The sequence below is a fragment of the Notamacropus eugenii genome, chromosome 2, assembly GCF_028372415.1.
Source record: "Notamacropus eugenii isolate mMacEug1 chromosome 2, mMacEug1.pri_v2, whole genome shotgun sequence".
Taxonomy (NCBI): Eukaryota; Metazoa; Chordata; class Mammalia; order Diprotodontia; family Macropodidae; genus Notamacropus; species Notamacropus eugenii.
In genome coordinates, this window is record NC_092873.1 from 78,297,258 (window position 1) to 78,367,571 (window position 70,314).

Sequence of the window (70,314 nt, forward strand, 5' to 3'; positions counted from 1 at the left end):
CTCTAAACATAATGTAGTTTCCCTCCTTTTTTTTAATTATGCCTAAATCTATTGTAGATTTATCATCCCTTTCTTTTTCTGAGGTCACCTGAAGCACAACAGATTTTGCTCCAGTCCCTCACTTTAATCCTATGTGAATTTTTCACATAGAGTTTCAAGTTTGTTTTTCTTGTAAACATTTTGTTAGATACTTTTTTCTAATCAATTCTGGTATCATCTTTTGTATTAAGGTTGAGAGTTCATCCTATTTACCTTCATGGTTATGATTATTAATTGTGTTTTTTCCTTCATCCTTTTTTCCTATACTTGTTTTCTCTTCTATCCCCTTATTACAAATAAGGTGATAAAGGAAAAGGATTTTAACTAACACTAGTAATAGATAAATGAAATGTTTTGTTTCCAGTCTGTTGTCCCTTTTCTCTTCCACATGCCCCATCCTAAGTTTTTACTCTTTCTTCCTTTCTCCCTCAGGCTCCCCTTCCAGCACTGGAGTTTGTTTTACTTGTAACTATTCCCTTATCTGTCCTGCCCTTCCTTTTGAATGCCTTCATCCTCCTTCCCCTCTTCCTGTCCATCTTATTTTCCTTTTGAGTCTAATGCATTTCTGTATCAATGTGTTGCGATGTATATATGCTACTACACATATGTTATCAGTGGTAACAATTTGTACATCAGTCATTACTGGCATTTTATATACTAAGTATGTACTTCCTTCTAAAAGAATACCTTTGTTTCCAGTGAGGTAAGCACTTAGTAAAGGCTTACTGTCAGACTAACTGACTGACAAATGAAGGTACATAACCATATGGACAGCTGGCTGCTTCAGAGCTTGGGTAACAAGACATCCCATTCCCCGACAGGTACCTCGAGAAAGACATTCATCAGAACTAGCCATAGGGATTCACTTACATGAATCATACCTGCCTTTTTATCCTGAATGGGGTAAAATTACCATGAAGTACAGCTTTTGAGAGGCAAATGTGCTTTTTTTTTGGCCGGGAGAGGGATTACCAGCAAAGTTACTTGTCTTTTTACTTCGGGCTGCTCAGGTGCTTTTCTAGTAGGCTGTGTGAACTCAGTATTAGAGATCTTGACTTTCAGCAGCTCCCTTGTGATCACTTCACAATCCGATTTAGCAGTAAAGTTCAATTCACTTTTATATTCATGATCATAGCAGTCAGTCCTCTGAATTAGATAAACCCGTAGGTTTGTTTTTTTTTAAAGTCCCATCATGTATACTGCTACCTGGCTCTGAACTGGTTTCCTAACATAATGTGCCTAACAGATGAGGGAGGTATATAAGTACTCTTGGTGAATCAATTGACCTTGGACACCAATTCCCATCCTACCTCCTCCTCCCCTTCCCTGAGTGTGTCATGCCAAGCTCCAGAGTAAAGTAAAGATCACTTTGGGCAAAACCAATTGGTCTTAAAGTAAAGCAAGGTCTTCTTGACCAACTAGGAGAGAAGCAGAGGGAAAAAAAACAAAGTAATTATTCTTCCTGAGGAGTAAAAAAAGAAAAGACCATAGCCTTGGCTCTGGAGTCAGCCTTCTGCTCTTTCTAAATTGCCTGGCCATTTCAGGGGAATGGCCTTAGATTTTACTTGTGAGAAAACCCCAGTCTACCCAGGTTTCATCATGGTTAGAATATTCAACTCCTTTTACTAGCTTGAAACTTTTACTAGCTCCTAGCGATGAAGCTTAAAAACTTGCTTCCATCCACTCATGGTCCTTGTAATACCTCCCATCTTAGACTGTCCTACATGTCGTTGTCAGTCAAGAGTACTAAGTGCTAGGGATATAAAGCTGGTACATGCATTATTTACTCCCAATTCTCAATCAAGCTGAGGAGCTGGATCCCCAGAGCCTTCCATCCTACATCTTCTGGATCTCCTCCACTTGGCTCTGTTGACTCTGTCATCCTCTTTTCAGGTGACTGCCATTCCTGTTCTTCTGATCTTTTCTCCAGTCTCATTTGTCTGCCTCAGATCAGGACTTCCTCAAGCATAGTGACCCATCTCTAAGCATGACTAGGGTTTTACATTTAGTCATGAGCAGGTGAAGTTTGTCTTTTTAATGCTAAGCCCCCACTATTTTGTTTCACATCATGATTATCAATTGATATCAATTAGCCCAGCTTAATTAGCTTCTAGAAAGGAATCTTGACTATGGTGGCATAGTCGATATAGTTGAAACAAACATTCCTACCGGTAGTCTGCAACATGCTCTCCCTCCGGTATTTACAAAATTCAGAGGAAAGTGAGCTCAAGCACTCAGAGTACATGTAACCCATAGATCATAATAAGAGGTTAACTGCACAGCTCCTGGAAATACTTTTGTTGTAAACCTCAGGATATTACTCTTAGGTATGGTGTTGGTGCCCATGGGTTCAATTATCATCTCTCCACAGATATTTCTCAGTGATATATCTGGGGTCTTTCTTCAAAGGTGAAGGATGTCAGTCAACCAAGGCAAGAAAATGTGAGACAAGATAATTTATCTTTCCTCAATCTCACCAGCTGATTTGACTCAGAAAAACTGCTCATTCAGGCACACTTGAATCTGTCTCTGCTCCAAACTAATTCACCCCACCAGTGCTGACTCTCCCCATATTCCCAGAAGGAAGCTTTCATCTCTGGATCTGGGTCTCAGAGTTAGGGCTCTCCTTGTCACATGTGGAGTAGTGGCTATGACCAAAATCGATAGTGTGCATGCAGTGGCTGACCTCTCCCTGAGGCCAGTATGACTAACAATATATGATTCTCTGCTTCTTTCCTTCTCTCTCCCATAGACATAGGAAGTCTTTTCAAGGACAAAAGAAATAAAAGAATAGAAATTTTTTTTAAAAGCATAGAAATAGAAGAGAGATTTGAAAGGTGTGTATACCAGCATGGGCAGCCCCTCCTGCCTCTTCTTACCAGCATTTCCATGAAAACATTAAGAACATATTTTCCCCCAATGCAGGATGAATACTGTAAAGAAGAAAACAAGCAAATCAAAGAGACTTAAAGATTATTTATAGGTCTTCTCACTCTAACAACTGAGACTCCCTGCTGGACTCAGGGCTCCCTCTAATCAGGAGCCCCTCTTGGAACTGTACCCACTCAGTCCAGCCACGACTGCCTACCACAGTGCTAGGCTGACCACAAAGAAATGAGGTCGGATTCCTTTTCTTGCATTCTTTGACTTTTTGGGCCCCTACCCCAACACACTCCCAGTCCCCTAGGAAAGTGTGCCTATAGACTCTTGAGGCAAAATGCCATCCACATCCCAAGAAAGAACTACAGAACTGGAACACAGAATGAAATAGAATATTTTCTCTTGTATTATGTTTTGTTTTGTTTGGGTTTTTCCATGATTTCTCCCATTCGTTTTAATTCTTCTATGCAACATGACTAACGTGAAAATGTGTTTAATAAGAATGTATGGATAGAACCCATATAAGATTGTATGCTGTCTTGAGGAGGGAAGGAGGGAAGAGGGGGAGAAAATCTAAGACTTATGGAAGTGATTGTAGAAAACTGAAAACAAATAAATTAATAAAAAGAAAGAAAGAAAAAAAGAGAAAAGTGTGCCTATAGCATATGCTTGGCTCATGTCTAAGATCATGTCTAGGCCTCATTCCTAAAGAAGGAAAGTAGAAAAGACCTGAACATGCATTATAAATCAGATATGGGACAGGTACTTACTTCCTACACATAAAAGAAATACTAAACACAAGAAACTCAGAAGCTATTTCACAGTATCTTCATCCCCCCACACCCACCCCACTCTTTTTCTTCCGTAGCTGGTGCTGACTTCCTCATTCCATTTGCAACTATTCTATTAAGTTGAGGTGGTTCCCTAGAGGGCAGCTACAACTCATTTTCAAGATCCTAGGGGTAACCCCAGTATGAGGGGGCACAATTCTACTATTCATAGGAACTCTCATCATTACTGTGCTTCCTGTTTGCATAAAATCAATCACAATGACACCATTAAATCTTAAGCAAAATATTTATAGGAATACTCAAAATATCATAGTCCCTTCACAAAATGGGTCACACCCTCCCTCCAATGAACCCCATCTCTGGAGAGGAAAATTATTCCCAATATATACAAACCTTGCAACAAAGAATGTGAGTAGGGAAACCTATATTCCTGGGGCAATTCAGTGCTGAGGACTACAGGCCTTGAGGTCCTTGATCTCTTTAGAGAACAGATGCAACACACATGGGTGCTTATCTTCTGGTCCTCCATACTTTTCTACTAGACAAAAATTACTTTCCTGCTATCCATAGGCTGCTGAAAAAATGTTAAGCTCTTTTAATAAAGTAGTAGCATTATACTACTATAGAACAGCTGAGTAGAATACTCCTGAGTTCAAATTTGGCCTTAGACACTTGCTAGTTGTATGACCCTGGACAAGTCACTTAACCCTGTTTGCATCAGTTTCCTCATCTGTAAAATGAGCTGGGCGGGGGGGAAGGCAAATCACTTCAATATCTCTGCGAAGATAACCCCAGAAAAGATCATGAAGAGTTAGACATAACTGAAAATGACAAAGCAACAATAAGCATTATACCCTTTCAGTAAAACAGACCTGAAGCTTGGATCTACAGTTTTCCAAGTCTGCTCCTTTGGCTGCGAGATAAAGTGAGATAAACTATTTCAGTGACAAGCAATTCTTATACGGCAATAAATTGCAAATCTCACATCTGCACTCTGGGATTTGAGAAATTTCCCTTTCTTAAACTGTGAAAGGTACTGAAGAGCAATCCATACGAGCCCAGTTAACCCTTGATATGACAGGATTCTGCTTTCTCCCATCAGCTACCAAAGCCACAGAGCTCTCTTCCAGTCCAAAGAGCTCCCAGAGTAGCTGCAGTGCCAGCTTTTTTTCAGAGCTCTCACGCTGTAGGTGGGACTAAACAAGCTCTGGGAGCTCTTGGCTTCTCCAATCAGCAGCAGCGAGGGCTCAGCCTAAAGAAGATGGTCTGAACCCCTGGATCTCCTCCACTTAGCTCCGCTCTCTCCATCATCACTTTCTCTTTTGCAGGTATATATTTAGGTGTAACTCTCTACTTCAGCATCCTCCCTTCAGGCATCATTTCTCAGGTCATGATACTTCTTTAAAGTATTTGTTGTTTTCTTTTTTGTTGCTCCAATATATCTATAGCCTAGATGTCTGGATTGGGGCCTGTTCTCCCTGTTCCTCTTGCCACAGAGATCCCAGTTCCTTCTTCTACCTACTGCAGTTTCAAAGCTCCAGTAGGGTATTTTTCAGGGATCTGGGCTCATCTACATCCTAACACCTAACCACCATCTTCCCACCTCCTGACTATTTTTCTAGACTGACTACACCTTACTCCACCTTGTCTACTTTAAATTCCAGATAAATTGGCCTTTTAGCAGTGGATAGAGTGCCAGGCCTGGAGTCAGGAAGACCTGAGTTCAAATCTCACTGTAGACATGTACTAGCTGTGTGACCCTGAGCAAGTCACTTAACCTCTGCATGCCTCAGTTTTCTCAGCTGTAAAATGAGGACAATAATAGCACCTGCATCAAAGGGTTGTTTTGAATCTCCAGTGAGATGTTTGTAAAAAGCACTTAGCACAATGCCTGGAACATAGTAGGCACTATATAAATGCTTATTCCCTTCCAACTCTTGCTCCTCCCCAGTACATGGCATTCTGTTTCCCATCTCCGTGCCTGAAATGTTTTCTCATTTCTGCCTCCTGGAATCCCTAACTCCCACAAAGACCTAGCTCAAATACTATTTCTTACAAGAGGCCTTACCTGATCCCCCTTCTGCTTTGTAATTATTTTGAGTATATTTTGCTGTTTACTTGCCCACATATATATGTTGTATTTCCTCCAACAGAATGTAAACTCCTTTGACGGCAGTGATTGTCTTATCTGACCTCATATCACCACTGCCTAGCCCACTACCTAGAGCTTAATAAATGCAGTCTGAATTGAAATAGAATAATATTGAGGGGAGTTTTAAGTTGTGGAATAAGGGAGAGGGAGATCCCAGCCTGTGGTCTATTTTCTCAAAGTTCTTTGCTGAGAGGGACAGGAGGGGGTGTTGCATAGGGAGACTGAGCAGAAAGAACTTAAAACCACGACTATAGGAGATTCATCCATCAGGGAAGAAGAACTGTCCAACATCAAAAAGGCTTCAGGTCAGATTAGATAAAAATGTGGAGTAAATCCTGTGGCCTTGCTACTTCTGCTGGCAAAGAAGGCCATGACCAGTGTGACTAAGGTGGCTTCTGGCAAGACACAGCAGTGACTGGAGAAGAGGCCAGTGTACAATCAACTTTACAGGGTCAAGACTGAAGGGGGAGGGAGGAAAATAAGGCCAAAGCATTCGTGGAACTTGGGGAACAGAAAGGAGTGAGAAGCATCTAGAGGTTTCAGTGAAGATTAAGAATAGGTTTAGCATTCATGAGAGAGAGATAAGAGAGGAGAGAAGGAGCTCCTCATTCAGGGTCATGGAGGTAAGTAATAGTAAGATATAAGTGAAACATGTAATGACATGTAGATGACTCTTTTGTATAAAAAAAGACAGGAAGCAGCCCAGGGACCCTAAGCTGTCTGACTGCAGTCCAGTGGGGAAGAAGGGGAGGCTCATACCAGACAGGGGGAGCTGGAGGTGACAAGGCTTGCTCTCCCCAGCTCCCGCTGTGCTGATAGCAGCAGGAAGATCAGTGGTTAAGATTTCTGAGAAAAAGCAATAGAGAAAGAATGGATTCCTTGGCCCTGGCCCTGAGAAAGTAGACAGGAAGTCAGTGATGGTTATCAGAGGGTTACAGTGATTGATCTCCACCATGACACATAATCTAGGTTCTGCAGGTTACAGATGCCTAGCAGCGAAGGGTCAAGTCAAGCACTGATGGAGTACGTACTATGTGCTAGGTATTGTTAAGTGCTGGGGATACAGAGAAAGAGCAAGGGGGAGAAATGGTCCCTGCTCTCAAGGAGCTCCTTCCCAGTCTAATGGTGAGAAACTGAACTGTTAGTATAAAACTTCCCTTCTCATTCCCATTGTTTGTATATCAGGTGTTTGTGATTTGCAATCTGATTATAAACTCAGCTCCTCCTTTATAGTGATTTTGCTTTTTCTCTCACTAAGTGTGGTCAAGAAATGCATTCGTGTGCTTTAAATTTTTGAGTATGTTGGGTTGGGTAGCAATGTAACAATGAACCTGAAATTCCTGCTTCCAACCAAGAGGGGACTATATAGTCCTGGAGAATTCAGGTGTTCATTTTGATTTGAGCTGGAACCCCAGTGATAGAGAACTTGAGCCTGCCTAAAGGTAGGGTTAAGCCTCCTCTCTCTCTCTCAGATACAGAGGGAGGGGAGAAAAGGGGAAGACAGAGGAGAAAGTCTAGATTCTGAGTTGGCCTAGTAGGATATTGATCCTGCTTCCTTTCTGATGGGAAGGAGGAGGGAAAAGAACATTGACTGTTTACGGCACTCTACAGCTACACCTAGTGTTGCTAGGTGTAGCTAATTTAAGAATCTACAATGAGTCCCAACTAGTTAAAACATTGGCCCAAACCTCCAAGAACCTTTCTCTCTCTTTCCCCAATTATAAGGCCAAACCTCCAAGAACCTTTCTCTCTCTTTCCCCAATTATAAGGGATTAGATCGGGATAGGAGCAAGCAGAGGCTTGCTTCATATCCCCAGGCTCCACCAAAATTTAGCACTTAGTTTGGCATGAAATATCTTAAGGTCACAGAATCTCAGTTGGATGGGGACTTGAGATGCCACCTTGTACAACCCACAACTAAACAGGAATCCCTTCTACAACATTCCTGACAAGTGAATCATCCACTATTTGCCTGACAGCTTCCAATGCCACAGAACCTGGTGCTCAAAAGTGTGGACACTTCTGTGGAGAAGGGACTAGCTATCCAAGGCAAGTCAACCTAGATGAAGCAGACAGGCACCCTGAGACAATCAGGAGTTGATATGTGCCAGCCAGGTGAGTCAAATCTCAACTCTTGCCTGCCTTCAGACTCCAATGGAAAAAGCTTAGGACCCTGAACCCAAGAGTCATGAGAATAGCAGGGTTCCACAGATTACTTTACAGTCATCATCTGATGGAGCAATTGCATTAAAAAAGTCTATCCTCAGCACCGACCAGTGACCAACTACTACCAATGGAAAGAAGGCCCCAGAGCATCAGAGTTGTAATACCTCTTCCTCTTAGAGCAGAGGTTCCCAAACTTATTTGACCTACCACCCCCTTTTCAAAAAAAAAATTACTCAGTGCTCCCCTGGAAACTTTTACCCTTTGACAGTTTTTTTTTTTAAATTTGTATAATTTCAAAAAACATTAAATATTTTTAATGACCTATCTTAAATTTTAAAACTTACTGTAAATTTGTGGGGTTTTCCTGCATTGAAATTTTGATGATGAAATATTGTGTCATGTAACCATATAGTATTGTAAACAAGTCATTACATGAACTTATTCCTGCCCATGCATGCTGGACTTCCCAACAATGTGAAGCACTCTCACCTGTCAACACTTGCTTGTCAAGACCTGTCAGTGGATTTTGTGTGTTTATTTGGAAAATTATGTAATCACTACGACTTTAACTCTGTTATACAACAGATGAAATATACAAATGGTTTTCCAAAATTTTCTTCTCTCCTTATGCTTTCACCACCTCCTTATTTTTATTCAACACCCCCTAATTGCACCCAAGCCTACTACTGTCTTACTGGATCATTCTAGCAGGAACCTAGCCCAGGCTCTAAAGCTATCGTTCCCAAAGAACAAACCTTAATGATGATAGGGCCTGGCACCTGCTACCCAAGTCTTTTGTTACTCAGTTATGTCCAATTCTTCATGACCCTGTGGACCATAGCATGCCAATGTCCGTCATGGAATTTTCTTGGGAAAGATACTGAGTGGTTTGCCATTTCCTTCTCCAGAAGATTAAAGCAAACAGAGGTTAAGTGACTTGCCTAGAGTCACATAGCTAGTAAGTATGTGAGGCCACAATTGAACTCAGGTCTTCTTGACTCCAGGTCCAGCTCCCTATCCATTGAGCCACCTAATTGCCTTACTTCCTCAGCAAACACAACTACTGAAGATTCAAGAAAAAAGTCTTTGGCTTAGTCAAATGGTTTGTAAACCAGGTTTTCAAGCCTAGAATGTTTGCATAAGACTCTTATTGGTGGAAAAAACACATTTACCCTTAGATGTAGAATATGTATGCTGCCCACTTAGGTCATGAGTATGTCCATATGGTTTGGCTAAACGCACCTCAAGGGAAGCATGAATGCTAACTATCTCTATGACCTTGCCCGCTGCGCTCCAAGAGGCTCCTCTGAGGGAGGAGTACCAGATCAGAATTATATCTGTTCCCCTAAATATTGCTAGTCTAGGGGAAATGTTTTTGGGTTTTTTTAAGGCTCAAGCCACTTTCCTGATCACTGTCCCTTAAAGGGAAAAAAGTTGTTGTAGTTTGTCCATTCTCCAAGAGGACCATGACATCAGGGAAGTGATACCATAACATGCAAGTGAATTAGATTTAAGTGAGGGAAGGCTGTACAGTCAGTTACCAGCCTCACTCCACCAGAGTCATCTGGGTCCAGTTTTCAGATAGAGATCAGGACAACTGAAGATGGCCCTAGATGCAATGAGGCACTTCGGCCTTTTTAAACTAAGGTCTTTAAAAGGTCTCAATTTGACTGAGGCAGCAACTGGCAGCGATTAAGACTAGGTAAGAAATGAGACAGAGAATGGACTCTACCGAGTCCAAAAAAAAAACCAAAACAATCTGGGAGGGGAAGACTGTCCCGGGTTTCTGACCAAAACAGAAACAATTCATATTAACATTCACTGTGAGCCAATTAGAGCCCAAGCAAGGGAAAAGAGCAGCTCAAGCTTATATCCAAAGTCTTGACTTCTTCCTCCTAAATGCCTGTTAAATAAAAATTGATCACAATTTTCTTTTACCTTTCTTTATATCCCTATCGATTAGCTGTGATTGGCACATAGGAGGCGCTTAATGTCCGTTGCTCATCTGAAAAATGAGGGGGTTGAATTCAGCTTTCAATCTATGATCCTGTTACTAGATGACCTCTAAGATTCCATCCACGGTCTCTTAAGGCAACCCATCCCCATATTTAAAAAGTTCAAATTATCAGGTTTCTTTTTTTCCTCACGCTGAATTGAAACCTGTATCTTTAAGTCATTGCTTCTAGTTCTCCCCTTCCAGACAGAAAAACAAGTCTGAGAGGTGGCGTGGTGCCCTGAAACACCTGTTCCAATTCACTTCAACTGGACAAGATGTTTCTAATGGCTACATGCAAGAGTCTGCGGGACAGAAAGAAAAATGGTGAAGTTCCTGCCTTCAGGAAGCTTAGGGAACAACACGTGGACAAAATATATACAGAATAAAAGGGAGACTGGGATGCGAGTGGACACAGGACCCGGGGTCAAATCAGTAATGACCTTGAGCGAGTCACTGAACTTCTCCACGGCCTCAGTTTCCTCTTCTGTAAAATGGGGCTAATAGGGGTTGCTATGAGGATCGAACGAGATACGTGCCAGCACCTGGCACACAGCGAACACAGCCATACAGATGTTAGCTACTGGGATCGTGGCTGTTAATTATTTGTACGGGGTCGTTGGAGGGAGGATACAAAGTAAAATACGTGGGGCTTGGAGTCTAAACTGACCAGTCCTGAGTCTGCCACACAGATCGCTTGAACCGTCCGGACCCACTTCCTCACCTGGAAGACAAAGGAGCTGAACCGGACCCCGAGGCCCTGGGTGCTTCCCAACTCCCTGGAATGAATGGTGAATCATCCGCGTGGGTTCCGCGCCTGCCCTCACTTGCCATGGCGCCTGCCCTGCTTCCTGCCAACAGCGGCGCTGAGGCTGCTGGGATTGGGGTTTTCCAGTCGCGTGTGCGCTAGCTGGCGGTAAGTTTATACACTCAAAGTTGGAAGCCGCGATCGAGACAACAGGTAGGGCATTCCGGGCCTCTCCGGGGCCCTTCTCCAGGGACCGCTGCGCGGCCGTTTAGGGGGCCAGGAAGAGTTTGCCCCTGTAAGTCTAAGAGTCGAGGGCGATTCTGGGAGTGGTTCGAGCAAAGGCCCCGAGCGATGCGGGTTTCGGAGGGTGGGATAAGTGAAAGCGGGGATGGGGGTGGGGATGGGTTTCCCCGGCAGGTGAAGCGCCGAGGAGGGGACTTGGAGACGTGGCTGCGCCTGAGCGGAAGCCTCCGCTTTCTTTCCCCTAGCTCTCCACGCTCCGTGGGGGTCACCCACTAGTCTTTCTGTCCCGGCCAAGCCCCGGCGGCGGGGCGGGGGGAGGGGGGGCGTGCTTTGTGAATGGCAAGCCGGATGATCCGGAGGACTTTAGAGAAGCCAGCTTCTTGGGAGTTAATAGGAACGTTAGAGTGTCGACGGCCAGGGCTTTCTAAAGGGAGAGGGGGAGTGGGAGCGGGAGCGCGCCACGTTTCGGGCCCGAGGCGGTCCACTCTCGGTAAGGGGAGGAAGGCCTTTAAGTTACTTTCCCAGACCCTGCGGCTGAAGGTCCTGCAGCTGTAGGAAACAAAGATCAACTTTCGGGCGACCCTTTGCCCTAGGAGGTGGGAAAGATATTCTTTTCTGTTCGGGGGAACCATTGCCTTCGGGAAACACAGCTTGGGGGGAGGGGGACTGAGGTGAGCGGGATGGACTATGGCGGGGCGGGGGGGGGGGAGGGAGAGTGAATCCAAATAAATCCAACTATGGTGGGTTACGAGCCCCCAGCACACCCACTTCCTGGGAGAAGCGAGGATGTATCCCTGTCGTGCCCAAAACGCTGCCTGTTGTCTTTGGGGCCCAGATTGTATTTCCTCCCTCCCGACTCCCCCCACCTTGCATTTCCTGTTTTGGATTAACCCAGGTTAGCTCAACGCCGTGAAGGGTAGACCAGATTATACTGTAGACAGTTACTCAACTCCCGATAACGACAAATTCATCACTTTTTCAGTCAGGAGATAAGGAATTTTGTCTGTTTTGTTTTGAGGGGAAGGATTCATTTTGAAAAGAACGAAGAAAGCTTTCTTATTTTAAAATGCCTTTCTACCCCGCGTTGAATGGTATATGCCGCTCTCTGAGTAATGTAGCCGAGACTGGACTCGACCTTTGCCAGTGGGGGGGGGGAGGCGATCCCCTTCCCCCCTCCCCTCCCATGGAGCTAGGTGGTACGTTCCGGTCTTCCTGGTCTGGGGATGGGAGAAAGTGGAAAGGGGCGTTCCCAGGAAGCGAGGAACCGAGCTTGGGTTAAGAGTCTTGCCAAAAAAAAAAAAAGCCATGCAGTTAATTTTCTGTTCTTGTACCCCAAAGAGATCAAACAGAGAACAGGGATTCATCTGTACAAAAATATTTTTAGTAACTTTTTTGGGTTGCAAAGAATTGGAAACTAAAGGGGGTGCCCATCAATTTGGGGTATTGCTGAGCACATAATGATGATGGCACATAATGAAATGGAGTTCTGTTCTGAATGTCTTCAGAAATGAAGAGGTTCAGAGAAACCTGAGAAGACTTGAATGAACTGATATGGAGAAGAACCAGGAGAATAGAATTTTTTGTTCCCTCCAGTAAAAATAGGGGAGGTAGAAGGGAAAAAAAATAATAAATACTTATGAGTTTTTTTTATTACAGTAAAAAAAAATTTTTTTTGAGCCATACCATTCTGCCTTTCTGCCCTTCTGCCAAGCAGATGGATCTACACCACAGAAACTTTACTGTCCTCCTAAATTATCCGTACTCATCCTAACTCTTGGGATTTCCATTGCTGGGAATTGCTTCTCTTTACTACACTTGGAATAAGCTCCCCAAAAGTGATTTACAGGTTTCTTTTTGAAGTTACTCCTTGTGCAGTAGGGAGATTTTTGTGGCCCAAATCACAGTGTTTGATACAGAGTAAGCATTTAACAAATGATTTATCGTTCGTTCATTTCTTTACTGTATATTAGTTTATGTGGATCTTTCTTTGTTTTTCTGAATTACATGTGTTATTATGCCATAAGAACCGATTGTTCAGTTCACCTATTCATCTGGTACAGTGATAGCCATTAGCCAGTTTGTTCAAACCTTTCCCAATTGATGGATACTTACTTTGTTTCTGGTTGTTTTGTTACTGCAAAAAAATAATAAAATGTTACTGTGTACATGTTTTAATGCATACGAGACCTTTCTGTCTTTGCTCTTCTTGTGAGTATGTGCCCCATAGCAAAATCACTAGGCCAGATTTAATCACTTCACAAATAATTTCAAATTGTTTTCCAGATCAGGTGGACCAATTCATAACTTCATCAACAGTGTACTAAGGTGCCTTGTTTTCTTCTGATGACTTTTTGACCAACTATCCAAGCATTTCCCCTTTCCCCTTCCACAGTATGTGTACAGAGTAATTTTCATTTTCCCCTTGGGAAAATCTCCTTTGTTATAATGGCTCCTGCATTTCCTTGGTCCTTCCCTTCTCTTCTCCCAACTTCTAGGATATAAATTAGAAGGCAAGGTTCCTGAAAATTTTGTACACTCAATTTGATTAGAAACCTCTGCTGGAACTGGGCTAAGCCACTCAGATATTTAATAGTAAAGAGACCCTTGAGAACCTTGGTTCTCAAGCCTTGGAGGTCTCTGAGACATTTTCCGAGGGCCCACAAACTGTTTTCATTTAAAAACTACTTTGAAAATAATAATAAGATGTTTTTACTTCTAATGGGGTGAACGTTGATAGCTATAACCCACTTGAACTATCTCTTTGGGAACAGTCCTCAGCAGTGTTAAGAGTGGAATGGGGTCCTGAGATCAACAGTGTGAAAACTGCTGCCTTAGAACAAATCTCTGGTGGTGGAATGGTCTTCATTCTCTTTGTAACAACTTACATTTCTTTAGCTCTTTACAGTTACACAGCACTGAACTTGCAGCATTTGTCTAGGATCTCCACTAAGTCCTACATGGAATATATTATAACTAGAATTCTTTGCATTTTACACCTAGGGGAACAGTGATAGGACTTTCTCTGAGGTCTCATGGTGAATAACCAGTGGAGCTGGTACTGGTCCCCAGAGATCCTGACTCCAAGTTTAAAGATGTATGGTAATAGGAGTATTTAATAATAGAAAACATACAGTAACAGCAATATTGTGTGATGATCAACTGTGAATGACTTAGCTCTTCTCAGGAATACAAGACATTTCAAAGGATTTGTGATGAAAAATGCTATCCACGTCCAGAGAAAAAAACTGATGAAGTTTGAATACAGATTGAAGTGTACTATTTTTCACTTTTGTACGTGTGTGTTGGTTTGTTGGGGGGGTTTTTTTGGTCTGTGTTTTCTTTCACAATATGAAATGTGGATATATGTTTTGTGTGATTGCGCATGTATAATCTGTCAAATTGCTTGCCATCTCAGGGAGGGTATAGAAGAGGGAAGGAGGGAGAAAGATCAGAAGTAAACCAGCTCTTCTTTAGCACTGCTAATTAGTTAAGAATTGGGGGCATGAGTAAGGATGTTCAAAAGATACATGATAAACCTGAATGTTTTGGGGCTGTCATGTTTAATTCCCTCATAACTCACAACGTTAACGTGCTTATTATCCTTAGTGGAGTTATTGTATGTTACTGTTGCTATCTGTGTGGACTGTCCCATTAGTGAGTACACTATAGAGACTCCCTGAGGACAGGGATGGAATCTCACTCACTTTGTGTCTATTTTGTACATAATAGAGACATAGTGTGTACTTAGTGAAAACACAATCACAGAGAGGAGGTTGCTTTAATGAGGATGTTAAGTAATCCGTAGTCATAGTGAACTAGCCCTTAATAAATGCCTGCTGTGTGCTGGACACTGTGCTAAGCATTGGGGATGCAGAGAAAAACAAAAAAGCAGCCCCTGCTTTCAAAGAGCTTGTAGTTTAGGGCAACATGTAAACACTAGTGTATGGACAAGATATATACTGGATGAATGAGGAGGACATTAAGATTAAGGAGGACTGGCAGAGACTTCTTGCAGAAGGTGGAACATTAGCTGAGATTTGAGGGGGGCGTGAGAGGCAGAAGTAAAGAAAGAGCATTCTAGGCATGGGGGATACCATGGAGTGTCTGAGAGGCCATCATCACCAAACTTCAAGTACCCGGAGGGGAGGAATAAGGTTTGAGAAGACTGGAAAAGTAGGAAGGAGTAAAGTTATGAAGGGCTTTAAAGACTGAACAGGATTTTATATTTGATCCCTCGAAGTAATAGGGAGCCACTAGGGAGTTTATTGAATGGGGTGTAGTATGTGGTCAAGCCTGCATTTTAGGTAGATCAGTTTGACAGCTAAGTAGAGAGTGGATTGAAGTGGAGAGAGATGAGACTGGGAAAGCAACGGTCAGACTGTTTCAGTAGTAGAGTCATGAGATGATGAGGGTCGTACCAAGGTATCAGGAGAAAAGGGAACAGCATACAGTAGAGATGTTACCAGAGTAGAAACAATGGGATTTGACAACTGACTGGATATGGGGTATAAAAGAGTTGGGGGGTGACACCTCAGTGACTGGGAGGATGGTAGTACTCTCCAGTGATAATAGGGGAGTTAAGAAAAGATGTAGGAAGACTCAGGCAGAGATAAGAAGTTTATACCAGGGTCCAGGATTCCCTAACCAGATGATTATGTCTACCCAGACATAAAAGAAAGAGCAGTAGCATATACTTGAAAAGGTCAACCTACTGCCTTTTTCAACTTCAGGTAACTACAGGGTACAAAAGGGCAGAGTAGAACCTAATAGTATCTTTTCCCTTAGGTTTCTACAGGACCCCCCTCCCCTTTCCCTCACCATCCTGCCAAGCACAAAACTGCTTTCCTGAGGCCTGCCATGGAGGAATCATTGTCAGATCTGGAGCCCCCACTGAGCCAGGAAACCTTCTCAGACTTATGGAACTTGTGAGTGAAGGGTGGGGTATGAAATTCCCAACATTACCTACCTATCAAACCATGAGTCTTTTTAACAAATATCACTTAAGTTCTCTGTCTTCCTCATCATAGGTGGATGAGTTGAGTGTTTAAAGAACCTTAGAGTCTCAGCTCTTTCCTTTTTGTAGATGTGTGAACTGAAACTCAGAGAGGTGCAGGACTTGCCCAAACAGCAGCACCAGGTTTATCCACTATTCCCCTTATTTTTAGGCTGTGTGTCCAGTCCTCTCATCTCCATCACTCCGCCCCCCATACACACACACACCCAGCAAAAATGACAAATAGTGAGAATAATTTCAGATATTTCTTTCTTGCCTTTCAGACAGTGGAACAATTTGCCAGATGATTTATCGGTATGTATTTGGGGGAAGGCGGGAAGAACAAAGGTGAGGAGGAAACCTATGTTTCTCTGATTCACTTTCTGATCTCCCTGCCCTCTCTCCATTCTCTTCTAGAACATAGATGATAAATACTTTGCCCCACCAGACAGTGGGACCTGGCTGGGAAATGAGGAAGAAAGTCTTAGTGTTCAGGTGCCTGTACCCCCAGTTAGCCTGCCCACATCATCTACTGTTCCATCTCGAAAGGACTATCCTGGGGATTATGGCTTTCGGCTTGGTTTTCTACAATCTGGAACAGCCAAGTCTGTCACCTGCACAGTGAGTAGGGAATTGGGGGTGGGGTTGGGAAGGGGAGAGAGAGAGAGAGAGAGAGAGAGAGAGAGAGAGCAAGCACTAAATGAGTTCTGATGGGATTGAACACTGCCCTTTAATCATCTCTCATTTTATTACTTCCCTGACTTTTATAGAGAACTAGACCCCCTTGGTAGGTGTGAGGGAGAGGAAATAGTGGAGGATGACCCCAAAGCCCTTTGACTTTTGGTGATGATTTTTGAGCATTGCTTTGAACATAGGCTGTGTTAGACCTTGGTGATCTCCCCTTATGGCTTTGATCTGTGCCTCTCTCTCTCAGTAGCACCAAACCTTTCACTAGAATAGATAGCTCTCTCCATCTCCCTTCTCCTCTTGTGACCTGTTGGCTACCTGGTGGGCAGAAGTAGTGCTTTAGTAAGCACTGTTATAACTGCCACGGGGCAGGGCTCACGTCTCCTAAATGTTTGTTGATGACTCTGATAACCTTGCCTTTCCTCCTAACATTGTGCTCCTCCCACTTAGATTTTGTTCCTACCTCCGCATCATCATATCTGACCCCTTCTCTCAGCTGATTGACAGAGCTACCCACTGTAGCTCAAGCCTTCATCGCCTCGGGTCTGGACTATTGTAATAATCTCCTTTCTTACTGTTTTGGTGGCTGCAGTCTCAGTCCTTCCTCTAATAGATCCTTCATATTTCCTGTTGCTGCCTGAGTAATCTTCCTAATTCCCAGATGCACTGATCACCTCATTCCTTTAAGTTTTTAGTGGGTCCCTACTTATTCACAGAAGGGTAAAAATATTAGTCTGGCATTCAAGGCCCACCATGATACGTAGGTTTAGCATGCCTTTTGAGGCTTGTTTCCTTACATTTCTGAACATGTTGGTACTCTCACTGGCCAAGGTCTTTGCCCCATACACACTGACTTTGCCTTAAAACTTTTATGTATTCTTTTTCCCCTACCAAAATACCCTTTCTTTTCTGTCTTTACCTTTAAAATCCCTTATAATGCAAATTAGATGCCACCTTTTCCCTAGAGCCAACCTCTGCCCTACCCCACGTCATCTTAGATAGTAAACTCCATGAGGGCAGGTACTATCTTACTTGTTTTGTATCTTTTGCACATAAGGATCACTCAACAAATATTTAATTGAACTGGCCCAAGACCTTTATTCTGCTTTACTCTGGCTTTCCCCACAGTACTCCCCTGAGCTGAACAAGCTATTTTGCCAGCTGGCCAAGACCTGCCCTGTCCAGCTCTGGGTCACCTCACCACCACCTGCTGGTGCCCGAGTTCGCGCTATGGCTATTTATAAGAAGTCAGAACACATGACTGAGGTGGTTAAGCGCTGTCCCCACCATGAACGATGCACTGAGCATATAGATGGTGAGACTAGACATACCCTAACAGGGGGGTGGAGGGGCAGGGAGCTGCCCTCAGCTTTAACCCTCCTAACACTTTTTCCCACCTGTCCTGTAGCGCTGGCACCCCCACAGCATCTGATCCGGGTGGAAGGAAATCTACGGGCTGAATACCTCAATGATGCCACCACCATGCGACAGAGTGTGTCCATTCCATATGAATCCCCAGAGGTATGATTCAGGGCACCTGGGTCTCTAGGAGTGAGGGGCGCTCAGGACTGGTGACCTGTTGGGGAGGAGTCGCTGAGCAGATGCTGGGTCTTCTCACTTCCAGGTCGGCTGCGATTGTACTACCATTCATTACAATTATATGTGCAACAGTTCCTGCATGGGGGGCATGAACCGGCGCCCAATCCTCACCATCATAACCCTGGAAGACTCCAGGTAACAGCTGTCCCTGTGTTGGGGTTCGTTCTCTCTCATTCTCTCTCTCTCTCTCCCTCATTTTCTCTCTCTCTCTCTAACTACCCACTCTGTTCTCCCTGTGACTCTTCATGTCCCTCAAAGCTAATCCTTCCTCACCCAACTCAGCTGCCATTCTTCTGTCATCTCTTAGCTAGGAATAATTCATTCCACAAATTTCTCATAGCACTTTGCTGAGAGCCCAGATTCTGCCTTGTGTTAAAGTTGTATCTAATCTGTTTCTACCACCCCCACCCCCAATTAAGTTGGAAGTTTCTTGAGGGCAAGAATCGTCTTGTTTTTCATCTTTGTATCCTCATTGCCTACCATGTACCTTGTATGTAAATGCTTAATTAATGTTTATTGAGCTGAATTAGGGAAAAAATAGCCTTTACTAACTCCTTTTTGAGCACGTAGCAATATCCATCTCAGCAACATTAAAGGTTATTAGTATAGTTTTAAACCTTACTAACTTGGGGGCTGCCCTATATTTGAAATTTGTCATAAGCTATTTTATGACTTGCACCAAATAAAAAACGATTAATGGTTTTTTTTAAGTTCCTAACTTTCTAGGCTTCTTACCCACCTATACCAAGACATTCACCTGCTCAGAATTGTTCTTCACTCTTCTCACTTCCCAGCTCCACTTTGATCTATGACACTATATACATATACATATACATATACACACATAGATAAATATGGTTTTTTTTCCTATACCTCATCCCTTCCTCAGTGGTCAGCTCCTTGGCCGTCGAAGTTTTGAAGTGCGTGTATGTGCCTGTCCTGGAAGAGATCGGCGGACTGAGGAGGAAAATTTCCGCAAGAAGGGAGGTCACAACCCACAGCCACCCTCTGAGAGCAACAAGCGTGGTATGAGTGGGGAAGAGGTTGGGTTGGACAAACTGGGGCCTGGGGAGACAGTCTGATAAATTGGTAGCCACTTGTTGACTCCCCTTCATCCATGCCTTCCAGCGTTGCCCACCACTCCTAGCAGTACCCCCAAGGGTAAGAAGAAGCTAATGGATGGAGAATATTTCACCCTCCAGGTATGATAAATTATGAGACATTTCTCCTGCCTTCACCTCAGACTTATAAGTTCTTCTTTAACCCTCCTACTGGCAAGTCTGTGGCCCTTTCCAGGTCAGAATACTAGGGGATCTAGGGTAGGACAGGGGCTGATCTAGGTAAAACCACCCCAACCCACCCCATCGCTATTGTCCAGGAGTTAAAGAAATCAAGAGGGGATCTGAGTAGCTCTGTTTCTTAGCTGGTCTCAGTCTTTCAGGGTTTGCCCTCTTCCTCTTTCATGGTTTTGACGCCTATCAACAGAAATTCATGTGGTATGATGAAAAGTGTTGAATTTGGATTAAGGAAACTTATCAGAGAATCCAACCCAGCTTGGCTTAGTTGTCTAGTCGTGGGCACACCATTTGATTCCCCTGACCTACAGTTTCTTCATATGTAAACAGGAACGATAGTTGTCCTACATGAGTGCTCAGGGACAAAAGCGTTGTAAACCTTAGCAACTATATCACTGTAAGTTTTGGTTGTTTATAAAGCCAGCACTGAGTCAGGTTGGCTTTCCTTTCCTACCTGTATTTTGCCTGCAGTTAGGATATATGGCCACCAGGTGGTGCTTGTGCCTCCATCCTACCTCACAGACATGAGATCAAGATCCTACCAATGCTTTTCCCTTTTTCATAAAAGTAGAGCTCATGTAAAGTGGAGATTATTTCTTTCCCCATAAAGCAGAGTCCTAAACTGCACATAAACGGTTGTTACTGTCTTTTCAGATGTCAATGAGACATCAGAATTCAGGGTCAATGAGAATCTAGAAAGGAAATGTAGACGTTTAGCTGGCACTGAGTGAGCACATTATAGATGTGAGTGATCAGAGGCCAGAGTTAAGCATTAGCTTTTGGGGAGGAAGGGGGTTACATTGCAAAACATGCCAAACCAAACCTCTCACTAATTGTACACCAGCTTCAGCTCTAAATAGACTGGATTAGAATATCCTTTGGACCAAAACCTTCAGAGGTGGCTTCTCCAGCTTGGTTTAAGCTCACACACCTAGAGGCCCTCTTCCTCAGCCAGGATCTTTGATAGGCCCTACCCCTAGGTGCTTAATAAGTGTTTGTTGAATTAATTTCCTTAACTGGAGAACTCTGCTCCCAGCTCTTTTGACAGGAGCTGCTCAAAAATATATGTAGATATAGATATAGATATTTTATGGAGATATTTTTCCATGAAACTTCTTTTTTTTTCTAGTCAAAGGAAGTAACTTTCTACTCAAATGAGAACCATTGCCCTTTTTAACAGGAATTTTTATTCCTTTTTTCTTTCCCAGTCATGGTTAAGTGACTGGCCCAGGGTTACACACTAGTAATTGCCCAGGGCCAGATTTGAACTCAGGCATTCTTAGCCATTTATTCTTTTACTAAGTGAAATTTCAATATAGGAACAAAGTTTACATATTAAGTACTCCCCTTTAATTTAATAGTTACAAAATCTACCTTTTACCAGAGAATTGGTAATAGGTTTTCAAACAGAGTTTAAAGTACTTTAATTTTCTTCACTTCTCCCCACAAACACCTAGATTCGAGGTCGCCACCGCTATGAATTGCTCCGGGAGATAAATGAAGCCTTGGAACTGAAAGATGCTCACAGTGGGAAAGAACCTGAGGGAAGCTGTCACCACCACAGGTGGGTGGCCCAGGCCAGCTCCTGCTCCCTTCTGAGTTATGTCCCTACCAACCTGTATCAGCCTACTCATACAAGAAGGTCTGACCTTTGGCTGAGAGACCTCTGAGGGAAAACATGTCACAGGTTTACCACCTGGCCACAATTTGTGGGGAGGTGTGATTGGCAGTGGGAGTCAGGGTGCAGCTGGCAAAGATGAAAATAGCCTTGATAAATCCCATCCCATGATGTCCCCAGTTTCTCCAGCACTTAGGCTCACCCTGGTTTATATACTCCTTAGAGGTGGCCTCTTCCATGTGAGCATCCGGTGCAGGTCTAGTTGAGGTCAAGAGACTATGTAGCATGCAGGCGAGGCCTAATAAGTACTTATTAAGTGAGCTTCTGTGACTGTTTTCTCAGCTTTATCTCCTCTAAACTATGTGTTTCCTGCAGCCAACTGAAGTCCAAGAAAGGAGATTCTACCCCCTGTCAAGGCAAAAGACTTTTGGTGAAAAGTGAAGTTGCTGACTCTGACTGAACATAGCCACCCTCACCCCAGAGACCTTCTATTTTTTATTTCCCATATGCAACCTTTCCTCCAAAGTCTCTCCTTAAAGAGATTTCCAGTCTTCAACCCTTCCCCTTCTTCCAGCTTGAATGTCTAAATCTCAAACAATATTAAGGTGTTCTTTGCTAAAGATAAGGGGGAGTGGGGCCTATCTGTCCTAGGCCACGCACTCTCACTTTGTTGTTCAGTCGTCCACCTCTTCATGACCCCGTGGACCATAGCACTCCAGTACTTTCCACGGGGTTTTGTTGGCAAAGATACTGGAGTGCTTTGCCATTTCCTTCTCCAGTGGATTAAGGCAAACAGAAGTTAAGTGACTTGATCACACGGCTACTGAGGCCAATTTGAACTCAGGTCTTCCTGATTCCAGGCACCACTTTATATCTACTGAGCCACCTAGCTGCCTTCCCTCACATTAGTGTCTCTCTAAAAGAGAGGGTAGTGCTGTCTGAGGAGAGTGTTCTAAATAAAAATATTAGGAGCATTGGAATCATAGGCTTAGAACAGAGGGAAGGGACCTCAGAGGCCCCTCAGTGAGGAAACTGAGGCCCAGAGAACAACTTAATTTCTCAGTGAGAAATGGGATTTAAACCCAGAACTACAAAGTGATGCTTCCATTCTGCCATACTGCCTTTCTAGACTAGAGATTTTGCTTAGAGCCATGATAGTTTCTTGAAACTTACAAGTGTTTCTGCCATTTTGGAAAATGTATTCACTTAGGTATGTGTTCCTGGTAAGGTGGGGGAGGGTAACAGAAGGATGTCAGGAAAGTGGGTAGTCACAAATAGTTGTTAATGGGTTGACATCTGTGATAAAATGAGCTGTCCCACCCCCAGGATTTAGTCTCTGAAATGCCCGTTGGAATGTGCTTCTACCCAAATGTTTTGTGCCCTCCAGACTAAGCTAGACTCTGAAGTTTTATTTTCACTCGCCTCTATTTAGCATTTCCTTTCATGATGAATATAGGCAACAAACATTTTGAGAAGGGGAGCCATGTTTCATCAAACTGCCAAAGGGGTTTGACATAAGATTGGTTGAGAACCACAGCTCTAGCCCCAGATTCTCAGGAACACGAGGCAAACTTTCTTAACCCCCAGAGATTCCTCCTTTCTCCTTTTCTCCCCTTTTTTTGTACCTTTTTGCTATTTTTATGGAATTTATTTTCAAATAAAGAGTTAATACTGGCTGTCCATTTGATGATGCTAAAATGCTAGGGGCCTCTGGGGGGAGCAGAGGGAAGGAACACCAGAAAAGGGGGGGGGCCTTGAAGGGGAGGCTCCTAGTTCCAGGAGTGAAACAAAGCATGGGGACTGGGTCAGTCTGCAGGCTGCATGACAATGAGGGGGGCTGTCTTATTCACACCCTTCCCCCCCCCAGTCCTATTCATAACTCAAGGTCCTCTCCACTGTCCCCTTCCCCAGGAGGGAAAGACTAGTGGGGGAGGGACTCAGGGCTTCTGCCCTTTCTACTTCCCCAGGGATGGAACTACTGTCCCTTCATCTGCCTTTCCTCAAGGATTATGGGATTTAAGGGTCCAATTTAGCAAATCTAGGCTGCTAGGGTGGCCATCTGCTCCCTAGGAGAGTGGGGGATGGGAACAATAGGGCTGCAAGATTCCTGGGTCCTGGAGCAGAGTGAGGACTGTTGAGAGGCAGAAGCTGGGGGGCTTCTGTACCCAGAGAGTGTAGGGGCAGCTGAGGTGAGAGCTGGGAGCTAGTATGGGGGTAGGGAAGGAATCTGGCATCTCTTCAGGCTGGGCTGAGTGCCAGGCGATTAGATGAATTGAAGCTTTAAACTCTGCCAGGAAAACCTTTGAAAAGACTTTTTTTGGGGATGAGAGGGCAGGATTGGTTTAGGGGGAGGCTTAGTGTTTCCCCATTCTGTTCCCAACTTTGACAGTTGGGGAGAGTTAGGGCAGCGAAGAAGACTCTCCTTTCAAATTATCCAGCTTACGCAGTGCTAGATTCCTCTCTGCATCTTAAAAAGAGGGGGACCTTAGTGGTCAGGATCAATGTCCAGTCTAGAGCTTAGGCCTCAGAATCCATAACCAAAGGACACCCACCATGGACAAAAAATCCTGCTGCTAGACTGGGACCTCAGGCTTCTTACAGGGGAAACCTTAGGAATCTGCTCACCCCCTCAAATCTGAGACTTGGCCAAGAAAATTAAAGCCAAATGCCTAAACCGAAAAAAGAGCCCTCTGCCACCACCTTGTTGAATCTGGAAGATGTCACTTTTGCATCTTTTGAATCTTTAAGACAAGATTTCCCTTATACCCCCTCACCTTTCCCAGGGTTCATTCAGTCTTTGCTTCTGATTACTTCCATGTCTGCCAATCACTCCCACATGGGAGTCTAACTAAAAGCATCAGTAGAACCAGATTCCAAACCCAAGCCCCTTGACTCCAAAAGTGGCACTCTGATTGTGACTCACTTAAGCTCCATCATCTATCTACCCCATGCTCTCCAGTTCTTTCCTGAGTGTGCTGTCTCCCCGGATAAAACATTAAGTTTCAGGGGTCCGGGAACATGATTAGATTGTCTACCCTTCTTTTTGAATGGGTTTAATGAAATGTATACTTTCAAGTTCCAGTATAAATGGTAGGCAATAGATTATTCCATTAATTCTACTCAACTGAGGGACTCTGCAAAGGGCAAGTTAGAGAGGCTAAGGAATAGGAAATGTGCCACAAGGCAGGAAGTCAGGAACCAGTGGCCTAGATAATCTGGCCCTGAATAAATAATTGGCCTTACTTCATCTACTCCCCATACTCCCCAATTCTCCCTTAAAACCACAAAAAAAAAAAAATACAAGACACAAGTTGGGTGTGATATATATATATATGTATATGTATATATGTATATAATCTCTCATTGTATTGTACTTTTATCTTTTACAGTAGATCTGACACAGGCATTAAATAAGAGACCTCTGGGGGTCTGAGGTAAGGGAATAGAAGTGGGTGAGATAGAATAAGAGCTGACATTTATATATCTAGTTATGTTTTGAAACATGTTTTACATATATTATCTCATTTTAACCTCACAACCCTGTGAGTTAGGTACTACAGGTATTATCCCCATTTTACAGATGAGGAAACTGAGGCTCAAAAAATTAAGAAATTTGCTCATGGTCACACAGGTAGTAAGTATCAAAGGCAGGATTTGAACCCAGGCCTTGCCTGATTTCAAGAGAAAAGGGACAGATCCAAGGAAGAGGAGAGTGCAGCATTAATAGGGATTTGGGGTAGAAAAGAGGAAGGGAAGTATTAAAACATTTCTGTGATTAAAAAAAATACTTCTGAACAGGGGCCTCTTTAAAACATGTATGGGAATTACAGGGCTAAAAAGGCAGAGGGGGTTTAGAGAAAAGGGAGCCATTTTCAAGGAGGGACTTAAAACTTTCAGGTTAATGTTATCAGGTTGATGTTAATTGGAAAGGGAGCTCTAGTAATTAGCCAATGAAAATACTAAGAAAATACAGATTTAGAGGGGCACAGGGAAACAAGGTGGAATATTTCCATGGCCAGGTGAGGTTTCGAAGGTGGCCACTGGGGAAAAACCAAGTCAAGATGGCCACTCACAGCACTGGAAAATGGAGCTGGAGTGGAGGTGGGGGAATGTTCTAGGGAAATGTTATAAGGAAATTATGCAAAGATAAAATTGACCAATATATGTCCCAATGTCTTCTGAAACAGCAGACATCAGGTTAAGGAAAGTATCAGAAAGGAATGAGATAAGAACAGAGTCTGAATTTTCGGTCAACAAAATGGCATCTCTGTTCTTAAATACCCCCCTTTAGAGCCCAAGGAAGGGGAGCCTATTTTTCAGCTCAGACCTTATGGAGAAGGGGATAGGGACCTAGAAATGGCAATTTAAAGGCTGAATTCAGTAAGATGTAGAATATGGAAAACGGATCTTCAACTCAAAAATGGCCACCTAAAGAGATTTTGGTGAGAACATGTGGGGGAAGGGCAAGATCATTAAGTTCGAGAGAAAGGAGAGCCCAAGACAGACAGATTCCCAAATATCTTATCCCCAAATCACTAAGATAGATGGTGAAAGGGAAGGGGAGATGGGTTTGTAATCAGAAGAGTGACTCTCACTGACAGGACACTCTTACCACCACTACCGGGGAAACCATAAAAACAGAAGAGGGAGCATTTGTTGAGTCCACAGAAATAAGAAAAAGGAGGAAAGTAAGGGTCATTGTAGCATTTCACCAGTAGTCATACAAGTACCTGGATGGCATTGGAAACAAGCTTGTCAGTAGAGGGGTGAAAGATGGCCTCCCTGCTCTAAACCTCTCGCATACCCAACAGTGGCAGAAGGTATTCCAGGGAATCAAAATGGCTACCACCCAAGAGGGATGGGAGTTGAGAAAGCGTGTGGATGGAATTAGAGCTCTGTTGTAAAAAATACCTTTGGGGCAAGGAAGGGGTTGGGGAGGGGCTGGGAAAGGACTTCAGGCAGGGAAGGAGGCATCCAGAAAGCACATTCCATAAAGCCCTGGGGGACAGGGAGAGGGAGGGGGAGCGGTGCAGTGAGTAGACTCAGGTCTTTTTTATTATTCGGAGTTTGAAGGCTACTCGGCCAGCAAACTTGTCACGCTCATCATTAGTGGCAATGTTGACTGCATTAATTCGGCACTCAACATTTACTTCCACGTTGGGGGTCACATTCATGAACTTCACAGCCACCAGAGGCTGTGTATAATTCACCTGTGGAGGTGTATAGAGAAGTAGGTGAAGGAACCACAACATCTAACTTCAACCCTTGCTTTTGGGGTTCTCCCCAATCCCAAGACAGATTAGTTCCCTTCAGGAAAACTAAGCAACCACCCTTGCCCTTGAAGGGGGGACCCCAGACCCTACTCCAACCCCCACTGGACTTACATGGAACTTCTTGCCATAGTAGGGAAAATACATCAGGTCAATGTTGCCATTGGCAGGAAACATGGCAAAGTCACCAAGATTTTTGGCATCCTCATTCCGCTGAAGAATAAATCACAGGAGATGGTATCATTAGAGATGAAAGATTCAAGCAACCCACAGGGGACTCAGTGTCTTTTCCACCAGCAAAATAAATCTCTGCCTCAGGAAATTTTCAAAAGAAAAAAAATTAAAGCTATCAGTAGTCACATGAAAAAATGCTCTTAAGTCACTATTGATTAGAAAAATGCAAATTCCATCAGCTGAGGTAAGCTCTGTCTCAGAACTTTTTGTTGGAATGTGCTCTTCTTTCTCTTTATGTCTATGCACTGTATCTTATCCTGTCTCCCCTATCAGAAGCATTAAGTTAGGGAACCTAGATTCTCTTTCAACAGATTGGGAGATCATGTATCAAGAAAGATTGAAGTGGCTTCCATTGCAGTGGGCATGGGTTTGTAACTTTCTACCCTCCCCACCCACAACTCCTTGAGGTCTTACCCCTTCCTCAGAGAAGCCATTCTGGAGCAGAGCCAAAAAAGAATATAGATGTGAGAGGGTAACAAGCAAATGTAAGGGGGTGTTGGGGAGCAGCCCTTAAGTAAATGGGTATGGATAGAGAATAGGCATCCATTATCTACTTGGTTGCTAAAGGAAACTGAGAAAGCTGGTGGGGGTAGAAAAAGCAATGGAGAATGAAGCGGAAGAAGAAAAATGACTGATATTAATAAACTTAGGCTTTAGAAGGGGGGTTTCTCTACTCAATAGTAAGCTTCTAAGGTTCCAGGAGCTATCCTAAAGACTAAGCAAGTGTGGAAGGACCTTAGGGTCCAGGCCAACCTGAGAAGGATCTAAGACTCTCCTTCAGTCTAGCCACTAGCTTCTCTTACCCCCTTGTCCCTGTAGTTTCGGGGCTTCTGAGAGAAAGAAAAAGAGAGAAAAATGAATGAGAGGAACCATAATAAAGGCAGGGACAACTTGGAAGTTACTCAATCTCACCTTCCCTGCACAGGTAACATTCATGCTCTGATTGGCTCCTGCATAGAAGTTGATGACCTGGAAAGAGCAGGGAGAGGTAATGTCAGCTATCCCCTAGCTTATCTTCCACATCCACCTACATATACACACACATACATATACATAAACACACACACACACACACACACACACACACACACACACACACACACACACACACACACACACACACACACACACACACCCTTCCCTAAAGCCCCTATTTTCCTTTGGGGAACCAAGAAACCAAAAAAACCAATTTCCATTAGTTCCTGGGCAAAGGAGTTGGCAGAGGAGCTAACTGTTCTAGAGAATGCTGAGAGTTGTGGTTCAATCCCATCCCACCACCACCCAAGTCCCGAATCTTTCTTCTAGGGAACCCAACTGCCTGTAGTACCCGGTTCATCTTGATGAAGACGCAGGGCTGGCCAGTACTGTAGCCATAGTGGGTAGGGTCACTAAGCCCTGAACAGTCACCCAGCTGTGTCCTGTTGAACTGACAAGCCCGCTTGGGGTAGTTGAGAACCCCATTGTCAGGTTGTTCATAATAGTGCCCCGGGCGGCAGACATCATTCTTCTGGGCCTGGATTGAGTCATTGTAGGCTGTAGGAGTAAAGAAAGCTGTGGACCAGATGTCTGTCTTCCCAGCATTCTGTCCATCCCAATTCATGAAGATAACTTTGTCCCTTCCCTCAGGAACTTGAGTATCCAAACCCCCTACTCACGCTCCAAGAATTTATCAAGTATTTGCACATGCTGGTTCCAGCTCTGGGTGTCACTAAGGTTGACCAAAACCTCAAGGTTCTCTGTCTTGGGACGAATCATCAGGCCTAAAGGAGGAATGAGGGGTGCAGGGAACATGAGAAACAGGCAAAAGAATCAAGAGGAAATCCAAGCTAAGCTTAGCTAAGGGAAATCCAAGTTCCAGTGAGGGCTGAGGGAGGTCAGTCCATGGGACTGTGACTACTCTAGCACTATATAACCTTCCGTAGTACACACAATTTCCCATCGAGTGGGCCAGACTTCAGAAGGAACTGTTAATGAGTACGATCATGCTCCATCCCTTTACATGGAAGTTGCCTGCAAGGAGTTCCTGGGAAGGGTGGTCAAGTGGGTAGGTCAGCGATGGGGTGAGAAAGGAAAAATTTGCTTACCGGGTGTTGCAAGCTGGTCCTGGTATGTGGGAATGTGGTCTGAGACAGTCTGCAGCATGACCCACATGGTAAGGGTGAACAAAGCAGTTAAAAACCCATAGAAGACGAGGTAGAAGAGAAGGATGAAGGCTGTAAAGGAGAAGCAAGGGTTAAAAGACTGATGTTGGAAGAGACCTCAAAGGTCACCCAAGACATAAGCATCTGGCCCCAGCCCCTGACTCCCTGCTGTACTCAGCTCTGCTCTTCCTCCTTCCCTGCTGGCTTACAGATCATCAACAAAATCACCCCCACACACAACCCACCAGCTTCCAAACATGAAGCTCAAGCTCATTTATTACATATAAGGTTATGGTGGACAACCAGAGAGCCCTATGAACACACATCAAACCAGCACAATACAAAAGAACCCATAAGACCGATGGACCCAGCTCCTGGCACATCGTAAAGCCTGAAAAAATACTTGTTGCTGGAAATTTCACTTTGCTGCTACCACAACCCTTTGGAAAAGACACGGCCATCTTGCTAGAGCACAAACCTCAGAACTAAAACCCCAGAAAGCCTTCCCTTAAAAAAGGCACAACAGATCCATGTATAATTCTGAGAATGGCACGAACAGGTTTGTGTAAGAACACATCCCAGACCTACAAACCCATCCTGCAACTTTTCTAGAACTACCACTCCAGGCCACAACTGTAAAAAAATGCTCAGAGTCAACAGCCTCACACAATTTCCTCAATACATGTACACATACCACAAAAATATACTCTACACCAGTTACACTCCTCCTGCTCCTCCTCAGTCCTCAGTCACACCTTGGAATGAACAATTTCACATGTACCCAAAGGAATAAGGTAACTAGTGCTTAGGCACTCAGTGATTGATGGTGCCACAGTATTACTGGTTATTTTTGTTAAACTAGTTCCAAACTACAAAACAGCCTCACAGAATGTGAGCCTCTCCTAAACCTCCCGAAACTACAATCAATTCTATTGATAACTACACAAATGTAACAACTCTTACCCTTCCAAACCTACTTAAATTCCACAGTCTTATTCTGAGTCAAACAATCTCATAATCACCCAACTTTGAGGAGGCACCATGACCTTCTCTACTCATTTCTTTGATCAATAGATTTGAGGAGGTCTAGATCCCAAACTGCTCTCACAAAATGATTTCAAGTCATACAGCAGGAAAGCCTAAGGCCAAGGAAAGTGATACAACTTGATACTGCTACAGTTCCTCAAACTCACACCAGCTGAGTGATGTTTATATCCCACCACTCAATGACTGTACCTCCCACCACAACCTCACACACACTTCAACACAAGCAGCCAAATCCCACAATCCAAACGTGATGACCACTGCCACTTCAAAAGGCTCAAATGTCAGACTTCTGAATCACAGGCAATTCAACTCCAGCCCTAACCCCCTACTTTCCAGCACCTCCTGTCCACATTAGATGTCTAAAATAATCTGGGCTAGAACAACAAATTGTAGAGGTAGATCATCTGCACCACCAAACCCTGACAACGAACTCTCTGGACCCCAGGGGAACCAGCATGTGATCCAGGACCTGCCCACTCATGAATACTTAGGAATTATGGAGTGGGGCTCAATCCAAAAATAGATATGGTTTGGTGGTGGGTTCCTTCATATATGATGGGTAAAAATAAGTGAGATTGAGGGGAGACGGGGTTAGAAAGGAAAGAGAAAAACATTTCAGAAGAAATCCAGTGAGAGAAAAAAAGAGAACAAGTGAACGCTGAGGACCCCAGCTTGTGGGGGCTCCATGGGGGGTGGGAAGGCAGCCGTGACCTACTTTCTCCACCTCCGCAGCAGCGGGGAAGATTAGACCCAATGAATACAGCTCCCAAAGCCCAGAGCCCCAAAGGGGAAAGAACTGGATGTCAGGGTCCCGAGCGGGCAGCACATTGGCGAGCATAATCAGGGACCTCTCTGCAACCCCCAACCCAATCTCCTTCCCACTGGGCCAGGAAGGGAGATGATTTTTCTTGTCTCTTCCAGACTCTGCTGTCCTCAGGGACCCAGGCATCCGGTTCACCCCTCCCTCGTTTGTTTTGCCTTCAGAGACCCAGACCCCCTGTCCCCCATCTCGTACCCCAGCTGCTCCCGGTACGGCCCATGAACTCGTGAGTCCGCGGGTTCCACACGAACTCTTTCCATTCCTCCAACACCTGTCCACCGGTCTTCTTCTCCTTTTCATTGACCATCTCTGGGGCTGGGGGCTAGGCAGGCCTGGAGAAGGGGGACTAGAGGCAGGGAGGCGGGGCGCTAGCAGGAGCTCTGGATTGGGGGGGACCTACGGGAAAGCTGATGCGCAATGGGCTAGGAAGACCCCCAGGGAGCCGAGCCTGTCCGTCTGGCCCGAGGCTTTGCCTTGGATTCTTGGGTGCGATGTCCTATGAAGGGAGCGGGAGCACCAGAGGCTACAGCGGAGATGGAGAAGAAAAGCGCTAGCCACAGAACTAAAGGCAACAAAAAAGGGGGTGCAGTCAACGCGGAGTGGAGCAAAAGCCCAAAGGGGGGACTGCAGCGATGACTCCCCCAAAAAAGAAGCCCAGAGAAGCAACAGTGGGTATGAAACAAGCGATCCGACGAGGATGTAAGGAGAGCTGGAGTGCGAAGAAGAGGCGTGAAGGAGGGGGTCCCCGAAATCTTGAGTTAGAGCTGCTGAAGGCAAAGGCAACAGGGGCGACGACGCACAGAGCCCCGGGTGGAAGGAAGAAGCAGGCAAAGGTGGCGGCAGCTGAATGCGGCGGCTGGAGGGGGACTGGGAAGGAGGGCGCAGCTGTGCGAGAAGCAGCCAAGGACTTGGGGCGGGGGGCGCAGGGTGAAGGCTCAGCTTCTCAGCAGTGCGGGAACGGGGGCTGCGGTTGCTGCTCTATATACTAGACAGCTTGTGGGGGGGGCAGAGGGGGAGGTCCGCCCCTTTCCCACCCCCAGAGGCTCCACCTCCTAGGCTATGGTCAGGCTAGCTTCATGCATATGCAAATACGGGGAAGCCACGCCCCTTCAGGCTTGTGGGGGGGTGGGTAAGGCTGTTCTGTTCAGAATATTAGGATTGTTATCAGTATCTTCACCAACAGCTTCATCATCATCTCTCCGCTCCCCTTCTTTCCCCGCCCCTCCCAGATACCCTGGGACATGGAGATCCATGGAAGATGTGAATGAGGTCAGGGGGAAGGGGATCCCACTTGGGGATGTCAGAGCCTCAACTACCAATTTATGTCTACCCCTTCTGAGCTTTTTGGTGAATGCACATTAGTATAAAAGCACTTCATAGGGCCCTGGCTAAAATATTGGAGGGAAGAGGGAAGACAGGGGAAAGGGTGTTGAAGTGGAAAAATCATTCTCAGGCTAAGAAAAAAGTGAAAACACATGTATATAACCTGTATCATATTGTTTGCCTTCGCAGGGGGAGGGGGAGAGGGAGAATTCCAAATTTTAAAAATGAATGTTAAAAATTGTTTTTACATGTAATTGGGTGGAAATAAAATATTAACTTTTTTTTTTAAAAAAAAGAACGAACTGCAGAAATACTCAGAATGAGAAAGCAGTAATATAGAAGGACAAAATAAATAGAAACTGATATAGATGGAAAAAAAGAGAAAAAGACTGTGAGAGACAGGGAGGAAAAAAACTAAGATCTAGGCAGAGAAAATCAGAGATCTGGCATAAAGAGTCAAACAAGAGAGTCTATGAAATAAAGAATATACCTTGAGAGAGTCAGGAAGAAAGTGAATGGAAGGAGAGCTTTTTTCTCCTTCTTGAAATTCTACTGCTCATCCTTTGGACTATGACAGATCTTCCTTCTTAAGTCCCAGGCTAATTCCAGTTTAAAACTTGCAAATAGGGGACTTCATGGTCTTTTATATATTTAGTTCCATTCCAAGACTGTCTTCTGCACTCTAGACCTGATTCTCAAAATGCCAGCTGAATATCTCCATTCAGATGTCCCTCTGTCACTTCCAGCTTAACATGTCCAAAAATAAATTCATCTTTCTCCTAAGTCCATTCCCCCTCCTCACTTCTCCGTGTCTATATCAATGGCATTTCTCTTTTATCCCAAAGTCAGTCTTCAAATCCTATTGATATATTTTTTAATGTGTTCAATATCTATTCCTTCCTTCCCCTTCTCGTTGCCAACACTATTCCAAGTTCATGAAATTTTCCCTCACTCTCAAGCTGAAATGTACATTTATTCTATCTATGACGTGAAGGTAGGATCTGCGCTGTTTTTCACCTTTGTATCCCCAGTGACTTGTACAGTGTCTTGCAAGAAGTGCTTATTAAAATGTATTGAATTTTCTGGATTCTTCAAAACCAGGACATTACAACAAGCCTCCTTACCTGATCACTCTTCTTCCTTCCAATCAGTCTTGAATACTAAACGTCCCTAAAACACCACTCCCATCCTGCTACTCTTGTAAGTAATGGCTATCATAGCTTGCAGCTTAGGTTCAAAAATCTTGGGCTTGAAACTGAAGACTTTAGGAATGCAGGTGGCATTTTCATTCCTGCTGCCTGTCAAAGCCAAGCACTCCCAAAAGATCTTGGATGTAAACAATAGGTTAACAAGTTGGCATATGAAAACTGGATTTGAATTTCTCAACCACATCTGAAAATATAGGAATGAAAGGCTCCTGGCCTAAAATTTTAAGAGCACCTAACAAGAACCACTCCAGGCCTCCTCAGCTTCCTTTAAGTCCTTTAACTCCATTGTCTTCCCCCCATCTGTACATAGTTGTTTTCAAGTTCCCCCCCACTTCTCCCCCATCATTAGATTGTAAGTTCCATGAGGGTAGGAATGTTTTTCTTTGTATCTCCATAATGTATCACATAGAAGGTACATCATAAATGCTTTTTGACTTGACTTGTAGATGGTGCACTGAAGGACAGTCCTGTGAGGGTGCTAAAAGGTTCTGTGAACTGTGTATACATAAGGGGACTTGATTACTTATTGACAAAGAAAACACTGAGTGGAAAAAGGAACTTGTGGAGATGGGAGGACTTTGAGAAAGGGAAGCTGTGCAGACATGTGAGGAAACAGCCTCCAACATCTCCATTGACTTCCATCTCACCAGCCAATGGGATTTTCAGGCACAGCCAGGTCTAGCTATTTCACTTCCATGGAGTGTCTCATGATCTTCCTCCCTCTCAGGTGCTACTCCAGGACTTGACATGCTGCTGGGTGTGGAAGGTTGCATACTTGGCTCTCTCACCAGAAGATGGGATGTAGCAAGTTATGGCTGCCATAGTTCAAAGTGAGAATCCCCAAATCTCAGCCCAATTACTACAGTAGCATTAGGCTCTGCATGGTGAAAAAGGAATTTTCTCAGGACCAGAAGGAGGAAAAGGAAACCAATGACCTGGGAGCCAACATATGGGTGTCATCACTTCCTGGTATTTTACAACTATTTCCCTGTGAGAACTTCCAAAATCTTCTAAATTCCCCACAAAGATGAAATGTGCTGCAGAAATAGACCCTAAAACAGGAAGACAAGTCTGGTAGCCTTGCAGAGCAGGGAAATTCTGTAGATATCCACTTAAATTTTAACAAAGGACTTGATAAAATCACTTAAATTGTTCCAGTTGAACAAAACTTACAAATATGGGTTAGATCATAGTGTAGTTGGGCAGATTCCAGACTGGTTGAATGACTAGACCCAAAGAGTAGTTATCAACAAATCAGTAAATGCTGGTTGAACCTAATTGATGCTACCTTATCTCTAGCGGAAATGTCCCAAGAATCTGTTTTGGTTGGGGTGGTTTAGGTTTTTTTTTTTTATCAATGACTTAGATGGAGACTTGGATAACATGGATGCCTTATTGAATTTGCAAATGGTATAAATTAAGTAGTAATAGCTAACACACTGGATGAGAGAATCAGGATTCCAAAAGATTTTTGATAGGCTAGAATGGTGCCTAAATCTAAGAAGATAAAATTTAATAGGGATAAATGTAATATCTTCTACTCTGGTACAAAAAAATCATTATCACAAGTGCCAGATGGGGGCTAGTAGTAGTTTCTCTGATAAAGACCATGAGGTTTTATCAAACCTGAGATGGCACAGGAATCAGCACCATAATAGAGAAACTCTGAAAGCTCATGTGATCTTGGGCTATACTAAGAGACACACAGCATCTAGGACTAAAGAAGTTACAATCCTACTTTACTCTACCCTGGTCTGACCACATCTGGAATCTTCTGTTCAATTTGGGATCCCACATTTTAGGAATAATAATCTGGAAAGAGTCCAGAGGAAGGCTACTAAGATGGTGAAAGTCCTCTAAATTATGCCATAGGAAGATTGGTACAAGGAAATGAGGAATATTTAGGTTGGAGAAGAGAAAATGTAAGGGAGACGTAATAGGTAAATAACTAACTGAATAAAAAAATATTTATTAAACATCTACTAGGTACCAGGCATTGGACTTGGCACTGGAGATACAAATATAAAAGTGAAAAAATAGTTCCTACTTTCATGGAGTTTATTTGAAGGGCTGTCATGTAGAAAAGGAATTTGACATTTTCTGATGACCTCAGATGGCAGAAATAAGTATAATGGCTGAAAGTTATGAGGAAGAAAATTTAGACTGGATGTAAAAGACTGGGAAAGAAAATAGAATAGTGGATAGAATGCTAGTCTTGAAAGAAATGAGTTCTAATTTCACCTCTGACACCTATTAGTTGGGTACTAAGGCCCTGAAACTGCACTGGATTTATCCATTAAATCATAGGTTAAATCTATATTATCTCCCACACCAGGAGTTCCCTTTACTGACACAGATCCTCTATCTCTTCCAGTGAGGAATATTTTCTTGACAATCTGAGCGATCCAGAGGTAGAATACGGGTTGCCTCAAGAACTAAAGGGATTACTTTCATTGGACATCTTTAAGCAGAGACTAGATGACCACTTTTGGAGGTTGGTGTAGATGGAATTCTTTTTCAGACATGGACTGGACTATGAGGTCCCTTCCAGCTCTTAAATTCTGTGACTCTGTGAAGATCAAAGTCTTCAGTTTGTCAATCAAGGCTTTCCATAATCTGCCCCCAACTTGCTTTCCCAGGCTGTACCAGTTCTCAGAGAGCTTTCAAAGTTTAGTCAGGGGATTGGGTCCATTTACAGATGACTATAATTTAAAATAGAACATATAATACAAAAGAAAAATTATAAGCACCTAAGAGCAGTTACTGAAGCCTAGATGTCCCTGCCTCCATTGATTATACCTTGGGACATTTGCGATATACAAAGAAAGCTGGATTTGGAATCAGAGTCTTGGGTTTATTTTAGTTCAGGTTCTGGCAGTTACCATTTGTGTGACTTTAGAGATGTCATTCATCATCCTGGGCCTCTGTCACAGAGTTACAGATTCTCAGATATAGAAGGGATAACTACTTCCTTTTTGACATGAACTGGTCCATCTGAGCTATATAAAGACTATACAAATACTTTATTCTTGACAAGTTGTCCACTTGGAGATATCCAGGAAGGGGATATTTCATTCCATTTTTGAATAACTAAAATTTGTTTGGAAGTGTTTTCTTAAGAGAGCTAAAATCAGAATCTTTTAATTTTATACCTGGTTTTCCTAGTTCTGTCTTCTGCAGTCAAGCTGTATGAATCTAATCCTTCTTCCCTAAGACATGTCAAGTATATGAAGATAGGTATCTCTTTTCCAGACCAGCCACAATTTCTTTTTTTTATTATTATTTTATTTGTTTTCAGTGTTCTACAATCATTTCCATATAACTTAGATTTTCCCCCTCCTTCCCCCTCCTTCCCCCTCCCTCTCTGAGATGGCATATAGGTTCTACACATATACATTCCTATTAAATACTTTTTCACCTTAGTCATGTTGCATAGAAGAATTAAAATGAATGCCACCCTCAATTTCTTGAACTGATCATCATCATATGGAATGATCTCCAGGTCCCCCACCATCCAGATCACACTCCTCTGGATGCTCTCCATCTCATCTTTCTTAAAACATAGTGTTCAGCCATGAACCTAATATTCTAGATGTGATCTGACCAAGGCAAACAAGGTATTTTCTATATACAATGTCTCTCTATGCAGTCTAAGGTTGTATAAGCTTTTTGGATGGATATCACCTCCCATAGATGATGTATTGAGCTTGTACTCCACCAAAAATCTCCTCTGTAAATTGAGGAGATTGTCATGCTGGCACGCAATTTGGAATTAAGCAAAAAGAAAAAAAAAATTAACTAAAATGTTCATACCCCTTTGAGATCTCACTGTTAAACCTGTACCCACAAGGAGGTCAAGGAAGGAATGAATGAAGTATTTTTTAAGGGTTTACTATGTGCACTGAGAATACACATAAAAAAAGCGAGAAAGTTCCTGCTCTCAAGAGGTTCATATCTAATGGAGGAGACGATATATAGGGTAGCTTTCAGCTGCAAATCAGATGGAAAAAATTCCATGCTCTTAAATGCAATTTAATTCAATAAACATTTATTAAGAGCCTACTATGTTCCAGGTACTGTGCTAAGCACTGGGGATACAAAAGAAGTGAAAGTCAGTCCCTGTCCTCAAGGAGTGTATAATCTAAGAGGGGAGACATGCAAGCAAATACATACAAAATAAAGTACATACAGGACAAATGGGAAATAATGAACAGAGAGAAGGCAATAGAATTAAGAGGGGTTGGGGAAGGCTTCTTAGAGGTAGGATTTTAGTTGGGACTTAAAGGAAACCAGGGAGATCAGTAAGCACGGTAGAGGAAGGGAACCATTTCAGACATGAAGGACAGCTGGAGAAAATGCCCAGAGCTGAAAGATGGAATGTCTTATTTTTGAAACAGTCTGCCTGTATCACTGGATCAAAGAGTATGTGTCAGGGACTAAGGTAGCGGTGAGGAATCTGGGGCCTTGAGGCTACATGTGGCCTTCTAGATCCCTCAAGTGCAGCCCTCTGACTGAATCCAAATCTCACAGAATAAATTTCCTTAATAAAAGGAGAAGGAATGTTCTGTAAAACTTAGACTCAGCCAAAACAACAAATCCAAGGACCTAAAAGTTTCACACCTATGAACTAAGGTATAAGATCCTGGAAAGACAGGAAGGGATGAAGTTATAAAGGGCTTTGAATGCCAAAAGGGACATTTTTGTATTTGCTCCTGGAGGCAATCTGAGACCACTGGAGTTTATTGAGTAGGGCAGTGACAAGATCACACTTGAGTTTTAGGAAAATCTCTTTAGTGGCTGAATGGTCCTTGGGCTGCAGCAGCAAAGTAAAGGGCAAGCCCTCTGCTTTAATGTCATTGACAAGATCATATCAGTTTCTGATACTGAATTATTTGACAGTGCCAAGGAGTTTGGTAAAGAGAACTTCTTTTCTAGGTCCTTAGTAGCTGTGACCAGGCTTCATCTCCACAGGAGTTGCTTTTCCATGATGTCTAAGGACACTGAACTAGAGACATTGGTATTTCCAATGTGTCTTGAGTTCAAGGACACAGGCGCTATCCCCATCTGGATATAAAGAGAGATGGTGGTCAAGGTGGTGGCAGTGGTTTGATTCGTCTGGCACATGGTGTGTCTCCCTTTGTTGTTTAGCGGATTCTTTCCCAACAGCAGAAGAAAAGGTCACATATAAACTAAAATATTCATAGTGGCACTTTTTGTAGTATCTTTAGTAGTAGCAAGGACCTGGAAATTGGGCACGGTATCATATACCCATGGCTCCTACTGCTGGGGAGGATGAAACTGGTGGACCACTTGAGTTCTAGTTCTAAGCTGCAATATGGTGAACCCTCAGAGGAAAGGACCACCAGGCTAATTAGAGGCAACCCCTCCCATTTCAGAAGTTAAAGCTTCTATGCCAGTGGTAAAAACTGAGTGACCACTGGACTTCCAGCCTAGGCTAGATAGGAATATTTGGGGTCAAAACAAAACCCAAAAATAAATAAAATGAAAAGCTTCACTAGATGATGCCTTATAGGTCCCATTCAGAATCTTCAGTTCTATGATCTCATGGTTTTTTTTGTGATTAAAGCTAAAATCTAGCATGAGACCTATCTGTACTTTGGGGTAGGGCCAACCCAGGAATTCAGTTTGTTTGACTATTAGTATTTGTTACAAGGATGTTTTATTTTTTTTTCCTGGTAATGGCTAAAGAGAGGTTGGGCGGGGAGAAAATACACTTTGGTTAATTGAAAAACAATTTTTTCAAAAGTTCTAAGCAAATTCAGGATTGCAGTTTGGAGGAACACAATGTTAGATTGGAGAAAGGAGGCATCTGGGATTAGTAGAGGAGGGTAAGTCTGTTCCATTGACGTAACATTGTTTAGGGAAGTGAAGGAACAAGATCAGTTACTGCCTATTACTTAGATTTGCAGGCTACTAATATTGGTAGTGGGGCTGGAGTGGGGGACTGGGGGAGGTGGAAAGGTTTCAAATACTGTGATCCCACCACTCATCACTCTGTCTGTTTCCCTCTGTGTCTGCCTCAGCCTCTCCTGAACTGGGTATCTCGGTCTCTGAGCACAGTGACAGTGATGCTGGGGGAAAGAAGGGATCCCTAAGGAAAAAAGTAGGGGTACAGATGGTACAGAGAACTTAGAGGGTTTGTTGTGAGAGGAGCACTGATTGATGTCTTGCAGAAGCTAGCTCAGGGTAGGTTTAAGGGAAAAAAGGGGGAGGTAATTACCCATGGGTGTCCTTGCTGAGGGATAGGTGAAACACGTGCAAACACAAAAACTGCCTCTATGAGAGGGTGTGGACAGCACTGGGAGATAAGCAGAAATCTAGGAATTAACACGGTCTGGGACTGTGGGCTGGAGAGCAGGAGAGACCCGCCAGAGTTGAGGAATCCAAATGCCTCGGGTAGACTACCCTGATCCAGAGGAGGACAGGGTGCAGAGGTTAGGACTATCCCTAAGGGACAGTTCCTTCATCCAGCATCCTGGATTGGCTCTCCCCCACTTCAAAAGAAACACTGCCAACTAGTTCAACAAAGTGGGAGGGCTCAAAGGTACCATAGATTTCTAGCATCCACCATGGAAACTCTTTGGAACATCATGAAGTCATCTCATTTCCCTCTACTTAGGCCTCCTTTACTACCTCCCAGTAGCTTAAGGCACTTTCTCATACAGAAACATTTCTGCCCTGCCCGGAAAACTTCTCTTTTGCCAAGCAATCATCTTATTCCCCACCAGTTAAGTGGAGGAGGAGGCTACTAAGTCAGGGACCTAAGATATAGAGTCCCTGAGGGTTTGAAACTAGAGGGTTGGAACCCGACATTATCTAAAGGAATTGGGGCAGGGACACCAGGTCCCCTGAGGGCAGAGGGGCCTGGGATGCCTGAGTCAGCATATTGTTCTTGCCCAGGACCAGCACAGGCTAGTTCCTTGTTTAATGGAGTGGAGACGTCTAGGAATGCAACTAAGCAACCAAGAAGGAGGGAACAAAAAGTAGTTGCTTCCTCTTTTTTCCCCACCCCTTTTTCTACATCACCCTTTCTAACCCCCTACTATATTCTCAGTATAGTTGTTTTTTTTTTTTTAAAAAGAGTGACATGAAACTGCTTAGATGACCAAATCTTATCAGTTGAAAGGGGTTTTGCAGGTCATCCAGTCCAACCCATACCTAAATGGGAATTCACTGTACAACATCTCCAACAAGTGGTCAGTCAGCCTCTGCTGGAAGACTTCCAATGATAGAAAATTCTCTACTCATCTCAAGGACATGTTCTCATCTTGCATACTAAGGTTCCTTCCCTCCTTTCCCACAAAAAAATTGATGGAATGGAGCTTGAGTCCTAGAAAACGGGAGGAGCCCAGCTTCTAAGTCTAGGAGGAGTGGAGTGAAGGAAGGGTCATAGCATCACATAACTTTAGAGCTAGATGAGATTATCGAGGTCATCTAATACACCACCTTTTTTTTCTTTTTAAACAGATGACTTCCTTGAGGTCATACAGGTGGTAAACAGCAGAGCTGGGATTTAATTTCAGGATCTCTGGCTCAAAATACTATGTTCTTTTTTCATCATTCATGCTGAGGTCCTTGGGTTGGAGGATGGGGAAGGAAGCAGCAAGCAGAAGGAGGCAATTTAAGGGGCTCTTCTCAAAGAAGTTTAATGAAGTGTGTTAGTATTGTTCAGACTCCGTGGACAGCTGTGAGTCCAGATGTTCTTGCTTCGGCTCAGAGCTTGATCCACATCTAGCTCTCTGCCCTGTACCCGAAGTCCATTCAGACAGAAGGAGGCAGAAGAGACCTCTCCTGAATGAGGATGGAGATGGAATATCAAGTCCAAGAAAAGAAACTTCTACCCTCTTGCCTATTCTATTTCCAGATGTTTTCTCCACCTTTTCTTCCCATATTACCCTATAAGTACCTAAACAGTCCTTCCTGTGGCCTACTCCCCTTTTCTCCACATCTGCCCACTCCTCAGAATTTTTATTTTACATATTCTTGTTCTACTAAGTTCCTGAGATGTTTCCTGTCCTCATCATTGTTTCTCTTCTCCTTCCAGGTAGACATCCTTTTCAGTCAGTGCTCAGGCATGTATGTACAGGGGGTGGAGAGAGTAGAAGGAAATTAGGAAAGGTCCTCTGTACCTGGTACCACTCCCAAAATAAGGCTCCCCTTAGGTTGGTTCCAGAGGTCTAAAAGGGAGACTAGGAGAGCAGGGGGCAAAATAAATGTCACTTTCTGTAGCCCCTGATTCAGTACCACTGTCGTCAGGCCCAGCTCAAGTTGAATCAGAGGCCCTGGGCTCACAGGCATTGACTTAGAGAGTACTTCTAATTCCTCTGGTAACCTGGCAGAAAGCACCAAAATCTGAAAGAGAGAGGGGAGAGAGAGGAGAGTCATACCTTTTTTCCAGTGGGCCACATCCATTGTCCAAATACTACCCTTCATATCCTCCCCTAGCTCCTCCCCTTCCATCCAAACCATATCCACTCTCTGGGGTGCAAACACATACTATAGTTTCCTAATTGTAAAATCAAAAAATTTCAGAAGTAGAAGGGCCCTTAAAGAATATCCTATCCAAACTCTCAAATTATGGAAGACAAAACTAGGGTTCAGAGATGGAAAGTTACTTGCCCCAAGTCACACAGGAAATTGGTGGCAGAACTACAACTAGAAGTTTTATCTCTTCACTCCCAGTTCCACGAACTTTTCACTATAAGACCCAGACTGAAAACCCCAACCACTCCTTAGCCCCTACCCTGAGGCCTTATCTCTCACTTGGTCTTGAAGTTCAAGGCTGAGCAGGGATTGATTGCCCAGGATGCCCAGGGCAAGGAGGCATCCTGAGCCTCCAAAAAATTGAAGTCTGAGCTCCAAGGAGAAGGCCCAGGGATCCACATCTGGCTGGGGGACATCTGGGGAAAGAAATGAAAAAGCTGAGGCTATAAGAGCAAGGGCATAGGGTTATGCTAGGAGGGAGAGAGACAGAGAGAGAGAGAGAGAGAGAGAGAGAGAGAGAGAGAGAGAGAGAGAGAGGCACAAAGGTAATTGAAATGATGCACACAGAAAGCTCTGGAGAAATAGATCTAGAGACTTTATAAAGGTGAATTTACCTTTGAGACTGAACACTGTGTGGGCACCTGGGGGTAAGAAGGTCCCTGGCTGGGCCTCAGGGCTGCAAGCCCCCTGAGGTGGGTGGCTGAAGGGTACAGTGCTTCCAGGCTGGCTCACCCAGATGTGATGTTGGAGACAACCATCCAAGGCAGGAATCAGCTGAGAGGTGGAGGTGGATTCACCATGAGGTCCTTGAAATAGAGATGTGTCCCCCCTCCAGGCCTTGGGTCTCCCCAGTTTTTCATCTCCTCACAGACAAGTACATTATCTGTGAGGGGATAAGGTCCTCTTAATACCCCCAACCCCCATTGCTATGTCCCTTCCTCCTAATTTTGCCCCTTTAAGAACTCAAGCATTCCACCTCCTCTAAACCTCCCTGCCAGTGGTCCTCTATTACCGGGAGACGAAGGTCTGTGGGGGGAAAAAGTAAGCCACCCACAGCAATCCTCATTATGGGAAGAGCCATCCCAGCCAGGGGCTTAGAGACTTGGCTCAACCTCAGCACCTCATCCCCATCCACCTCCACGAGCAAAGAATCCACCTGATTCTTGATTTTCAGCTGCATGGAAAAGATAGAAGGGGGCATGAGAGATATGCACCACACGATTACATGTGTTGTCCCCCTCCCCCAGGTACTTGGAATCTACTCCTCATCCTCATTTATATTCAACCATTGATTTACTCAATACTTCATTCATTTATAAAAACATTCACCTGGTGCCAACATCCATCATCCAGGCGGGGACCAGCTCCCACAGTCAACTGGGCCCAAAAGTTGTGGAGCTGTATCTCAAGCCGGCCACTCCGAAGTCCTAGCATAAACCAGTCATCTTTGGGATTTGTATCCCCATAAAAAATCACTCCTTCTGGGTCCCAGGTCCGAAGGTCAAAGGAGGACATGACTCTGAAGGGAGGCAGGAGCTGTTGAACTACATTTGTGTATGTGTAGAAATGTTTGTGTGTACGTGTGTGTGTGTGTGTGTGTGAGGGACAGACTGCAGAGAAGAGAGAGAGGGTTCAACACTAGAAAAAGAGGAGGTAAAGTAGAGAAGAGGGAAGGGAGAGTTGGAGGCAAAGTAGAGGAAAAGGTAGGATTTAAGAGGAGGAGGGAAGTGGGAGTCCAAGTTTCCTCATTTACCTAGCGACCTTGGTGAGGTTAAAATTCATAATGATGACAGGCTCATGGCCAGTACCATTACCAAGGTAGAGAATGTCAGGGTCCCTGGAGATCTGTAGGGGAAGAGCCAGGAAAGGCAGAAGCTGTTTCCATTTGGTCTTTGTGCCCCAGGGCCCTAGGCTAGAACTCTCGGAGGAGCAGTGCTTCACCACCCTGGTTTGCTGATTGATTGATAAGGAGAGATAATATTCCGGAGAGACTGAAAGGATACACAAACACATGCGGAACTCCAGAATTCTTGTCTTCCCACCCATCCACCCCTTCCTCCACTGGCCCCAGACCTGTCTCCCACAGAACCCCACTCCCACCCTAATCATGCACCTTTGTGGGAAGTGAAGGTTTAGGGGCCAGTCCCTCCCAGGTCTCAGGTGGCCACAGCAACAGCAGCAGCAGAGTTAGTGAGCACAGACCCTCCATTGTGGGGCAGCTCTGTGCTCCGTGATTCTAATGACTCTAGGGAGTCAGCAGAGAGGCGGGCCCCCCTGCTGGGCATGGGAGGTAGTTGGTTAAAGGTTGCCCTGGGGGGAAGGAGGGAGGGTAGGAGACAGGGGCACTGACCCCCCGGCTCCTCTGAGGACAAACAGGGGGAGGTACAGTCCATGGGGCCCTCCTCCTAGATTTTCCATCTCTCTCAAGCCTTTATTAAATGCCCACTATGTGCAATGCCATGTACTATAAGTGATAAAACAAAAACAAAAAACCGGGTCATATTTAGCAAGTCCCATTTGGAACTCTGTCCAGACTCTGTCCACTACACTAGTTCACCTCTTTCCAAGAAGGAAATCTGCCCCTAGGCTCTTCTTCCTTTGAGTTAACCCTTTGTATTTTCTATTTACCTTCCTTAACCCTCCCTCCTCTATCAGATTGTGTCCCTGCTTTGTGCTAGAATTATTCCACTCTAACCTTTATAAGGTTTTAGGGTTTAGAGCTGAAGAGGACTTTAGACATTATGTAGTACAACTTCAAACTGTGCCCCTGCCTCAGTGTTTTATGGATTAGGAAACTGAGGCCCAGTGAGGGAAAGTAACTTGTCAGAAGCACTAGTTATAGGGGCTAGACTCAGATCCGGGTTACTTCACTCCAAAACCAGTGCTCTTGCTACCAAGACATGCTCCTTCCTCTGTATCTTCCCACAGTGTCCGCAAGGACCCGCTTCTGTGCCTCAGTGCCTGAAATCTTGCAGTTACAGCTTTCTTCTTGGTCTTGCTCTGGTCAAAGAATACACTTCTAAAATTTAAATACTCTGGGGTTGATTAATGAAGTCCCTCAAATTTTAACATGAATTTCTTTATCTTTCAGGTTTGTCTAAAGGGCATGCAGGACCCGGTGAGACAGGATTATAAATAGTTATATTATCAAATTATAGATAGAGTTATAAGAACCCTCTGAGATCATGCTGTTCAACTCTCACATGTCACGGATCAGGAAACTGAGACCTGAAAGTATATATATGTCTAGGAGGAGCAGACAAAAACTAAGTGACTTTCTCAAGGTCTCATCTTAAAGATTTATTCAGGATTTGACCAAAAAGACGAAATGCATAACAAAAGTAAAGGTTGAGAAACCTTTGCTTAGCATTTTTAACTTGTGGCTCACGGTGATCTCACTGAGAGAGGCCAAGAGGTTAAAGGGGGGCGACATCTCTCTTGGGGCCTCCCTTTCCATCTCTGTGAAATTAGGGGGTTGGATGATCTCTTATACCCCTTCTAGATCTAAGAGCAGGAGCCTGTCCTCAGACCCAGCCAAGGCCGCCTTTGCATAAGGGTTTTATGAAAAGACCTAGCTTTGTGGGGAGCCTATAGAGAGCAGCTCCTCTGCCCTCTCCCTACTTCCCTTCTCCCCTGGGCCCCGCCTTCTAGTTTGTCTCCTGGTTCTAGGCTTCCTTTTGGGGACCCCTGCGTTCTGAAGTCCCAGTTTCAGGCCCTGAACTTGAGGTCCCAGAATGTGGATAGGTTTCGGAGGGTCACTCATGGATTAAAGCTCTACTGTGTGTCCGGCACTGTGCTCAGGGCTTTACAATCATCCCATTGGATTCTCATAACCACCCTAGGAGACAGGTAAGAGTGCTACCCCCATTTTACAGGGGAAGAAACTGAGGAAAGCAGAGGTGGAGTTCCACAGCTAAGTATCTGAATTTGAGCTCCGGTGTCCCTTCCTTCAGGACCAGTACTCTTCTCTGCAGAAGGTGGGACTTTGGCTGAGACTTGGGGGGGGGGAAAGCCGATCGTCTTTAACAGTTTGACCACCGCGTGTCCTTTGGTGCATTCAGAAACCCCGTTCCGAGAGGGGTCCGCCGGGGGCCCAGGACACCGGGGAGGTCCGGCCGGGGAGAGCCGGGAGCGCGCGAGCTGGGCAGGACTTTGTCCTTTGTGCCAGGAGGAGGAGCCGGGAAGTCGTGGGCGAGGACTGGGCAGCGATGGCGGCGGTGCTGATCCGGGAAGCCACGGAGGGAGACTGTGGGGAAGTCATGAGGATGATTCGGGTGACAGCGGGGGGCAGGCGGGCCGGGGGCGCATGCGGGGGTGCTGGGGGAAGGAGCCCAGGGGGAGCAGCCCCTCCGAGACGACTCCCCACGCACTTTAAACCGCAGCCTGGGCCGTTCACTTCCAGGGGTTCAAGTTCCGAATGGAGTTTTCATTTTTAAATAAAATCACCTCATAGAAAGTATTAAGAATAGTGTTACTCATATAGTGCTCACTGGGTGCCAGACGCCTTACACATGTCCCATTTGGTCCTGGTGGCAGTCTTGGAGGCGGGTGCCCTTATTGCCCCATTTTACAGTCAAACCAGTTAAGTGACTTGGGGACTCGCTAATATAACTGTCTGAGGTCAGATTTGAATCCAGGTGATCCTCACTCAGGTGTGACCCCGCAGGATTTGTTTTCATTCTCCCCGTTCCTCCCCACCCCTCCTCCTAAGTCTAAAGAAAAACAAAACCTTTGTAACTGATGTGCAAAGTCTAGCAAAACAATTCTCTGGATTGTCTGTGTCCAGAAATATCTCATCCCTCCACCAGTACCTGCTATGGCCAGTATGCTAAGTGTGGATGCTACCAAGGCAAACGGGCTGCCAGAAGCTTACTTTGTACCTGAGCTCTTCATTGGGTTCTCTTATATCTTGTCCCTCTTCCTTCTATGTATTTACAGGAATTAGCAGAGTTTGAGAAACTCTTAGATCAAGTGAGGATCAATGAAGAAGGTGAGGAGGCTTGAGACCCTGAAAAGGGGTGGGGGAAGTTGATAGAACCCTGGATCCCTCCTTTCTTTTTCCCTAGTCCCCCAGTGGGTAGATCATTTTTTTCTGCCTCTATATAATCATGTCTCATCTCTCTCTGCAGTCCTGAAAACTGATGGCTTTGGTGAAAATTCTTTTTATCACTGTCTGGTGGCTGAGATTCCTCCTGATCATGGGGATGCCCTGGGTAAGAGCTGCTACAGTAACAGATCCTCTGAAAAGCATCTTGGAGAGGTGGTCACAGTGTCCTGCCTCTGAGGATACAGTCTACCTCTGTGACTCTGGCCAAGTTACTTAAGTCTTAGGGTTTCAGGCACCTCTAAGATTATAAATTTCAAAATAGTAGCCATGAGTAAGAGGAGTTTCTTCCCCTCTGTCCTTCCCCCCCAAAACTAGCATTTACATAATGCTTAGCTTGCAAAGTATTTTATGAAAGTTATTAAATTATTATCTCTATTTTACAAAAGAAAAACATTAGCAGAGTCCACACACAGACACAGACACACACACACAGACACACACAGACACACACACACAGACACACACAGACACACACACAGACACACACAGACACACAGACACACAGACACAGACACACACAGACACACAGACACACACAGACACACAGACACACACAGACACAGACACACACACAGACACACACACACAGACACACACAGACACACAGACACACACAGACACACAGACACACACACAGACACACACACACACACACACAGACACACACAGACACACACACACAGACACACACACACACACACAGACACACACACACCCCAGTATAGCCTCCCAGTGATCTCTCCCCTCTTGCCCTCTCAGGTTCCACTGTGGTGGGCTATGGCTTCTACTATTTCATCTATAGCACCTGGACGGGACGAAATGTGTACCTGGAGGATGTCTATGTGATGCCAAAATATCGGGGTACTGGCTTGGATTACAGGCATTGTACTACTTTCCAAACATAAAGTTTTTCCCTCTTGTTTTTATTCCCATTAACGCTTTTCTCCTCACAATAGGTCAGGGAATTGGTTCCAAAATTGTCAAGAAAGTGGCTGAGGTGAGGAAGTCTATCCGTGGACGGTTTGGGGGGTTAGTTACTTATATTTCTGAGTATAGGGGGCACTGAGGAGATAAGGGGGAGGGCACGCATCTGAGAACTGGATATCAGGGCCTTTCCCCCTCTAACCATATATGGGGTGACCTTCCTTCAGGTTGCCCTGGAGAAAGGCTGCTCCCAGTTCCGTCTAGCTGTCCTCGACTGGAACAAAAGTGCCATGGACTTCTACAAGAGCAAGGGGGCCAAAGACCTTACTGTGGCAGAAGGCTGGCATTTCTTTCGATTCGACAATGAAGCAATGAGAGAGCTGGTGAAAAAGTGAAATGGAGTGTCTGGGTCCTTTAGAATGCAGGCATTTCCTTTAGATCTCCTTTTCCCCTCAGCTCTTATTCCCCTCATTTATACTGGAGTCCTGTTCCTATGGTCCCCTGCTTCAAGGGAGAGAAAAATGTTTGGGAGTTTTAAATGCCCTAAAGTAATAAAAGAAAATCTCACAAAAGGAGGAAGTGTTTCTCCCTCCCCATTTGGAGGTAACAATACTTAAGTGTCACTGAGCCTATGTCTATAACATTCTTTATGGTGAAAGTTGCTGAAGAGGAAGGGTCTTCTAGTGTATGGCATGAGAAGTGGAAGGGGGAAGTTGGTATGAGTTAATTTAGACAGAGACCTGCTTGGGGCAGTTAGAATTAGTCTGCAAGAATGCTTGCAGTGCAAAGGGTTAGTCCAAAATGTCCTCCCTAATGAAGTTTCAGGGAAAAGAAAAACTTGCAAATTTCTGCAAAAAAACCCAACAACACCTGGGACAATGGAAGACCTGGGCTATAAATTCATTATTTACTGCCTCCTGTGTGCTCAGCACTGGGGATAAAAGAATGATTTTAAAAGTTTAAAATAAGTATTGAAGAAAGAGTTGGAAGGAAGGAAACGATCACTCAGTCAAAAAAGCATTTATTGGGCACTTTTCATGTAAGGGTCAAGGGTACAAAGACAAAAAGTGGGATAGTTCCTGTCCTTCATTCAATTGCAGGAAAGCAAGAGTATATACCATTCATGAACAAAATAAATAGTTAAAATATGTCTTCATCTCCCCTGCACCCCTGTTTGAATGTAAACTCATTTAACAGGAATAATTTATCTGAAAATAATGACCAAAAAAAGGCTGGATATCATATTTCAAGAATTTGAAAATAAAAATTGCCCAGACTCCTTAGAAACAGAGGGCAAAGTCAAGCATACTAGTCATCTCCTGAAAGAACTCCCAAAATTAAAGCTTCCAGTAATGTCAGAAGCCAAAGCTTCCATGACAGAAAAACACAACAAGTATCCAAAAAGAAAGAGTTCAGGTACCAAGGAGACACAGCAGGGATCACACAAAATTTGCCAACCACCATCATAAAGGAGAGAGGAGCTTGGGATCCAATATTCCAAAAAAAGCAAAATATAGAGGCATAAAACCAAAAATAACCAATCTAGAAAAACTGCAGAGAAAAAAACCAGAATTTTAATAAAATTGAGGATTTCTAAGCATTGCAGATTAAAAAGTGTTGGGGGTGTAAGCTCAGTTCCATGTGGACAGTCTCGGGCAGGTAAAGGTGAGGACTTCTAAACCTCAGAGTTCTCATGAAACCCCTAGAGTGGGTGTATTTCAGTAAAACAGGAAGCAGTTTACTAAACAAGTGGGAATTTCTAGGACGGTTAGCACTAGAGGCAGTAAAAAGAGCTACCCACATGTACCAAAAACAGCCAATTCTTTATGCTACACTCACCACTAAGGATGTAGAAGAGTTAGCACAGAATCACGTTTCTTGGGCCACTATACTCCAGTGGGCCCAGGTGAAACCAAATTCGACTTTCCTATTCAAAGAGTTGTTACAGTGGGCCCCAGCACCAGTGAAAAGGTACTCACCAAACCCAGTAGAGGGGCCTAACATTTTTACAGATGCCACAAAACATCAAAAGGCATCCATTTATAATTCAGCTACCCAAGAGATATATATAGTTAACACACCCTACACCTCTACTCAACAGAACGAGTTGGAAGCTATAATCCAAGCTCTCCAAATATATAATGACATACCCATTAATATTATTACTGATAGTCAGTATGCATCCTTATTAATTTCACGGATTGAGGACTCTATTGTAGATTATCAGTCCAATATTTTTTCACAGTGTGAGCAGCTATTGACTACCATTAATAGCAGAACATACCCTTTTTATGTTTTACATGTGCACTCACATACTAATGGCACAGGACCAATTTTTGAAGGAAATCAAATAGCAGACAATTCACTATACCTTGTGGGGCACACTGTGGAACCACAGGAAAGGGCCCAAAAGGCTCATGATAGGTTCCACCTAGCCACAGAAGCCCTTTGCAAATTATATGGGATAACTCAAGAACAAGCCAGAAAAATTGTTAAGAGCTGTCTCCAATGTGTCCCATTCCACCCATCTCTAGACCAGGGTGTCAATCCTCGTGGCTTGGCACCCAATGAAATTTGGCAAATGGATGTTACCCATCTTAAGGGCCAGTGCATACATGTGACAGTTGACACATGGTCTGGATTCCTTATGGCGACTTTGCAGCCAGGTGAATCAAGTGCTAAAGTAATTCAACATCTTTGGCACTGTTTTTCTGTTTCAGGTTTACCCTTAGAAATAAAGATAGATAACGGTCCTGCCTACACTTCTCAAACCCTTGCACACTTCCTCCATGATCTAGGGATTCGACATGTTACAGGAATCCCCTACAATCCACAAGGCCAGGCCATGGTGGAAAGGGCCAAGTTCACCATAAAGGCGATCCTCGCTAAACAAAAAAGGGGAAGAGGTCGCCTAACACAATCAGAGCTCGATACAGCTGTGTATACACACAATTTTTTGCATGTCTCAAAAAATTCACATACTACTCCAGCTATGAGACATTTTGTGACTATTCCACGACAACCCCGGAAGGAAAGTAATAGCCAGGCTGGAAATAAGGACACATGGGCCATGGTAAAGGATATGGCCTCAGGGAAATGGCAAGGTCCGTATAAGATACTAATATGGGGTCCAGGGTATGTTTGTGTCTCCACAGGAAAAGGGGACACGTGGATTCCCATCAGAAGGATCCGCAGGTGGAAACCGGTGTCAGAGACGACGGAGACGCCGGAAGCGACGAGCCCGGAGACCCTGGAGAAGGACCATGCACCACCTGAGTCTGCTGCTGACAGCTTTGACCCTGCTGCCCAGAGAGGAAGCAGCCCTCATCCCAACCACTGACATTGCTGCCCGCTCCATCTAGGCATCTCCTTTCAGCGGCTGAAGGAGGACTTTGGCATCACAAACCCAGGACACACGGGGGTGACCAACTTTTCTCCTGAACACCACAGGCTTGGCCGTGAGGTCCATTTGCATGACTGAGGGGGTGGTGAAGTGTAAGGCGCCAGCACTGAGCTACTTCTCTTAGAACATGCTTTGGAATTAGTGATTGCACTTCCTCTTGTTGTAATTCAGCCATTTAGTTTCATCTTTGTTTTGTTGGATGCCTCTCTTGTCAGTTGTTGTGCTAGCTGCAGATTTCTGTGTAAATGAAGTTCTTGTTGTGGGGTACCCATATGTTAAAGGCCTCCCTAACCCACTTAACCTCCAGCCGCTATTTGCTCTAGGGCCACGTGGGCTCTGCGCAAAACAAAAAAGGGGACATGTTGGGGGTGTAAGCTCAGTTCCATGTGGACAGTCTCAGGCAGGTAAAGGTGAGGACTTCTAAACCTCAGAGTTCTCATGAGGCCCCCCAGGGAACAGCTGGGAATTGAGGTGTGAGACCCGGGCTACCTCGTGCATTTCCGCCTCTTCCTCCTGGGAAACTTGCTGGGGAGAGCATCCCCACCCTGGAGATTAATCCATGGTCTGAGCACACCTATTGTTGTCTAAGGGCTGAGAACAGGCATGGTATTCAGGTGCAAGCTATGCGGCGGGAGAGCTTAAGTAGGGTCAGGAAAGCCTGAAGGCGCTCTTAGCGCTGAGGGGCCCTTGGAGGACAGAAGGCCCCTCTCCCCTCTTCCCTCTTCCCTCTCCCACTCCCACTTCCATTCTCTTACTGTAAGATCTTTGCCTCCTTGGGAAGAGGATTCCTCTCTCCTGAGGAAGAATTCCCCCTGCACATGTAACCAAGACCCTGAATAAAGCCTAACCCTTGTTCGACTCTGGAAAGTCTCTTCTCTCATACGTTTATCCAGTTTGGCCAGCCGAAGACCTGCGACAGGTAAGGAAAGACTTGGGTAGCCCTTAGGCCTCTAGGCCTGACAAAAAAGGTCAGAACTGAGTAGACGTTCTGAAATGGAGATGCAAGAGCCAAGAGAAACACTTATACATTTGTTTATCATAAGGGAATATGTGGGGATGAGTTATTTATACATGTAATAGAGAGATAAGAAATAAACAGAACGCCTTCTCAGAATTCTAATGTCTTTAAGGGTCATAGATGAAAGTAAGCCTAATAGAGGACCTGTAGGTGATTTAGTTGTTTCGATGGTCTCCAGAGAACATAAATGTTACTGATTAGGGAAGTGATAAAGAGGGGAACTCACTGTCACATAACAAATGAAAATGAGAATTTAATCCTGCAGGAAGGAGTAGGGAGAACTGCCATCCCATGAACCTAACTTTCGTCTGATCAGACACAATCACATTTACCTTTAAAGACCACATAGTAGAAATACATTCAACTTAAAAGGGAGGGCAGGGACTAGGGAGGGAGAGATCAGGGTTTAGGAGAGAGGATGGGGTGGGTGAGAGAATAGTAATGAAACAAACTCCAATGTAGAAGAGAGAAACATCAAAGGAGGAATTAAAAAGAAGGGAAGAAAAAGTAAAATCAGGGAAGAGAAGGGGGACAACAGAGTGGAAACAGGCCACTTTGCTTCTAGATCATGTGACAGGCAAACTTCTTACCTTTTACCATCTTATTTGTAAAAGAGGGAGGGAGGAATAAAGAGAAGAACAATATGGGAGAAAATGGGGGGAAATTTCACAATTAACAATCATAACTGGTACTGTGAAGGAGAAGAATCCTTAAAATGCAAGAAGATAGCAGAATGAATTAGAAAATCATCCAATGATGTTTACAAGAAACACACTTGACACCATCCTCCTAAGCCCCTAGGTTTGGAGCCTAGGTGTCAGACTTTCATCCTCACTCTCTCTCTTTCCACCCCTACCTCTGGTCCTCCACCCCCATTGTCAGTCTGGCAAGGCTTATTGATTTCACCTTTGTGCCATCTTTCAAATATACCTTCTCTCCTGTGACACTGCCACCTTCCAGATGCAGACCTTCATCTCCTCATACCTGAACTATTGTAAGAGCTTCCTGACTGGTGTGCCTGCCACTTCTCTCCTCGCTCTAGTACATCGTCCATTCAGTTATCAAAATGACCCAACTCAAGCACAGATCCTACAGTCACTGCCCTACTCAAATTCCTGTGGCTCCCTATCACTTCCAGAATAAAATATAAAATCCTCTTTGTCATCAAAGCCCCTCTTAACCTAACTCCCTTTACCCCAACCTTTCCAGTCTTAACACTTTTCACCCTTGTTTCTTATCTCTCAGCTCCAAGCATTTTCACTGATTATTCGCCCAGGTGAAAAATGCTCTTTCCTCCTCATCTCTGCCTCCTGGATTCTCTGACAGAGGGAATCCTATCTTCAACAGGAAAGTTTTCTTAATTCTTCTTAATTCTAATGTCTTCCCTCTATTGATTATTTCCTGGTTATCCTGTCATAGTTGTACATAGTTGTTTGCATGTTGTCTTCTGCCTTAGGTGGTGAGTTCCTTGAGGACAAGGGTTATCTTTCACCATTCTTTGTATCCCAAGCACATGACACAGTGTATGTTCCATAGAAGAGGTGTAATAAATGCTTATTAACTCACTGATCAACATAGAGTTAAAATGAAAGACTGGAACAAAATCTATTTTGCTTCAGCTGAATTCAAAAAAGCAAATGTAACAAAATTCAGATAAGGCCTCTTAGAAAGATAAATATGATTTTTTAAAAAGATAAGCAAGAAATTACATTATGGCTAAAGGACCTACAGAAAAGGAATAAAAATTAATTGATATACAAACACCAAATGGCATAGCATCTAAATATTTAAAAAAAAAAACAGTGAATCAAATTGGAGGGAGATAGCAAAACCATGACAGTAGGTGACCTCAGGATGCCTCTTTTAGACCTCAGCAAATACAATCAAAAAAGAAAATAGGAAGTTAAGGACATAAATAGAAGTTTAGAAAAATCATTGACAATAGTCCTCTGGTGATTCCTGAATGGGAATAGAAAGGAATTACATATTTCTCATCTGCACTTGGCACCTTTATCTCAGTATTGGAGCACAAAGATCTCACTAAAAAATGTAGAAAAGCAGAAATACAACACATTATATACCAATCACAATGCAATAAAAATTATATCAATAAAGGGTCTCTGAGAAAAGAATTAAAAAGTCATTGGAGATTAAACAGAATAATTCTAAAAAACTGATGGGTCAAAGACTTATAAAAACAACAAAATTTCAACAAAAAGAATGACAATAATGAGACAAGTACCAAGACTTAGGGGATTTAGCTAAAGCAGTTCTAAGGTTAAAATGTATATTTAAAATGCTTTCATTAGAAAAAGGAAAGAAATCACTGAGCTGGGCATACAATTTAAAAAAGAGAACAAAACCTAGGCAATGTTGAAATTTCTGAAAATTAAAGATTAATAAAATTTTTAAAAATAAGTTGATAAATGTAGGCATTGTTTAAAAAATGAATAAACTTAAATAGCTAACCTCTTTTTTTAAAAGGAGAAAAAGAAATTATTCATATTAGAAATGAAAATGGAAAATTCACAGTTGAATTTGTGCACTTACATGCTAAGAAAATGGATAATTTCGAGGAAATTGATGACTACTTAGAAAATATAAAACACTCAGGTCAACACAAGCAGAAACAGACTATTTAACCCAGTATCAGATAAAGTTATTGCGCGAGTCATAAATGAACTCCCAAGGACAAACTCCAGGACCAGATAGCTTTACAAGTAAATCAGACATTCAAAAAACAATGCTATACTCACTGTGATAATAATAAAGCACTTTTCCAATGTCTTTCTGTGGCAGAGATATAGTCTTAAAACTAAACAAGGGAGAAGAAACAAAGCAGAAAAAGATACTATAGACTAATGGCCCCAACGAACATTGATGCAAAAATTCTAAATAAAATATCAGGAAATAGGTTACTAGAAAGATTATATACTACGATGATTTATACCAGGGATACAGGGCTGGTTCTATAGCAAGAGCAAAAATAATACCTAATATTTATATAACACTTAATATGGCCCAAGTACTAAAGCTAGTACAATTATTATTGACAATAATTATCTCATTTGATTTTTACGATAACCCTAGGAGGTAGGTGCTATTATTATCCCCATTCTACAGAAGAAACTGAAGCTAGTTAACAGGAGGTAAGTTACTTGCCCAGGGTCACACAGCTAGTAGGTGTCTGAGTAGGATTTGCACTCAGATCTTCTCACCAGTGAGACTCTAGAGACTCACTGGACATAAGAATGAATATAAGTATAATAACTACTGTCCATAATATAAATAGTAGAAACTTCATGATTATATTAATAGCTGCTTTTGATAAAATCCTGAACACTAGAAAGCATAGGAATAGATGTATGCTTCCTTAATATGATAAATAATATTCTTCTTTGTCTCTCCCTGGGTTAGACAATAAGGCCATGTTTATATTATAGACAAATATTGGAAGGATGTTTTCTTTCCTATTACTGCAAAAAAAATTCATCTTGTTCTGTTTGTTTACTTTCTTTATCCTATAATAATAAGGTATGATACAGATTTGAGTTAACATTCCCGAACAATTCACTTCCTTCCTTTCTTAATCACTTCTTCAAGGATTGAAAAAAGTCTTCTCCTTCAGAGAAGGGACCAAGACAGAGCCTTAGGGGACAGGGCAGGGGTGGGGAAGGGGTGAGGGAAGGAGAAGAGTGACCTACAGTTAGTAGATGTGTCCTGGATAAAGATTAATCAAAGGAGAGAGGGAAGGAGTAGTCAAGATAGGCAGGAGGAGAGCTGGAAGAGAACAATGTTATGAAATTCTAGAGAGAAGAGAATATCAAGGAGAAGAGGGTGATCAACGGTGCCAAAAGTTTCAGAGGTCAAGAAGCATGAAAATTAAGAAAAGATCATTAGATTTAGCAACTGAGAGATCATTAACAACTTTGTAGGAACAATATCAGTTGAATGACAGGTGTTCGTCCTTTGTTGCCGAAGAAGACCATACCATCAAAGAAATGATGACATGACTTGCACTTGACTTTGAGGGAGGGAGGGAGGGCTGCACAGGTCACCAGCCTCATTTCTTGTCCAGAGCCATCTGAATCCAGTGATCAGATATTCATCAGGATAACTGGAGATGACCCAGGATGAGGAAATTGGGTTAAGTGACTTGCCCAAGATCACACAGCTAGTGCATATCAAGTGTCTGAGGTGAGATTTGAACTCAGGTCCTCCTGACTCCTGCGTTGGTGCTCTATCCACTGCACCACCTAGCTGCCTAGCTGCCCCCAATTGAATGATAAAATCAGATTGAAGAGAGTTGAAAGGAGAATCCGAGGAAAGAAAGTAGTAGTATGGATTGTAGAAAGTCATTGTATGGAGTTTAGCCACAAAAAGGAGAGATATTGGATCAAATGAGAAATGTTTGAGAGTGGTGAAACATGGCATGTTTATAAGAAGTAGGGAAGCAACAACTAGCCAGGGAGAGGCTGAAGATAAGTGAGAGAATGGGGATAACAGAGGAGGCAATCTGCTAGAGAGGACAGGGTAGAAAGTGGGGAGACATCAGTGATTATCAGATGGGACCTGGACGAAAATCCAGCGAAGGAGAATGAGAAGGTGTAGTCAGACAAGCAGGAGAGAGCAGTGTCACAAAAAATATGTATATATGTATACATATGGTGTATGTATGTATATGTGTGTGTGTAATTATATTTGTTCTTTCTTTTTCCAGTTCAGATGAAAGTGAAGTTCATGGGATGTCTACTCCCCCCACTCATTGATCCATATTTAAATTCTCTTAAACTATGTCCCTCTATTACTTGATATTGATTTGCCTCTGCTTTATCTACCTTTCTACCCCAATGCCTCTATGCCTCTAATTTTTATGTTCTCCTGAGACTATGAAAACAGATCTAAACAGTCACTTAACTTCTTTTTGTTTCAATTTCCTCATCTGTAAATTGAGGATAATGAGTTCCTAGCTTCCAGAGCTGTTGTGAGGATAGAATGGAGCAGTATTTGTAAACAAACCATGGAAGTGTTAACTATCATGCTAGTATAATGTAATAGTATACTCTGTTACATGAATTTTTCCCTACAATCCTAAAAGATATTAGGGGTCTGAGAAGACATTTGTTTCTTAGCATGTAATCAATTTCATTTATCCTCAGCTGTTCTGCCTGATATTGATTCCACAAACATCATGACCACAACCCAACTCTGGCAGTTCACTTTCCATTTATCCCAATTTATCTGCTTTATGGTTTCTGCAGAAGTCCAGCCATCTTTGTATACCTCCCTGGGCTCAGTGGAAGAGTCCACAGGTAATTTACCTTATTCTCTTTTTAACTGGTTTCATTTTTAAGCTTTACCAAGGCACTTGCAAAGGATCTAGGCTTCTCTAGGTCCTAACATGCCACCATCTTCTCATCTCCCTTGGCTTGTTTTCTAGACTTGCTGTCTATAATAGTAAATAACTTACATTTATTTTTCTATTTTTTTTATCTTCTGATTCTGTTCTAATGTTTCTCCCAATCATGTGGAGTCATTGATTTCTGTTCGGTCTCTTCTACTTTTCAAGGAATCTACTTTTTTGAATAAAGTTCTTTAATTTGTATTATCCTTGAGTTATTTCCTCCATTTACTAGTATTTGGCCCTTTTAAGGTTTGCAAAACTTCTTACAAGTATTATGTAGTTTGATCCTCACAACAGCTCTGGAATGTAAGTGCTATTACAGATGAGGAAACTGAGGCTGATATAAATTAAATGACTTGAACCCAGGTTCACATGACTAGTAAGTGTCTGAGGTCAGATTTAAACCTATGTCTTCTGACTCTGGACGTCTGCACGCAGAGCACCTTTTTGGCTTTTTTGAATATTCTGGGTTTAGAGTGTTGTGGCCTTTAGGAACCTCTCGAGCATCTCAGATCAGAATGCTGCACAAGCCCTTGGATTATTTCAGTATGAGCACTGACAGAATCCTGACTGTTCTGGGGCGCTGCAATCTTCTTGCTTCTAAATACAGATTACTGCAGTATTCAGATGTTGTTGGAGCATCTCTGATCCATGATTCCAGCTTATTTTAATGTGGTATGCTGGCTTTTCTAAAAGGAGCCCTTTCCCTATGCTTATATGCTTGGCTACATTGTCATACAGTTCTGGGAGGGCTGAAGGCATCTACTATGATTTCTCTTTGGATTTCTTAATCATTATTTGGCTTGAAATTCTTTTAAAAATACATATGTGAGAGCCGGTCTCTTCTATAATCTTTCACGTAACCATCTTAACTGTAAGTCCTCCAGTAACTTTTGGGAAGGTTTTTAAATTTTTTTTCTCCATGTTCCTTACATTTATGGTCAGGTACTAAACCTTCCCACTTCTTCTTTTATCATATCACTTTGCAATTTAAGCCTTACTGTTTTCACTGCTTTCATCCCAGCTCAGCCCTTCATCATCCAACACACAGATTATTGAATTAGCCTCCTGGCTGGTCTCCTTGTTTTCAGTCTCTCTCAGCTGTCCTTACACTGCTGCCAGATCAATCAGTCATTCAACAGGTATTAATAGAGTATGTCTTTGGATTATAGAGTTGAAAGGAATCTTGGAGGTCATCTAAACCAACTCCCTCATTTTACATATTAGGAAACCGAGGTTGAGAGAAATTAAATGACTTGCCCAAGGTCACCTTGATAGAGCTGAGTGTGAACCCACAGTCTCTGACTCCATGTCCACTGTATAATGCTGGTGTCCGAAAAGATGACTGTTTAAAATTCTCTAAACAAGTTTCTAATCTTTCTATAATAAAGTAGTATACAATTAAAAATATAGAATAGCTGAAATTGCTAGAGAATAATACCAAAGATTATACAGTATGTGAAAAAATGTGTAATATAGATTATAGAGGCATTCTGTGTTTAATGAAGAGAGAGATCAGATTAGCCTAGAGATCTGGGGCTCAGCTTCATGAAGACGGTAACCCAGGGGCTTTGTAGGGTGTAGAGTTGTGTGTTTTATGAAGGTAAGCTTTTCAGAACGCAACGATATAATTTTATTATTTTTGTTGTTCTCGTTGGTTAATTTTCTTTACAGTTTTCCTAATATTAAGCCAACCCTGAAGTCCTGGTATAAACCCAACCTGGTTCTAGCGTATAACCTGCAGCGTAACCTTTGCGATGCTTTGATGTAGTCTCTTTTATAAACTATTATGTAAAATCTTTGTCTCAGTATTCATTATCTGTTGGCCTATGGTTTTCTTTTTCTGCTTGGACTCTGATTTAGTTTTCAAGACTATATTTGTATCAGAATTTGGTGAGATTCCTTCTTTTCCTATTTTTGCAAACGGTTTGTTTATTGAAATTTCTCTTTGAATTTTGATAGAACTTGCTTATGAATATTCTGGTCCTGGGAATTGTTTCTTTGGGAGTTCATCTATATCCTGTTCAATTTATTTTTCTGAGATTGGTCTGCTCAAATTCTCTATTTCTTGCTCTGTTAATCTGGGTATTTTATATATTTTAAAAAATATTCCTCTAGTTGATTTAGATTGTTGGATTTCTTGCCATATAGTTAGGTAAAATAATTTTTAATATCATTTATTCTTTATTCATTTGTTGTGAAATTTTAAAACTTCCTGACAATTTCACTTTCCTTTCTTCTAATCAAATAAACTAATAGTCTATTTTATTTCCCCATCCAAATTTCTGACTTTTATTTATTAAGTCAATGGATTTTTTTCTTTCAATTTTATTAATCTTTTCTTTGATTTTTTTTTTTTTAGGATTCTATTGGTGCTTAATTGTGGGTTTTTAATTATTTATTAGTTTTTTCTTTTAATTTATATGCCTAGTTCATTGATCTGTGCTTTCTTCTGTTGTATTTCGCAATAAATAATTTTCCTTAAAAACTGTTTTGGTAGTATCCCAAACATTTTCGTGTGTTATTTTGGTGTTCTCGTTATCTTAATGAAATATTTATTGTTTCTGTTATTTGTCCTTTAATACACTGATTTTCATTATTTTCTTATTTATTATTATAATTATATTTATCTATAATTATATAAAAATATAAAATATTTATTTATTTTGTTGATCTTTAATCTTCTCTTCAATAACCCTTTATTGGATATAATTTTAGTGCATTGTAGTAAGTAAAGGATATGTTTCATGTATCTGCTTTCTGCATTTGTTTGTGAAGTTTTAATGACCTGGTCATGGTCAATTTTTATTAAAGTGCCATGTCCTGCCCAGCTGAGGAATATGTATTCTCCTTTCTACTCCTATTCAATAATTACCAGAGATATATCATGTCTAGCTTTTCTAAGGTTCTATTTAGATCATCTACTTAATGATGGGGTGCTTGGGTGCATGTGCTTGGGCCCCAATTCTAAAATCACATTTCTCTTTAAAAATCCCATTTCTCCCTAGCCTCAAAATACTATCCCAGGCAGTTTCTCCCCAGTCCAAGGATACAGCCTGCCTTAGCAACAACCATTATCTCCCTTCCTGCTATAGTAGCCACCTATAGAATTTATTAGTCTGATCCAGCTGTGTACTGGCTGAACGGGCTGTGCACTGGGTCATAACAACATTTACTACTCACTGACCAATCAAATGTATCCTAGACTTAGATATATGTATATTCCCTTACATTTATCTTGTCTAACAAGACATTGATAAGAGCAACCTGGTATTTCTGAGTCAGTCCTGACTGCTAGTTGACTTAGTGACTTTCAGGCCTAAAACCACATCTCCAAGTAGCCCCCCTTGGTCTATTTCCCAATGAACTCTGGGCAAAATACCTGCAGAGTAAATACCAAAAGTACATGTTCCTTAAAGAACTGACCACTCCTTAACCACTCCCTAATCTCAGCCCAAAACACCTAGTTAGCATATTTGGCACATGCTTCACTGTAGAATATCCTATATAAACTTTACCTATACCCCTGTAAGATTGCAGGTTCCCTAAGAACTCTTGTCTGTTGAAAAGAGTAATAAATCTTTACCTTGACTTCAAAAATTTGAGTCCACAAATTCCTTCCATGCAGCCTGCCCCTGGTACCCTGGTCTTTGTGGGGGTCTCACTATCACCCCCCTTCCAGCCCTCATCACTTAATGGTGTTTTTTTGGTTATTTTTGTCTAGGTCTGAAAGATGTACATTGAGATCCCCACTTATTTATCCTTATAACTCATTTAGCTTTTCCTTTAAGTATTTAGATGATATGCCATCCAATGCATATATATTAAGCATTTAAATTAATTCATTGTCTATGGTATCTTTCAGCAAAATGTAGTTTCCTTGATTATTTCTTAATTTTTTTTTTATTGTTGCCTTTTTGAAATAATGATTGCTGCCCTTGCTTAGAGTTACTCTTTATTCCCCACCCCTTCTTTATTGTAGTTTTATTACCAAGCTCTTTATATATACATGTGTGTTCTACTCTTGTTTAACTAATTCAGATAAAATGAGGTTCAAGTGACACCCTTTCCCTCCGCTGTCATCCACATTTGTATAGATTTCTACTTGTGCCCATCAATTATGAGACAATAAATTCCCTCACCCTTCCTTTCCTCCCTTTTTTCTCCAGTGTATCTTTTTATTCCCTTTCTTCCTATTCTTCACCAAAACATTAAAAACCATTTCCCAAACCTGTCTTATTTGATTCCCTTATGACCTCTGATGACATTAGGGTTTTGAAGTAACACTTCCAATAGCTCCCCTTATATTTACCTTTTTATATTTTTATTGACTCTTATTTTGTATTTCAAAGTTTCTACTCAGTTCTGGTATTTTTTATCAGGAATACCATCCTTCCAGATTTTCAGGCTCACAACTGAGAACTCATCTTGGATTCCTCACTCTCTCGCCCCACTCACCCCCATATCCAAGCTGTTGTCAAGGTTTGACAATTTCACCTTTATAACATTTCTCAAGCAGATTTCTTTTCTCTGACCCTGTCACCACTCTAGTGAAGGCCCTTATCACCCCATGCCTAGATTGCTGAAATAATAAGCTAGTGGCGGGGGGGGTCTTCCTGACTCAAGTCTCTCCCAACTCTAGTCCATTCTCCATTTGGCCTATAAAGTGACTTTCTAAAGCAGAGATCTGACCACATCAACCCTCCACCCCCATCCCACCCAATAATCTCCAGTGCTTTCTTATTACTTCCAGGAACAAATACAAAATGTTCTGTTTGGCATTCAAAGTCCTTTATAATCCAGACTCTTCCTATCTTTCTAGTTTTTAATCTAGTGACACTGGCCTCTTGGCTGTTCCACAAACAAAGCACTCCATTTTTCAGCTCTGGGAATTCTCTTTGGTGGTCCCTCATGCCTGGAATGCTCTCCCTCTTCCACTGTAACTACTAACTTCTCTTATGTTATTTCAGTCATGTCCAAGTCTCTGTTACTCATTTGAGGTTTTCTTGGCAAAGATACTGTAGTGGTTTGCCATTTCCTTCTCCAGCTCATTTTATAGATGAAGAACCTGATGCAAATAGGGTTAAGTCACTTGCCCAGGATAACCCAGCTAGTAAGTGTCTAAGGCTGGATTTGAACTCAGGAAGATGAGTCTTCCTGACTTCCATTCTGTCCTGCTACACCCTCCTACCTTCAGAAAGCCTTCCCCAACCTCTTTTAATTCCAAGTGCCTTCCCTCTACTAATTATGTCTGAGGTGTTCAAAGAGGACTTGCATCTCTGGCATGAGGGCTTGTTGAGCCCTTTTCAGAGGTGGTCATTCATCTCTGGTGTATACCTACCACCCAACGCATGACTCCAAGAAGCTATAGCATGTGCCACACTCCAGTAAAACTGTCCTGGCAGATGGGCTAAACAAAGTTGTGGGTAACGACATGCATGGCTCAAAACAATTGTTGAGTTAGGGGGATGTCTACTACAAGCATGTGAAGACTTCCCCCAATAGAATAGGTGAATGAGAACAATTTGTTCCAGTGGCTGAAGCAGACACTGTGGAACTCTTAAAGCTTGGCCAGACATCAAGGACGTCAAAGTCATCCAGGGTGCTCACCAATCTTCCTGACTTTTGTCTTGCCCCTGGACTTTTAAGAACCCTGGAAGAGAGAGTGAGGCTGAACAGATGACTTTATGCAACTCTGCCTCACTTAAATGCAATTCTTCATGTGCAAGTCAACCCAACATGTCCTTGGCTCTCCTCAAAACAAGGAGGAACAACTTACCAGGTATATCCTTGCTTTCAATATATTTGCTTGCATGTGGTCTCCCCCATTTAGATTATAAATTCCCTGAGGACAGGAACTCACTTTTACTGCTTTTCATAAGCCCAAGGTTTAGCACAGGGCCTAGAACAAAATAGGCGCTTAATAAAGATTTACTGACTAGTTTTGCTATAACCAACTTATTCTGTGCTGTATAGATTTTTATCTTTTGTCTTTTGGAATTTGGTATTCCATGCTCTCCACTTCTATATAGAAGAATCTTTAGTGACTGCCAATTCTGACCATACTTCCTTAAGCACTTGAATAATTTCTCTCTGTCTGTTTACACTATTTTTTCTTTTACCTAGAAGTTCTGTATTTTGGTTGTTTTTATTTTGGAATTGCTATTAGGAGGTGATTACTGAATTCTTTCTATTTTTGCTTTGTTCTCTTGTTCTAATATATGTTGGTAAATTTCTCTGATGATTTCTTGAAATATGATATCCAGGCTCTTTGGTCATGGCATTCAGGTAATCCAAGGAGTCTTTTTTTTATTAAAAAAATTATTTTTAGTTTCTAATTCTCTCACTTCCTCTATATTTCTCCCTCATCCGTTAAAAAGACAAGAAATATTAGACTCACTATAGTCCAGCAATTCTAAAATGACTTCTTGCTCTGTTTTTCAGGTCAGTTGGTTTCGATACGAGAATACTTGGGTTTTACACACTTCTGGTAGGATTGTTGTGGTTTTATAAGGTCCTGCCCTGTTTTATCTGAATCAGAGCTAAGATCGCCCTGATAATATTACAGCTTCTGGGCCTAGGAGCTGAGTTTTAGATCCTCTCTCCGGGAATCTGTACAACAGCCCAGAGACTTAACAACTTCTTCAACATCCCCTCCACTGTCATAGCAATAGAGCTGTGGCCCTGGCTTCTCAATCCAACCCACCCCTGCATTACATTTCCAGCCCTGATTGCTTGTGGAAGGGTCAGATTTGTGATTTTTGTGCTGCAGAAGTGACCCACTCTGGTTTCTTAGGTTTCTGATCACTCTTCAGTCTGGTACTCATCTGAAATAAGGGTAACTAGGCTGAACAGCTTCCTCCTGCTCTGTGGCTTTGGCTGGTCTCCTATTCAAGGTTCTTTGTAAGAGACAGTGTTTTCTTTTGTGGAGACTCCCCTCAGCCCAGGAAATGTGGGTCACCCTCTCCCAAGAAGAGTCACTAGTTCTAGACTGGAAGACCAGGTTTGGTCCTAAAAAAAAGCTTATATCTAAAGTGGGAAGTCAGTTTCTTTCAAAAATATATATTTTTTCATTTTGAACTTAAACAGAAAAGAAAGCATTTCTATATACACACAACACAAAAAGGATTCTTTATGAAATCATGAATCTGGATTTCATATTGCTTGATTTTTTAAAAGCATGTAGTAAATTCTAATGCTTGTCTGTGCTTCTTTCTGTTCTCTTCTATGAATATTTTAAAATGTTAAAATGGACCTTTTTTGTATCACTTTTGCTAATCCTCTTCCTTTTAACCCATTCCCCAAATACTTAGAAGAAAAAAAGGGGAGATCCTTGTAAAAAATAAGCATATTTAATAATGACGCAAAATTTTTACATAAAATACCAGCAAAGAGACCACTGGAACTGGAACTATCACAAAGCTCATATGCTACAACCAGATTAGATTTATGCTATGAATGCAGGGTTGGTTCAATATTAGGGAAATTATCAACATAATAAACCATATTCATAAATTTTTCAAAGATGCAAACAAAAAAAGTTTTTGACCCAATGCAACTCTCATTCCTGTTAGAAACACTAGAAAACATAGAGCTATACAGACCTTTCCTTAATATGATAATTAATATCTATCTAAAACTGAAAGCTAATATTAGATTTAATAGGGATAAATTAGAGGCCTTTCCATTAAGATTAGAGGTTATGCAAAGATGTTCAGTGTCATGACTTCTATAAAGTTCTAGAAATGCTAGGTATACATATATATAGTATTAAGACAAGAAAAATAAGTTGAGAGAAAAAAGCATGGGCAAAAACGAAACAAAATGATCACTTTTTAGTGGTGATATGAAGGTTTACTTAAAGCCAGCTAAAAATTAATTTAAAATAAATAATTTCAACAAAGTTGAATAAGTCCACATAAATAATAAATCCATAGAAGTTCTCAGCATTCCTGTGTATTACCAACAAAATTCAGTAGAAAGATCTAGAAAGAGAAATTCCATTCAAAATAGCTGTAGAATGTATGAAGCAATTGTGAGTTTACATGCTACAACACATGCTGAAACTATATAGCTATGTAAACAAAACATTTTTTGCAAAAATAAAAGTAGGTCTGAATAATTGGAGAAAATAATTGATCATGGGTAAACTGTGCCATATAATAAAAATAGCAAAGTAACCTAAATTAATTTACTTACTCAGGGTCAAACCAATCAAATTACCAAAAGATTTATTCATAGAACTAGAAAAAAATAATGAAATTTAGGGAAGAAGGGGGCCTAACAATAACAGATCTCAAACCGTACTAAAAAGCAGTAACTGTCAAAGATGATTTGGAACTCATTAAGAAAGAAGTCAGTCAGTGGAACCTGATTAAGTATAGAACATACAGAAGCAAATAAATACAGTATTGTGGAAGTATATTAAAAACCCCTTTTAGTTCAACTAGAAATGTAAGGAAATATACATTTCTCTTGTCTAAAAAAAACATTCCAGACCTGTGCATTTAGGAAGGTGGGTAATAAAGGGTCAGAACAGGATTGTGTGAAGATGGCAACAGCCTAATACCTAAAAGAGCTCAGAGCCCATGCAAACATCCCCACAAAGCTTAAAAATGTACTGGCTTAAAAAACAATAAAGGGAATGACCTAAGAGTCCTCTACCTTGCCCAGGGCTGCATAGAACAGCTGGAATTTTACAGAACCCCTTGAAAGAGACAAACTGTGATAAGTAAAAAGCTCATTACACAGCAGCTTTTTAGCAATTGGAATGATTCAGTAAACCCCTAAAAGTAGCCCAGAATGGAGATGGAGGACAAGATGCCAACCTGTCAACTTGAGGGAAAGTCCTCAAGCAGAACCTAATGCTAGGGGTGGCAAGAGAGTCCTGTGGCAAGAGGGCCTTGGTAAAGCCTGGCTGGAGAGCAGCACCTAATCCTGCAGGGTTAAAGGTCCTAATCAGAATGTAAGAAAGGAATGACCCTATAGCTCTAGGGCAAAAGGAAGGTTTTAGGAAGAGTCTAATACTGTAGTCTTCAAGTTCACTGAAGGAGGAGTCTAATCTCTGACCATCACACTTAAGGCCATAATCAAAAGCACAAGAACATAGCTTGACCAAACAAAGAAGCACCCCCCCACACACAACTTAGACAGTGAGACGGTTGTGATGAATAAACCAACGAAGAAGCCAAATACTAAGACTTGGACAGATAGATGCCTAAGGGTTAAACCTCAAAGGGACAGTGATCTCATAACAAGTTCAGGTATATTCTTGGAGGAAAAAAAATGTCCCAGACACTAAGATTTCAAGTATACCTGAAAGAAATGAAGCAGACAGCTGGTATAGTGGGTAGAGCGCTGAGCCCAGAGTCAGGAAGACTCATCTTTGTGAGTTCAAATCTGGCCTCAGACACGTACTAGCTGTGTTACCCTGAGTAAAGTCACTTAACCCTGTTTGCCTCATCTATAGAAGGAAATGGCAAATCATTCTAGTACCTTTGCCAAGTAAACCCCAAATGGATTCATGAAGAGTTAGACAGGACTGAAAAACCACAAAAACTAAATGACATAAGATAGATACAAAATGTAAAACCTAGGCAGTAAAACAATGTCAAGGAGAATTAACACCACAGAATAGAAAGTGGGAAACCTTACCTAAGAACTGAATGCCCTGAAATTAGGACTCAATGTAACAAGTATAATATTAAAATAAACAGCTGAAAAAATAATAAATATAATATAGAAACAGGTCAAGCAGAGATGATAAAAGAATTATGGCTATCTGAAAATCATGCTGCAAAAAATTTTCAAGAAAATTATAAATGAAAACTCTCCAGAATTTTTACTAGAAAGAATACATTGGTCATCTCCTGAAAGAAACCCCAAAATTAAAACTTTCAAGAACGCTATGGACAAAATCTAAACCTTCCATGTAAATGGAAAAATACTGGAAGCTTCCAAAAAGAAAGAATTCAAGTGCCAAAGAGCCACAGTAGGAATCACACAAAATTTGCCACCTGCCACCATAAGACTTGGGATCTAATATTCTAAAAGGCAAAAAAGATAAAGGTACACAATTAAAAATAATCTATCTAGAAAAACTACAGAAATAGAGGATTTCTAAGCATTCCAGATAAAAACACCAGAACTAAGGAGACATTTTGAAATGGAGATGCATCAGTCAAAGAAATGTTTATTTAATTAAAAAATAATATGCAGGGATTGTTTGTACATACTAATAGGCAGATAAGAAACAAGTGTCTTCTCAGAACCCTAATAGCTTTAAGGGTCATAGAAAAAGGTAAATCTAATAGAGGACTTATGGGTGGTTTAATTAGTTATTAATTGTCACTAATCATTTAGTTAGTGTCTACTAAGTGTCAGACACAGTGCTAAGTGATGGGCATACATACAAATGTGAAAAAAGGAAGTGCCTGCTTTTAAGGAGGGCATCATAACCTAATGAGGAAAGACAACATACAAAAGGAAACGTAAAAGCAGGGTAAGGAGAAGGTGCCCAATTCAGAAGCATGGTAGAGAATTCAATGAGTGAAGTCTTCTAAGTGGGACGGTCAGTTGAGAAATGAAATGTCTGAGTTGAACTTCTCCTTAAATAGAGGTTTGGAGTTCGTGGCTCAACCCTCCCATCAGAGAGACAGAAGATAGTGATGAGGTGGAAAACCAAAGCTGATGAGATCTTACATCTTAATATCTTAAGATCTTAATAATGAGTTTATTAAGGCATGTGGGGAACAGACATTCCATGAATCTGAGCTGTAATAAAGATCAAACACAACTCCTTCTCCTCCATCAACACCACCACCACTACCATGCACACACATTCACACATAAACACATATACATACATTTAAAGATCACAGAATACAAATACATTAAATTTAAGAGGGAAATAGGAAGTGACAAGGACAAAAGAGGAGGACATTGGGGTTTAAGAGGGAGAACATTATGTGTAAGAGAATTGTTGTAAGCAAAACACACTTCAGTGTGGACTGAGAAACATCAAGGGGATGGGATCAAAAGGAAAGGAAGAGTAAAATCTTGGGATCAGGGATGGGGTACAGGAAAGAGAAGAGGGACAATAGTGTATAAAATTTGAAAAACCTCAAAGCAACAGAACTCCACCCCCTCAATTAAGCAACTAACTAAAAATTCCGAAACTGAAGGGAATAAGGAAATTGAAAGTATGTGTGTGGGAAATCCCCTTGAACTGATATATAAAACTAGGGAGGCTTTTTTTTTTTGAGGTGGATGGAAACTAATAAAAAGAAAAACAGATAATCTAATTTTTTAAAAGAGATGAAAGTCAAGTTGTTTCAAAAATTAAAAAGAATTTATAACAATTAAAGAGGAAATAAAGTAAATTATTAAAAGCTATTTTGCCCAATTATATGCTAACAAAACTAATAACTTAGAGGAAATGAATGAACACTTACTTAAAAATAAAAATGCTCACATTAACAACAGAAGAAATAAACTTTTAAAAGAACTTAATATCATTTCCTTGTTTAAGATTCTTATAAATGTCACCTCAAATCTTTGGTGTTAGAGGGGAAATGTTTGAGGGCATGAGGATACTACACTTGTTTGGACATATCTTTATATCTCTCTTTAAGCTAAAAATGGCTTGGATATTAGATTAATGTTAAGTTAAATAAAATTTTTTTTGTCAGGTTTTTCCCTAAAACATGGGTTACAGCACTAACATTTTTTCTCTGTGTTTGATAAAATCAAAGACCTCAGTTACCAGGGTGGAAATTCACTATTCAACAGAAACTGCTGGGAAAACTGAAAAAGCAATGAGAGAGAAACTAGAGATAGACTAACATGTCACACCATATTCCAGAAAAATTTCAAATGGATACATGACATAGATATAAAGGGCGATATCATAAACAAATGAGAAAAGCAAGGAAAAAATCTTTCAGATCAATGGAGAGGAGAAGACTTCATGAATAAAAAAAAGACAGGTAATAAAATGAACAACCTTGATTATATAAAATTAAAAATGTTTTGCCTAACAAATTCAGGGCAGCTAAAACTAAAACGGAAGTGAGTGGGGGAAAAAGAAATCTTTGTAGCAGGTTTCTCTGATAATGGTCTCATATCCAAAATATATAAGAAACTGATTCAAATTTATAAGAATGATCCATTCCCCAACTTATATATGGTCAAAAGATATGAACAGAGGATTTTTAAAGGAAGAAATCAACATTCATCAACAATCATATAAAAAAACACTCCAAATCACTAAGAATTAGAGAAATGGAAATTAAAACAACAATTTCCTCCACTCTCTCATTATAATGGAAACAATAACAAAATAGAAAAATGACAAATGGAAGCTGAGTTAAGGAAAAATAGGCACATTTATGCATAGAATGGTGAAGTCCTGAAATCCTAAATTGTTCTAGCAATTCTGGAAAGCTGTTTATAATCATGCCTCCCAAATTACTAAAACTTTTGACCTAGCTACACCACTACTAGGCCTATTACCCAAAGAGATTGAAAATGAGTACCAAAGCACCTCTTCTTGCGGTGCCAAAGAACTGGAAATTAAGGGGATGTTCATCAGTTGAGGAATGACTGGACAAATTACAGTATGTAAATGTAATGGATTAATATTGGACTGTAAGAAATGATGAAAAGGATAGTTTCAGAAAAACCTGTGCAGATGTGTAGGAACATC

At 42.3% G+C, this 70,314-nt stretch overlaps 4 protein-coding genes across 15 annotated transcripts; 2 read left to right on the plus strand and 2 right to left on the minus strand.

Moving 5' to 3' along the window:
* The first annotated feature begins 10,845 nt into the window (after positions 1–10,845).
* Positions 10,846–22,880, plus strand: TP53 (tumor protein p53). 4 transcript variants are annotated; one of them, XM_072641172.1, is made up of 11 exons: positions 10,846–10,937; positions 15,798–15,937; positions 16,290–16,320; positions 16,423–16,626; positions 17,821–18,007; positions 18,101–18,213; positions 18,317–18,426; positions 19,181–19,317; positions 19,420–19,493; positions 21,044–21,150; positions 21,580–22,880. In XM_072641172.1, exons 2-11 carry the CDS (start codon positions 15,870–15,872, stop codon positions 21,662–21,664), a joined length of 1,116 nt encoding a protein of 371 aa, XP_072497273.1. In that variant the 5' UTR covers positions 10,846–10,937; positions 15,798–15,869; the 3' UTR covers positions 21,665–22,880. The 4 variants fall into 4 exon arrangements, with proteins under 4 accessions (XP_072497273.1, XP_072497272.1, XP_072497271.1 ...); XM_072641171.1 differs by having other exon boundaries at positions 10,895–10,982; XM_072641170.1 differs by having other exon boundaries at positions 10,915–11,064.
* A 1,635-nt stretch (positions 22,881–24,515) lies between these two features.
* Positions 24,516–31,672, minus strand: ATP1B2 (ATPase Na+/K+ transporting subunit beta 2). The gene is made up of 7 exons (XM_072641174.1): positions 30,912–31,672; positions 28,793–28,921; positions 28,364–28,468; positions 28,036–28,241; positions 27,621–27,677; positions 26,589–26,687; positions 24,516–26,414 (listed from the first exon to the last, which is right to left on the minus strand). The coding sequence occupies exons 1-7, from the start codon at positions 31,021–31,023 to the stop codon at positions 26,247–26,249; spliced, it is 876 nt and encodes a 291-aa protein (XP_072497275.1). The 5' UTR covers positions 31,024–31,672; the 3' UTR covers positions 24,516–26,246.
* A 9,216-nt stretch (positions 31,673–40,888) lies between these two features.
* SHBG (sex hormone binding globulin) lies at positions 40,889–44,026 on the minus strand. Of its 8 annotated transcripts, none has more exons than XM_072641176.1 (8): positions 43,866–44,022; positions 43,506–43,597; positions 43,082–43,271; positions 42,807–42,926; positions 42,367–42,526; positions 42,032–42,168; positions 41,398–41,620; positions 40,889–41,059 (listed from the first exon to the last, which is right to left on the minus strand). In XM_072641176.1, the coding sequence occupies exons 1-8, from the start codon at positions 43,959–43,961 to the stop codon at positions 40,914–40,916; spliced, it is 1,164 nt and encodes a 387-aa protein (XP_072497277.1). In that variant the 5' UTR covers positions 43,962–44,022; the 3' UTR covers positions 40,889–40,913. The 8 variants fall into 8 exon arrangements, with proteins under 8 accessions (XP_072497277.1, XP_072497276.1, XP_072497279.1 ...); XM_072641175.1 differs by having other exon boundaries at positions 42,765–42,926; XM_072641178.1 differs by having other exon boundaries at positions 42,888–42,926; positions 43,866–44,021.
* Positions 44,027–45,399: 1,373 nt separating this feature from the next.
* On the plus strand, positions 45,400–48,395 carry SAT2 (spermidine/spermine N1-acetyltransferase family member 2). 2 transcript variants are annotated; one of them, XM_072641183.1, is made up of 7 exons: positions 45,400–45,601; positions 45,814–46,026; positions 46,691–46,742; positions 46,882–46,965; positions 47,619–47,720; positions 47,816–47,856; positions 48,011–48,395. In XM_072641183.1, exons 2-7 carry the CDS (start codon positions 45,961–45,963, stop codon positions 48,176–48,178), a joined length of 513 nt encoding a protein of 170 aa, XP_072497284.1. In that variant the 5' UTR covers positions 45,400–45,601; positions 45,814–45,960; the 3' UTR covers positions 48,179–48,395. The 2 variants fall into 2 exon arrangements, with proteins under 2 accessions (XP_072497284.1, XP_072497285.1); XM_072641184.1 differs by having other exon boundaries at positions 45,431–45,601; positions 45,921–46,026.
* Positions 48,396–70,314: the final 21,919 nt, after the last annotated feature.

Bases quoted from the DNA above. Each gene is read 5' to 3' on its own strand.
- ATP1B2 (XM_072641174.1), bottom strand. From the start codon at position 31,023: ATGGTCAATGAAAAGGAGAAGAAGACCGGTGGACAGGTGTTGGAGGAA. The intron at 26,688-27,620 runs GTGAGATTGAGT...TTTATTCTTCAG, and splicing joins ATGTTACCTGTGCAGGGAAG to CGGAATGAGGATGCCAAAAA. The intron at 26,415-26,588 runs GTAAGTCCAGTG...ACACCTCCACAG, and splicing joins ACTATGGCAAGAAGTTCCAT to GTGAATTATACACAGCCTCT.
- SAT2 (XM_072641183.1), top strand. From the start codon at position 45,961: ATGGCGGCGGTGCTGATCCGGGAAGCCACGGAGGGAGACTGTGGGGAA. The intron at 46,027-46,690 runs GTGACAGCGGGG...ATGTATTTACAG, and splicing joins AAGTCATGAGGATGATTCGG to GAATTAGCAGAGTTTGAGAA. The intron at 47,721-47,815 runs GTACTGGCTTGG...TCCTCACAATAG, and splicing joins TGTGATGCCAAAATATCGGG to GTCAGGGAATTGGTTCCAAA.
- TP53 (XM_072641172.1), top strand. From the start codon at position 15,870: ATGGAGGAATCATTGTCAGATCTGGAGCCCCCACTGAGCCAGGAAACC. The intron at 15,938-16,289 runs GTGAGTGAAGGG...CTTGCCTTTCAG, and splicing joins TTCTCAGACTTATGGAACTT to ACAGTGGAACAATTTGCCAG. The intron at 21,151-21,579 runs GTGGGTGGCCCA...TGTTTCCTGCAG, and splicing joins GGAAGCTGTCACCACCACAG to CCAACTGAAGTCCAAGAAAG.
- SHBG (XM_072641175.1), bottom strand. From the start codon at position 43,961: ATGGAGGGTCTGTGCTCACTAACTCTGCTGCTGCTGTTGCTGTGGCCA. The intron at 42,927-43,081 runs GTGAATGTTTTT...TTTTCCATGCAG, and splicing joins ATGATGGATGTTGGCACCAG to CTGAAAATCAAGAATCAGGT. The intron at 42,169-42,366 runs GTAAATTCACCT...TTCTTTCCCCAG, and splicing joins CACAGTGTTCAGTCTCAAAG to ATGTCCCCCAGCCAGATGTG.